The sequence below is a fragment of the Seriola dumerili genome, unplaced genomic scaffold (genome assembly GCF_002260705.1).
Source record: "Seriola dumerili isolate Sdu_G_001 unplaced genomic scaffold, Sdu_1.0 BDQW01000533.1, whole genome shotgun sequence".
Taxonomy (NCBI): Eukaryota; Metazoa; Chordata; class Actinopteri; order Carangiformes; family Carangidae; genus Seriola; species Seriola dumerili.
The window spans coordinates 2,127,723-2,199,811 of record NW_019174788.1 but is presented as its reverse complement, the minus strand read 5'-3'; the positions used below and the strand labels follow the sequence as shown (position 1 = coordinate 2,199,811).

Sequence of the window (72,089 nt, the reverse complement as noted above, 5' to 3'; positions counted from 1 at the left end):
TGTTCTTTTGTTTCTTGAGCTGAAAGCATTCTGTAGTAAATGATAAGATGACAACCACAGCAAACTGGAAAATTAGATCTGGACAAAAGGTTCTTATGTAAAGCCAGTGGCTGAAGCCAAGTTGATGACGGAAACATAACAACAGCAAAATCCTGTTTTGGGAGGTAAGAGGAGCTGTGAATGGGCATTTTATTGGACATTACACAACGGTTGGCACGATAGGAAGCCACAGAACTGAAAACACACACGTCTGCAGGGTCTCGTAAAACATGAGAAGAACATGTGTGCAAGCAACGTGCACAGCATTGCATTCCCTAACACCTTGCTTTTAAACATACATTTGAGGACATAAAGAGAGAAAAACACAAACATGCGTGTTGACACATATAGTATTTGAGTGTTTGTAATCTCACGCACATACACACTAATACAGATGTACCTGTAGGGAATCTGACGAGGTACTAATCTGATATTTTTCAGAAGTCATTTGACTATTTTAACTTTTACGTCAAGCTGAGTTCTCCAATACAATTAGGGTGATCTACACACAATGAGTCGAATACGCAAATCCACATATCTGATGTTTGACGGGTTTATAAAAAAAATGTGACAGGAGATAAGACATGTTTGTCTTGGTGTCTGTCTGTGTCTGTGGTGATATACTCATTGATTTCCTCCCCTACTTTCTGAGTAGGAATGTTTTTCAAGTTGATGCAGATCGCCACACCTTACCAACAAAACATGTGACATATTACATTTACATTTAGGCCTTGTTTTCATTTGCATAAGCAAACTGCACGTGGTCACGTGGTTTCACCTGAGCCATTTGAAGACATGACATCATTTTCACAAACAAAGTAAAAAAAGGTGTTTTTGTTTTTAGATAACCTGAAATTTTGAGGAGAAATTTTCACTTGGGCTGACGCAGATTGTGACCCTGAAATGATTATGATCACAGAGAGAGGGAAATGTTTCTCTGCAGCACTGTCCCAATTATCACTTATTAATGAACATCCATTGGATCAAATAAATGTTTGACAAAGACTGCAAGTACACAACAGCAGTTCCCAACCTGCAGAGCTCCTCCAATGGGTTGCAAAATAACAATTTGCTGTTATATGCTAGATGATTTCCTGGCAGCACAGACTTCAGGAATTGTTGTTTTTACACTTAGATTTTGGGACAGATTAAATGGGATATACAGTGGTGTATTTAAGCTAAGCTAACTGACTGCTGGCTTTAGCTTCACATTTAGTGCACAGACATGAGAGTGGTATCGATCCTCTGTGAGTCTTTGAAAAAATTCAAAGTGTATTTCATTCACTGACAAACTATTCATTTAATCTACAGTATTACATAAACTAAAGGTCAAAGTGCACATGCAAAGTAGGGCAAGCATGTGTCCTACACTCTGACCTACTGACCTGCATACTGAAATTCCACTACGTCATTGAATTGATAGATCCACTTGTGGCTGAAATTGGATGTCAGATGCTTTTAAACCTGAAATTTTGATTCACACTTGGCTTGACTTCAACACTGCTGCCTTTCAGTCGGATTCCTGACGGTGCACAGCGCAGAGTAAATAGAGCAAAGGGCAGCAGGGTCCATGTCGCACCCCTACACCCATTCAACACATGGCTCATACTGAGGTTAAAGACCAGCCAGTTTCCATCTTCCCACACACACACACACACACACACACAGACACACACACACACTTATGCAGAGTAATGGAATTTCACTGTCCAGTCCAAGTCGCTGCGGGAGGTTGGACAACAGGCATCAGTGGACGAATCACCAGTGGTGACTAGATACTCTAGATGGGGAACTGGGAAGAAGGATGAGCACAGATGTGAGTTGTCACCTGCTGCCAAAGTCTCTGACTCTGAACCAGCAATGAGTGTGATGTGTTATGGAAGAGGCCTGGTTTTCCTGCACTGACCTCTTGTTCGGTTTGGTTTAGAATTTGGCTGAGTGGTTTTATTACGGTTTTACAGACAGAAGCCGTGGATTGATACTTGAAAAAGCCTTATGGGGGCACAGAGATGCAAAGCTCAGTTCAATGAATGATCACTTCTCCTTAACACTCGTGATAATGTTCTGGGTTATATAATGACAGTCCTCTGGTTATATTCTTGGCTGTTGGTCTACATTCAGTGGTGATGAAAAGCTGTCTCAGTGACAGGTCAAAACTGCCATCCTCACCCTCCGTGACCACCCCCACATAGTGCTCCCCACTGTGCCGGGGAGAGGCCTGCCTATACAAAAAGAGGCTCAATTGATTTGCTTCAGCTTTCTTGTGTGGGGCGTCTCTCTTTATCCGCAGGATTAGCTTTCACTGAACCAAAATCTTCATTTCTGCAGAGAGTGAACTTACTTTTTAAAGGAAAGTGTAGGATTCTGCTCAGCTCATGTGCTTTTACAATGAAAGCACTCAAGGCATTTGCTGGCTCTTCTCAGACAAGGTTCAGCAGTTGTTGATCTCTATAGGTGACTTTGAGCAGGCCTATACGTTGACACTGTGGCACATGTAAATGTATATGACAAACACGACCAAGTGATGTATTTGTACACTGTGTTCTGTACATTCTGTTCTTTATTTCTCAAGCACAACACAGCAGCATGAGACAGTTTCACTGTCTCCCCCCAGTGGTCAACACAGGGAGGCAAGCATAATAATAAAGTACCATAAAAGAATGCGTCACATGCATATGATGCACATGTACAGACCAACATGGTCTTTGTCATGTTTTGGTGGAGAGGAAGAAAGGAAGAATTTGTTCATCTCCACATAAATACAGGAATCTTTCATGAGTATCATGAACTCAACACCAGAGTAGTTGCCTTGCCAGCTGTTCGTAAGAGTCATGCATAGAAAGCGTTGTCAGCAATCAATTCTAATGAAAACGATCCTCAGGCAGTATTCATGGAATAGGATGCTTTAATATGTACAGAGACTGTTCTCCGTCCCTGCCGGTTCCTCAGGGTGCCAGTTCCTGTGGAGGGGTGCAAGCAAAAAGGCAAATGTACAAGATCTCAAAAGCTGAAATACAAATCCCTCTCTCATGCACAGAGCACCTGAAGACATAGGCTGCTTTAAAACAAAGGTGTTGTCCCACATTCAAAAAGAACTTTGGACAGGCAGAATGTAAACGATAGTCATCTCTTGGCAAGATTAGGTGAAACTAAACTAAACCAGGCGTCTGGCTGACAGAGACAGCACAGATATGGTACAGACAATTTGTATTGATAAATGTTGCTAGGAAACATCAAATCAGACACATAATTTAGATGACTCTAGCATCTACATCTGCATAAAGTATATTTTCAAACTGCCTCACGACGATCTGTTCAGTAGCTTAACAGTTCCTTAAAAGACAATATGATGGCTACCCTCACACTTATATCATTACTCTTTTGCTGTTTGTCTATAAATTGTTGTGTTTAGTCTTTAAATCGGTGAAATTATTTAGAAAACATCCCTCTCAACTTTATACCAGCATCATGTTTCTAATTATTTCACATTTGAAAAAAACTGGAAGTTACTCCTCCCTCACGATGTGCAAGACCAGATGTTCAACACTGTGAAGGACTCTTGAGCCACCTGGTGGTGATCGAAAGCCAGTCTGACCTGTGACAGTATGTTGCTCTTTAGTATTTGCTTTTATCTGGGAAACGTCTAGTCAGTAATTAATGTTCAAATGTGGTGACAATGAAAAGGATGGATAACTGAGAACCAGTAACGGATACATGGAAGTTCAAAGCAGAGTTCAGATTAGTGAAGTCACTGTGCTCTGTTGTCCATCTCTCTTACATTCACACCATGTCATGTCATCATGTCTTGGCAGGGATTTCAAAATAAATCAAATTAACCGAACATTCAATTAAATGAACACAGTGGGAATTTAAATAAAGAGGCAGTGGCAGCCTCAAGGTTAGAAGACAGTGTGTGACTGGAAGATAGTTGAATGCAAGGTCTTCTGGGAAAATCAAAGAGATGATTCACACATATTAGAAATTAGTTTATCAGTATGAAGTAACAAAATAGAAAAATTATTCATTTTGCTCTTAGGCAGTATTTCAAGTCCATGATTAATGTGGCCAGGAACATAAAACCACTTTATAAGGCATGTTAAAAAACCAGTTTGGTATATTCTAAAGATACGTCAAGAGACTATGAACATGGCATTTGCTGCAAAATGTGTTGTAATATATATACTGATGTTTAAAACCAGTGGTGAAGACAGAATTCAGATCCTAAAGTAAAGTAACAGTACTATAACTTATAAATAATCCATAATAAAAAATGTATGCAAAACATCACTCAAGTAAAAATATATCTTCGAAATGTATTTAAAGTATGAATACAAAAACGAATTACTCAGGAGGATGCCCCCTGTAAGTGTGTGTCTTATCTTAGTGTCTTTATATACTACTGGGTAGTTTAAACTCTAGCAGTGCTTTGTATTTTATAAGCTCAGCACATCATTGTGAGATCATGATATATAAATCCATCTATGTACTTTAAATCCAGACTGAGACCATGTTTAATCAACCTCATCTCACAGCGAGTTCACTAACAAACTCCCATCTTCTCTGAAACTTCACTTTTATTCCTCTCAAATCAGTTTCATTAAACCTTAAAAAAAGATATGAAGGGCATCAAAGACACCGCACCGCCTCCACAACAATCGACTGCCCTGGTGTGGTGTGTTAAGGTTGATAAATACTTGGGTGTGTCCTTTCCAGTCTGAAACCTGAGCTGCTCCGGCCACAACCTAACTGGTCGCTCTTCGAATAGCCAACATCCATCAGTCTGCACAGACGTGTCGTCCATAGAACTGCATTCATAATTCATGTTGATCTTATGGATCTGCCCGACCTCTCAGCTTCATTACTGTTGAAGTCTGTATGGTAATCAAAACCAGGAACAGGAGAGCTGTAGGACAGGTTAGATCAAATTTCTCTGGTGCATAATCAAGATTTTCATCAAGTCTATGCTGGATAGCTTCCCATAAATGTATAGCAAGTGGACAGATGCCTTATTTCTATTATTCTTTTGTCTAATTATCGCTGTAATAAAAGAGAGAATTGAGACATATCAAGTTAACATGTTAATATTCAATTGAGTTGTTTCGTAGATATTAGCATGCATGTTTGAATCGAATTAGCAAACCAATGTGTATTTCTGTAGTCGGCTGTATTGTGGTGGGTGGTTGATGAAACCCAATCAGTCATCAAAGCTTTATACATCTGATTCTATCTACACGACACTCACCGGCTTTCTCAGGTTGCCAAGAGACCAGTCACAAAAAAGAAAAAAAAAAAGCTTGTGGTGCACCTGAAATCTGATTGGTGTTTGACTGATATGCTGAAGGAACCGATGAGCATAGAGGCGAGGATGTGGCCTGGTATCAGTGGAAGATAAGTGGGTTGTTTGTTGAGACGGTATTTAGGTGTGTTTCCATAAATAAACCACAGGCATGAATGTGTGTGTATTGGGAATTTGTAAGAAAATACAGCATTTAAAAGGCCTTCCTGCTTTGTAGTTTTCTGTTTGCTCAGGAAGAGTTGAGACCCAACTTTGATGGGAACCACTAACTCTTCAGGTATGAGAGAACATGAACTTGCTCGAACGCAGATCTCCTGCAGGTTTACAATAATCAAGCTAATCTTTCTTTCTCAACATAAATATGTCAGTGCTGTGCATGTGTGCGTGTGTGTGTATGTATGTATGTATGTGTGTGTGTATGTGTGCGTGCATGCGCATCAGGGTTACAGGAGACAATCTACCAATGCTGGCTGACAATGGACCTCTGGCTCTGGAAAAGAGACCCTCTGAATTATGAATGAGGAAATCCACACCTGTCTCCAGGTAACCAAGGTAAGATTCTGAACAGTGACGCTGAATGTGAGTGCGTATGTGTGTGTGTGTGTGTGTGTGTGTGTACACCTGTGTGGGCACATGCATGAGCAGCACTGCCTCCTAGCTTCACCTGTTCAGGCACTCTGCAGGGACGAAAGCAGCTGTCAACCCAGTTGGCTTGGAGAGACAGACGCAATCTGACCAAGAGAAATGCTATGAACCAGCGCGGGCCTCGGTGCTGAACAGGTTCCCTGCGCTACTGAACTACTGAGAACTTTACACATGGTAAACAGGTCAAAGTTGGCCCAACTGAGACTGAAGCTGAAGCTGGGAGTGGAGACTTGGTGGAGGGTGGACCACAGAGGCATAGAGAGGTCTTCACAGGTCTTGCCCTGAGTGTTGAGCACCTATTTGTGCAAATATGAATCCTATGTGGAAAGTTTATAAGAGCAAAGTGCTGAAGACGCTTAACCCAGAATATGAGGAGGACACTGCTGAAGAGGTACAGAACTAAGACCTTTCTCCATCTTTGTTCCGTGTAGTGATCCATATGCATATGGTGAAGTATGAGAAAGTTGATGTGGTTGTTGGCACTGAAGTCAGAAAGTCACCAGGTTTTGTTTTGCTGATCATTTTTTATTCATCACAGGCTCAGATGAGCTTGCTAAGCTGTATTGTTTTTCTGTGTAAAGGTGACTTTAAGGCAGAAGTTTGGCTCACAGTGCTTCCTCTTGAAAAGTTGACTGAATCACTAACTGATAAAACTGTACATGTTAATGCTGATATATAGATCTACTGTGAACCTTCCTGCTTCCAGCGTCAAAGTGGAGTCCAGTAGCACCAGCAAAGTAACTTGTAACTTACTGTAGTACTGTACGTCGAGGCAATATCACAAGCCATAGTTTTCATCAGTGGATAAAGTACACTACATTTATTCAACTACTATACTTTGGTACAATTCAGAGGTACCTGAATCTTTGTATTTCCATTTTATGCTTCTTTATACCTGTGCTCAGAGTAATTCAAAGTATTGCTCAAGTTTAAAACAGTGGTTCCCAACCCAACAAAGAAGCAGTCTATTTTTGTCATATTTCAGATGTCAGTTTGACTAAATTCCCCTCTAACCTCCTCAGATGGCTTCATTTAAATAATTCTTTGAGATAACCAGCATTTTACCAAAGAAATGGGAAATATTAGAGAAACTAAAGAAAATCAGAACTTTGTTTTTTCTTCTCTCCCTTTCATCATTTCATGACTCCTCAGATTTATCTTGTGACTCTTTGGATGGGGGTCGACCCCATGGATGGGAACCATTGGACTAAACTAATCAAACTGTATAGATAAAGCAGTTAAAAACTCCCATCAGTCATATACCAATTACAACAGTAAAGTTCTGCTGTGGGATTATAAATGGAGCAATTTACTTGTGATAGAGTATGTTTAATTGTTGTATTTTACTTGAATATGTTTTACATGAGTACTTGTCCCACCACTGGTTTTCATGGCCTCATTACAGCACCTGTACTCTACCCAGCGTTTGATGCCAGCGAAACAGACAGTGTTGCGTTGACCCAGATCTCTAGAGTGCTGAGAAACTCGATCCTGCACGGGAGCTGAACATGGGGATTAGTTGGCATTCCACTGACTGACTGACAGGGGGATGAGACAGATAGCCAAGGCCGCGGGGTGTGTTTGAATGAGCCAGCCGACAGCTTCACACTGTGGTCTCACACAATGCCAGGGCCTCTACAGGGACAACAGGGAATACTTTGTGTTTTTGCAGAGATAGTTTCCATTTAGATGGATGTGCAGGGTTGTCATTGCTGCTATTTGAGTCGGCATTACTCCACATGTCCTTGGGAAATATGAGAAAACTAAAGTATATCACTCTGACCTTTCTTTATGTCAAAACATAGACTCATATAGAAATACTATTCTAATATTATCATTAATACTGTTGGTCTATAAGTGTAAATAGAAAATAAAACAACAACAAAGTCTTTCATCATATATAATATAATAATTTTGTTGTATATACTGTAAGTAACAAGGTCTCCTTTCATGTTATCAACAAGTTAACATTTTCTATTGTAATATCCGTTGTATGCACTAGATGGCGACTAATGTGCACAAATCCTGTGCATCTGCAGTCACGTTTGACATTGTGCTGTAAATAAATTCAGGGCATTTCTGTCTGCATCCATTTCATCACCAGTTATATTCTCTGCTGTTGCAGGTCACAGAAGTGGAGAATGAAATGAGTCCAGTGCAGGAGGAGGAGGGGCCCAACGCTGTTTCCCAATTGGCCAAGAAAGTATGTGAACATTGACACATTCTTTTTAGGTGAACCCTAAAAGACAAGTGCAGTTTGTAATGTGGTTAACTGTGAGACTTCAGTGAAATTGTACCTTAGAGCTTCAGTGTTTTGCAAGTAATGAGGAATAAATGGTTTTAAAATCCTTGAAAAAAAAAATATCAGAGGATCAATGTTCAACTGAGTTTTTGAAAACACCTGAATGCATCCCTGCTTTTGACCTTTGACCCTGTGGGTGTGGTTGGTGGTGTGTCCAGATGCAGGGGGCCGGGACCAAAAGCTGGAACAGACTATCATCTCTCTTTAACAAAGATGATGAACACCAGCTTCTAGAGGAGACTGAGAGCCCGCCGGTTGCTGACCAGTGAGTAGAAATCTTCCTCTTTTGTTGACATCTGTTCTCTTTCCTCTTGGTCAAGCATCTCATTCCTGCACCTTGTACCATCTGTGAGGTTTGTGCAGCTGAAATGGTCAGTGGATGGTCAGTGGAACAATGGGGTATTTTTTATAGTTACCTCCATTAAAGTTGTTGTGCTTTCATCCCTCTCTGTTTGTTGGTTTGTTTGTTTGTCAGCAGGATTACACAAAAGTATCATACTTCTTGGAGGGATGGGACATGAGCCGGGGAAGAACCCAATTAATTCTGGGGCAGATCCAGATAATTTACTATGAATTTGACTTTTTTTTCCTCTGATTTCTCTGGTGTATATTGTTTGACATTGGCCTCGGTGGAGGTTTTCACTCTACTGAGCCCATTTTCTAGTGAGTTTTAGTCATACAGCACAACAAGAAAGCCCAAATAATCTTGTAGAATGACTCAGCATTTTGGGAAATACAATTATTCACTCTTTTGCCAGCAATTAAATAGACCTAAGAATTTCACAACATTCTCTCTCCTCTAAATATGAAGCTGCAACTCAGCCAGTTAGCTTAGCTTAGCATAAAGACAAGAAACATCGGCTATATATATCTCAATTTAGAGGTGCTGGTAGACAGATTCTGTTATCTTTTACATAGCCAGGATAGCAGTTTCCCCCTGTTTCCAGTCTTTATGCTAAGCTATGCTAACCGGCTGCTGGGCCCAGCTTCATATTTATCTTGTAGTCATGAGAATGGTATCAACCTAATCCTTGGCAGTCCTAAGTACATATAGTGTGTTCATTGTTCAGGTTTCAAAGCCAAACATTTTATCCCACTACTTTCTCTGAATTCTCAGTCCACTTGCAGTAAAGCCAGAGGAGCCTCCTCGACCCAACAGGCGCACAGGATTCTGGGATAGCTTTGCAACCAACTGGGCTGCCAAGAAGCAGGCTGAAGCTGCAGCCGCAGCTGCTGCTGTGAATGAGGCGGCAACAGGCCAAGGTGAGGAGGGGGTGACAGAGGCTGGAGGGGAGGAGAACCAGGATGGGCAGATCACTGAGGGAGAGGAGAGTGGAGGAGGAGGAGAAGGAGGAGGAGGAGGAAGGAGCAACAACAGCTTCTCTAAATATGTCTCGCTGGGTGGAGGAAATGAGGACGCATCCTTCAAGTGGAACTTTGTCACCAGCAAACTGGCAGATCTGAAGACCAAGAGCATGACCAAGACCAACTAGCTGCTGATGAAGAGGGAATCAGGAGAAGACAAATGATATGTGGCGTGGAGGGGGTTAGATGTTGGATTGTGGATTGTGGAGGAAGATGTAGAGCAGGGTATATTTTACACAATATGTTCTGTAACTGAACTATACAGCTACTGTAGAAGTCCCTTATTTTTGGGTTCTGAACTACTAAACTGCTCCATCTCCCAGAAATTATTTTTAACAACCATATCACAAGGAATGCAAAAAATTACGATAAATCTTTACTTTCCCACAACCCTTTTTTTAAGGGCCAAATACTATCAGGAAATGAATAGAAAATAATCTTGAAATATGTTTTTGTATTCAGTGTTGGACCTGAAATAGGCTACACAGTGATGTTTGGTGTTTTTGGGATTGTATGGTGATATCTATCTTCAACCACAGAAAGGGGCCTTCACACCTGTCAGCAAATTTAATATAATCTGTAGTTTAGCAAAAACTGGATTAAGAGATTAAAGGCAGTGATAGCTGGATTAGTTGAGGATTATCTCACTTTACCTGTTCAGAGGGCAGGGGATTACAGCTCAGAGATTTGGCAGTGCAACATAACTATTACATAATATTCTGTAAGCATTTATTTACAAAACACTTTTGTTTCGCTCAGACAGCAGGAGTGGAAAATGTGCTGCACAATGATATGAGATGTGTAATATAGGAACGTGTGTGGCGAGATAATGACAACTGACTTGAATTTTCTGATAGTGGTTGAGACTGAAATGTGCAAAGTGTGTTTTAAACATTCCTAATTTTGTGACATGAAATATTATTTTAATATATAAATATTATTTTCTCTCTGATCTTGGTTTTGCTTTGTTGTATGTTTGTTTTGTTTTCTGGTATGCTCTAATAAAGACTATTGCACTAAAAGATTTGACAAAGCATGAATGACTGGCTGTAATTTTTCTTTCTTCAGCCAGAAATGTGCCAAGACTGTTTGCGAAGCTTTGACCTGTTTGAGGCAAAGAAGACAAGCTGCAATGGAGCCTAGACAGAATTTCAATATGTCAGCATGAGGAATTATCAAAAGACTTAGCTCAGAGAAAAGAGGCTACCATCTGACTGAAATTAAAAAGTACACAGCAAAAAAACATAGAAAGAATGCCACTTTCCAGGTCTGTTTCTGGCTTTCCTCATCTAATTAGGTGGGACTGCTGCAAAGGCAACCCCAGTATATATTGTCAGTTCCAAAAAAATGTTTTTCTTTATTATCAGGTTTGATTGCTGTGAAATATTTTTTTTGTCATATTCTCTGCCTTATTCGAAAATAAACAAAAGCAATATTCTGTGTTTCTAATTGAACCTGTTGTTCACAAATTTATCCGACGGTGTCTATATGCCAATCAGTAATCCATCCACATTCAACAGGGATTACAAACATACCAGTTTGCTGGCAACTAGTTCTGGCCATGTCTCGCGGTCTCGTGCAGCTGTAAACAAACAGTTGTGGCTGTGACGATAGCGTTGCTACACTTTGTTTGAAAACAGTGCTTGAAGTGGGAAAAAAGTGCCGGTACCCACCAAGTGCACTGTCACAAAACTATATTGTTACGTATACTCGGGCATTTTTAAGTGGTTATACGGAAATTCTCGAGCTTTCTTAGTGGCAATATGACGTATATACCTGCGTATCACGTGGACTACACCGTGGTCAATACGAATCGACGTGAACCTGAAATGGAGAGGGCAGAGGAAGACCAACAGCTAGTGAGAAGTGCCGGTATGCAACTAAAGGTACGCTGAAAAGTAACATAAAGAAGTGCCGGTACTGCTACTGCTACTACTACTACCACCGGTACCTTCAAGCACTGGTTAGAAACATCCAACTAGTCATTTTAATCAGTAAACAGTGGAGCATGTCCTGATTTTATGTAGGAAATATGAAGAGGAGAGAAGAGAAATGTTAACAGGTCTACAGTGGTGTGCTTGAGTGTGGAGATACGAAATGTTTATTTAAGTTTTTGAAAGAAACTGGACTAATTACAAGATTGTAATGGATGGGTAAAACCAGAGGCAGTAATGCAACATAATGGATACCAACTGCCATTAAATTCCAATGAAGAAGAGGAAGAATCGCATCAGTACTGCCTTTCCAATTTAAGACAGAGTTTGATGTTGAACAAGAAGATGACACACCTTCACAAGCCAGATTGGAGCTGGAAAACAAGCATACCCACTGCCAGGCCGTTGTAAGGACAGAAATGGTTAAAATGAGGACAGAAGTGCTGCGAAAAAAGTCGCTGGACAGTCTGCGATGGATGGAACACTTTTTTTCTTTTTCTGTGGACACTTGCGGACTACAAGAATATAAATAATCGAGGAATGGACAGACGATAGGACCTCACAACCTCTTTAAAGGTAGGGTGTCACCACCGCTTCACCTTCCTGCTGGTTTATGATGCTGGTAGATCTCTCTTGTTTCTAGCTTTAGGGCAGTCTTTGATTGGCAAGCCAGAGTTTGAGAGATGTGCCTCACTGTAATCCCTATTTTAACCAGGAGTTACCATCACTATGTCAACCATTAACTGCAGCTGGGAACACACAACTGATCAAGAGCAGCTGATTAGACTTGCACACACACATAAGCAGACAGATAAACAGACACATGTACAGAGATGCACAAAGACACACACTCACACAAACATACAAACAACCTGGTACCGCCATAACTGCCCAGAGCACCAGTCATCCGTTAATCATTGCAGTTTAGCTCCAGCTATTCCTAAAGCAATGTAGTTTAGCTGTGAGGGAATTTACTAAGACAGAAACTTTCAAACTCAGTGTCATTTAGCCTCTTCCTACACACATTCTCACTTTCCTTTAAAAAAAAATTCAAAAAGGTCACAAAAAGTAAGGATTTTCACACCTTAATTCAACTTTTTCACAACCTTCATGTATTTTTTCTTTAATCTCAGTTCAAGTTTCATGCATATTTCAGGCCATTCATGAAGCAATGCAGTGTGGCTTAGGCTACGCGTGAAGCAATGCAGCTCAGTCTTTCTGTGTGTACTTCAACTTGGAACACCTTTTGTCACTGCTCATACAATAGATTGCATTCTTCATCCCTTTTTCTTTTCTTCCCCCATATTTCAATACTACTTCAACTGCTTCTTCATACCATTTCAAGCCAGCAGCGCAGTTTTCAGCATGAACAAAGCCAGTTTTGTTATTTTGAAGCTACTTTATTTTGATCTGGGATGTAGGTCATTGTAAGTCCTGTGTTCAGGCTTCATTTTGGATAACTTGGATTGTTTTGGTATTGTAGGGTGAAATCCTGGGTCTGATGATACACATCATGGTTATATAAGGGTCTTCCTGACCCTTTTGTAGGGCTTGGTTCAGGCCTCCATATCCACTTCGTCTGAGTTGTAAACCTCTATTCTTGCTTTACTTTGTGTGCTGTCTGGTTTGGCCATAATTGTGTTGAGAGGTTATAACATACTTTTTTTTTTTAAATTCTGGGTCTGCAATCCAAAATTTAAAGCAAAATAATCCAGCAGCATGAATTTAATCTCTGTAGGTCCTCTAACCAGCAGGGGGCTCCCTTTACCCCTGAATTGTTTGTGTTACTGCCCACATCTGTATGACATTCGCACCAAACTCATGTTTTATAACTGGGCCAAAGACTTGATCATATTCCCTGTCGATAATACCTCAAATTTCCTCTCTGATCTCTCATTTCCGTCTCGTCTCTTACTTCCTGTTTTCCCTGATCTACACCCACTTCCTCTCTTACTGTTCCACGTTTCCTCTGATACAATACTCCTTCCTTTTCAATTTAGGGGCCTTTGATGATATTTCCATTAAAATTTGACAATACACCCTTATAAAAGGTGAAAATTACGTGAGCAAATGCACCCATAGCTCAAGTTCATGTTTATTTTTAGCTCACCGGTCTCCAAAATTTCCGTGTGTTTTCAAGCATCAGTCAGATTTCCGGCTGTCATCATACTGAGACTTACTGAGTTTCACTTTGAGCCCCAATAGTTTTGTCTAGACTTCCACAGTTGTCAGCATCAGTTTGACTCAGAATAGATCACAGTGTGATGTTCAGCTTCTTGGACATATTTATGTAACTCTCCCATTTTCTGTGTCGGGGACCATAAAAAAAAACAAACCCAGAAAAGAAATTTTACTCCACAAAATCTCATCTGAATCTGAATCTGAGGGGATCACAAGAGTGGTTTGTCTGGTTGAAAGCTGCTGGATGCTGCTGACTATTTGATGCTTGTGTGCAGCTCTGAGATCCATATTGCAGTTTTATGACACAGAGTGAACGATGCTCAGTGGAAATGGGGTTTGTAGAGCATGAAAGCATCAGAAAACTGAACAGTGATGGTTGGCAGTTTGTGCAATGGGAGACTGTGGTGTTACTGCGGAGAGACAAAAGAGGATAGATGAAGAGTCTATCATGTCTTGAGTTCCATTTTAAAATGTTTCTCAGGGAGCTAAAAACAAAACAAACAGCTTATGTCGCAAAATGAAAATTATTATTTTTATTTAGTTCTTAAGTGGAGATATAATAGAATTAAATACAAGTACTCTCAGCAGGTTTTTCACATACTTGTAAGTCATTAGTTCTACCTTTACCTCAGCAGATATTAGGTTTTGTACCCAAAAAATCTAAGCAGCAGTAGCCTATATTTTTGCCACTTGGGGGCAGTGGGCTGAGCTGTGAACAAAATAGTACAAGTTGAACAGTGGCCTATTTACACACACAGCAGACACAGAGAAGCATTAGCATTCAGTGCATTTAGCATACAGAAATTGTGTTTTTCTGCAGCATGAATGTAAACACAACATTCACTGTCTTTTTTTTGCTCTGTTATGGTTTTCACCATCTCCTGAGGGAAATCTCTGGGTCTTTAGCTGCTAAATGCTCCACTACATTCCCCAGCTAAGGGCTAACTTTGTCTGTGTGCCATTTAGCGCTGGTCAGGTTGTGTACAATTGTTTTTTTTTTTCACTGACAACAGATGTCTGCGGCTGGAAACCAGGTTGAGAGAGCGCTGTGACTGAGCCAAGACAGTAAAGTTGTGGACCATAAAACTAAAACAATGAGCTGAAAGATGATAAAATGCTCCATAGAGCTGAGGGGAACAGCAGAGCTGGGTAATAATTATCTATGGGACTCAGTGTTAATATGAAAATATTGATTAGTGCAGCATTAAATTATATAGTTATGCTGTGATGGCACAATTAAAACAGGATGATTCAGTTACATTTGCCTTACCATGCATAATGTATGCATTCACAGTTCAGATTACTTCTTGCCCTTTTTCAGTGAGTAAATGTCACACAAGGTATTCTTCAAAAGGGCTTCTTTTTATAGTTTTTTGAATACAAGTAACTTTACTCTCAGTTTCAGTGATAAGGAAGTCAAGTAAAATCAGGAACCAACTCAGAAACTTTCTCATCATTCTCCACCTTCTTTAAAAAATCACTTATCCAGGCCAAATTGAATTTAGAGTCAGTCTTTATTTTGTGTCAAGTGTTCTTTCTTTAAATCCTCTGATACACCCCCACAGGTGTTTTCACTTAATCTGCCTGATTATACCTCATCTCAGGACTGCGTGGGCGAGGACAAGCTGTGCTTATTTGACATCTCGCTCCTGTTACATTACATTGGTTTGACAGATGCAACAGCGACTTACATTCTTCCCCTTCATACACGCACATCAGGAGCAATTTTTGGATTCAGAGTCAAGGACATGTTTGACATGTTACAAGGGAGAGCCATGGATCAAACCACAAACATGCATGCTTCACTCTGACGTTTTAGTATGAAAGTCCTTAATTAATCCTTCTCCTTCGTACACAAATGCTCAGACACTGCTCCTAAAGAGTTTAACTCTTCTATCACTTGTAGTGTTTTCAAACAGATGTGTACATCGCCCCGTCTCTGTGTCCCAGAGGTCCTTTGCCATTTGGCTCACTTTTGGCTCCCAGTGGAACATTTTCCCTGCCCCCCTCCAACACCAAGACATCACTCAGACCTGGTACTTTTCTTATTTTTTCCTGCTGATGAACAGTGATGACTAACCTGCTTTACACCTTGCCCTGGGCTCTGTTCCACACACTGTAATTACTTTAAAAAAAATTGTTGCACAAAGCCCACAATGCTTTCCCCTTTCTCTCTGTTGGACCATCTGGACGGGAGACGGTTAGAGAAGATAACAAGTTATTTCTGTTTATATCCAGAATTGTCTTTTGTGGTGGCATTGCCTTTGTAATTATGATGATGTATGGCAATAATACGTGGTAATTATGATCACAAGTTGATGCTGTAAAGGTGTAGAGGCTCTGAATAGAGCTTTTTATATCACATCATTTCAAGTTAAGTGCAAGCTTAAAATAAGTTTAGACAAGCTGAAAGAAAATGAAATTAGATTTGTATTATATGCCGATGCTTTCTCAATCCTTTGAGGGAAATCTGGTTATCCACAGAACTCATTTGTTTGTCGATTGGTATGCTGAAGAAATGAAAGAAAAAACATTACATGAGGTCAGTGGGACTATTTTAGAGACACAGTGGCGTATGATGACTTTGGGTCAAACAACCGTGTTATTATGTTGTAAGTCGAAGTTGCCTTTTGTGACTCCCCTCGGCCAACACAAGATGTAAATTATGCAGCCCAAGTGAGCGGACTATGAAGTGAAGATTTTGGGAAGTTTGCCTTCAAGATTACAGCTCAGGGTCGCAAGGTTGTTATGTTTATGAAATGGTGTTAGTCACTGAAAAAAAAATCAGGTGTTGTCTCTTCATTGTCGGCCCCCAGCTTGTTTTGTCTGAGATCAGAAGTTAGTCTGAGAGAAAACATTTACAGGTGAAATCATGGAACACGGGCTGTAAAAGCAAAATAGGAAAGGTGATATTTGACTTTGAGCCTCACACACACACGCACACACGCACACACACACACACACACACACACACACACACACACACACACACACACACACACACACACACATCTCTTACATGAAAGCCCTCACAGACAGACAGACATGTCTGGTAGCACTCAGGTATGACGACGCTGCGGTGGACGTCTCAGCAGACATGGTGACTCACACACACACACACACACACACACACACACACACACACACACACACACACATACAGTCCCATCTGGAAAGCCAACCTGCGGGAGCAAAGATGTTCACACACACATAAACACACTGTATGATACTTACCTCCAACTGCCACACCTGCTTGAGGCAAAGATGTGGAAACTAGTCAGAGGAAAGCATGAACGCACATAGATATATATAGTACAGACTGAAAACGCTGTTGTTTTGTCTCCCACTCAGCAAAGGCCTGACTCTTAAGGGTGCCATTTTTATTCGGTGAACAGTGTATCCCTTATTTATATACAATACATAGCTTCCTATTTTTAAGACAATGCACCAGGACAATGATTGTAGATGTACAAATAAATCAACTAAGATGTTTTTTTTTAGGGTTTATCTGAGTTCAGCTGAGCCTGTTCACCTTCTAATGACCAGAATAAAGCGAAAGCAAGAAGTAAAGATGGCTGTATACAAGGCCAGGGAGGAGGTCTGTGAGTGATAAACTTCAGGCAGTCTATAAGATAACTTTATTACATTTACAAATGTTCTCCTGAAATTGAAGGAGTATGTAACAAAAAAAGGCCACAGTTCTGGCATCTTTATGTGGAATATAAATAGCCTCAGATTAAAGCTGAGAGTCAGCATTTGAAATGTAATACGCTGGACTACAGTCAACACAACAACGTCCGTTCTTCTCCTTAAAGGCTGTACACGACATACAAATATATATATTGTTTTTAAGCATTGTACTGACAAAGGTCAGGAAGAAAAGACTGCTAGCTGATAAACATGGATGGAAAAAATGTATGTTTCAAAGATACACATAATGAGTTTTGATGAGAAACTGTGAATGTAAACATGATTTTTCTTGTCAGCAAAAGCTCCACTGAGCATCTTTAACATGGCCCCTTGCAATAGTTTATTATTGATTTTTCATTCAAAGATTAATTTCATTTCTACAGCAGTACTAAATGGATCATTTTAAAGCAGTATCAATTTGCATTGTGTACCATTACTCCTGGTAGATTTAACATGAAATCTGACCCAGATGGCACACAATATGAAACGTCCTCAGAGGCTGCTCATCGGCTCTCTAATGGTCCCTCTTGTTTACAACATCCCAAATGTGGTTATGTGGTGATAATTTACTGATTGGACATTTCAGAGTTACGACGTGGAGGTCATTTTCAGGCAGAGGAGTGTGAGAGATTAGCTGTAACTTTGCACCAGACATCAGTCAGTTTTATCAGCTGAAAGCAGGAGATTCCCCAAAGCAAACATGTAGCCAAAGCAGTTCGGCGGTGTTAATCTCAACTGTTTGCAGTAACTCTGCAGAGATAAGAAGGAGGCGACTTGATTTCTGAAGTAGGTCTAACTTTCTGCAGGGTTATTATGACCTCTGTCTTGCAACCTGTAGCCTTGTTAATCCTCAAGTGATAATGTGCAGACGCCTGTTAAAGAATATTAGAGGGTTGGATTTTAAAAAGTTCACATAAATTTTCCTTTTTTCTTCATTTTAACTACGTTCATCTCACTTAATATTCACACAGGATCATTAATCCTCAGATGTTAGTGTTTGGGGAAATGAATAGCTTGAAATGGTTCCTAATGAGGAATGAACATGAATGATGCTGAGGTGAAAATCATTTGGATTTACTCCTGTAACATCTTATATAACTTGCCACAGAGTATTAATAACATCACGGTCTCCTTTACTTTTTAGAGTGGTGCTAATTTTCTAACAGTCATAGCACCGTAGCGCCACTCTGAAAGGTATTATAGTGTTTTAATGTAGAAAAGTGAGGCGGGAAGGTGAGTTATTTAGAGAACCATAATCCTCCGTCCCTCACCTCACATTACAGAGTTTCTCACAGTACGTTTCATCCCTGTAATCTGCAGGCTCAATCTCATGTTTGTAATCTCATGGCTCTTTAGGAATGGATTTGGGACCTCCTCTCCCCCTTTAGAAAAGAAAACCTGCCCCCTCCATACCCCCTGTTTTTCCCAGCAGAGTTGTAATCCCCCCCCCCCCAGCCACACTGCAACCCACCAAAAAACATAAATACGCACAGGCACAGGCACGCAAACACTGAAACACACACATATGCCCCTGCCACCCATCATCCATCTCTATCTCTGCTGAAATCTGATCACCTATTTCCAAATGTAGGTCTGTCTCTGTCTGCTGTAAATAGATAGATTTTTTACAGTCGTTGACTCTCTAACAAGAGCTCAGGGCGTAAAGGATCGTCCGGTGACCACAAGTCAATACATTTTCAGTCAATATGTGTTGCTTTTTTTTTTTCTCGATTCATGTCGGTATTTGTTGGTTGTATTGATTATTTCCGCAGATCAGGGGCCACCTACCGAGAGGAGCGCTGAGCCTGTAGAACATGAGCCTTGGTATTTCCATACATGACATAGAAAATATAACTGCACAGCTGAGATGTTTCGGACTCAGAAATTATAGTTTGTGGAGTTATTTTTAAGGGGGCGATATGCCAGAGGGTTACAGTTCTTCATCAATCATGCTGCTGTTCAAAGCTGGACTGTCAGGTTGTTGTGTTGGACCGCTGGTTATTGTGGTCAACTGGACAATTAACGTGCAAGCGTGTGCGATATCTTTACTGTGCATATTTTGGTATTGTGGTCGCTGGAATGCTAATCGATTCTTTAGCCTTCGACAGAGTCTCTGTCAGGCTCAAGTTACTGTTTCTGCAGCTGTTTGGGGTTGTTGTTCTTTGCTTTTGCTGCCGACCTGCAGCTACAACCTCTAAGCCTAAATACACACACACACACACACACACACACACACACACAGAGAGAGAGAAACACACAGAGAGAAACACACAGAGCTCACCGTGTGAACCAGCCGACTCAAGCGAGACACTGAGAAGGCACGCAAAAAATGTATCAGTAAAAAGGAAATTTTCAACTATAATAGAGCAAAAAAACTAACAAAAAAAACAACCAGTTTGTCTTGTCTAATGTACTGTAGTTTTTTTATTGATCCAAGTGCCATTCTCTCTTATCCATGTAGCAGGATTTTTAGAAGGAAACTGGATATACTGGTTCGTATTTTAAGACGTTTTGTCCTCGGAGATACTTTTGAACATCTTTTGATAAGCAGCGAAACTTCATCAAGAGCACAACAGCAAATCCTGTGGATTTTCTCTCAAGGCCCCAATACGCTCGAAAAACAAAGTGCTTCTCAAATTGTAAAACCATTTTTTGACAATTTTTGTAACTTTCCAAACGGATAATCCAATAATCAAGCCTAATTAATGCAGTTATTGGCCAGATGAGCAGAGGTGTTAATAGTTAAGAATAGCAGAAAATATTGCAAGATAGATGTTCAATCAAATCAAATCATATTGCGATTATTTTGGCAGATATTGCAATTGAGTGTGATTTTAGTTTGGATTTGTACCAAACGAACATGTTAACATGTTTTGGTAGGTCTGGAGAATGTGATTTTTGGGCCAGGCTGTCTCTGTGGCGTCACAATGCTTATGGTGCTAACAATGCACAACGTTGTGACACATTTTACCTTTTTCAAAAAAATGAATTGCAGCTCCTGTGATTTTTTGCAGCTACTGTGATTTTGGATATTCCACCTGGCCATATTGTGATTTTGACTATATTTCGATTAATTGTGCAACCCTAGTAAAAATCCAGTTGATTAGCTTAGCAGGGATTTTAGTAAGTCACTACTCCCGGGCAACAAATTATTAGGCACATACCCCTCTGTACAGACACAACTTGTTGTTTGTACACTTTGGATTTTGTATGGATTGAAAAAAAACAATATAAACCATGTAAACTGAACTTTAGAGGAGCTGGTTAACTGATTTCGTTACCTTCAGACTGAGCCATGCTAGCTGTTCCCCTTGTGTTCATAAGCTAAGCTAAGCTGCTGGCTTTGGCTTCATATCTACTGCACAGACATGACAGCGGTATGGATCGTCTCCTCTAAGCCATGGCAAGAAAGGAGGAAATAAAAAATAAAATCATTCTTTGCAGGGTTTTTCCACTACATCAGTAACAACCATCAAACACTGCACACCGATCATGCATCCGTGCCCAGCAAATGGACCCTGGAGGAACCAGTGGCCCGTCACATAACTAGCCAAGTCAGAAATTACACAGTGATGCACAGCTGGAGACTACACTGTTCCTTGCTCTCATCATGTATGATCAGTGCTGGGATGGAGACATGCAGGGTTGGAGTGTAACAGAGCAGACATCTATTCACAGCTATACAAGCCCATATGGCTCGTCTTACATCCCTCTCTTCCTCTGCTTCTGCAGGAGCCGTGCAAACCCCCGTCCAGCCTGTCATCAAGATGTCATTAAAGCCTCCTCTATCTCTCCTTCGGCTGGTCATTCTTTTGCCCCCACGACCCCAACCCCACAACAGAAATTCCTACGTTCCTTTGCATGTTGCTGCTCCTTGGAGACTTCGTCCTCCTTCGGTCCATCTCTATTTCTGACATGGGAATCTGGGGTGTCACAGCCTGTCTGGGTGTAGAGGCAGTGGGGTAGACATTGTCACTTGATTGGATAGTGATGGAGACTGTCAGGAGGTAGAGCTATTGTTCACCAAAGATGTTGCGTGTGTGTGTAGTTGACATTTATGAGGACTTGTTTGTGTGGATGTAAAACAACTAAATGACATTTGAGGTTGAAAAACAATGATATAACTGTTCTCTGACATTTAACATTGTAAGATCAAAGTCTGCTAAAATATGTTAAAAATTAAGACTTCCTTTTTAATTGTTTATTCCACTGCATGGTAAGCCAATACAACCAATTTCTTCTCTTAAAAAAAAAACCCCGTCTAAAACAAAGCGAAAGCACAGCATAAATGAGTAAAAGTCAATACACATACGTATCCACTTACACATGCATATCAATATCAAGTGCAACTGTCTTACATTAGGGTAAATGTGATCCATGGATTTGTGAATTAACACCAGAATGAGAAAATCTAAAGTCTAAACATTTTTTTATGTCTTCATTTAAACATGAATTCTGATGCCTACACAGCCCCTGTCTCCTCGAAGACTATATACAGCTGTTCTGCGACAGCAAATTCATGCTTAAAGATTTGTAATGCCACATGGATTACGGTTTTGATCAGCAGAATGTTTTTAATGTAGCCCACGCAACTGCAGTGTTGCAACAGGGAAAGATTGTGTTCCTGGGTAAATACTGAAGAAGTCAAAAGTGAGTTGAAGCACATAACAAAGCATGTTGGCTTTTTTAACATTTAACCAGAACAACAATATTTTCCTACTTAACCAAAGTGCTTTTGTTGCCTAAACAAACCTCAGTCTCCAGTGCCCAAGCTTTGCACTTTCTACGCCCAACATCCAGCCCAGTCACCTCCCCATACGACCGCTGTGTGGTATGAAAAAGCTGCTGTGTAGTACGAAAGCAATTACATTTCTCTCAAACCGTACAAAACAAAAAATAAATGAACAAAATTCTAGGAAGCTGGGTGGCCCCACAGCAGATATGGGTAATACTTCCATTTCTGATGTTCCATTAGAGCAGTATTATGGGATTATGCGATAGTCATGACATATTGAGCTACATGTGCAATCAGTAAGTTAAGTGAGATCATATTTGGGTTGATGACACTCATGAATTTATGAATAAACACACAAATACTCTCTCTATCAAGCATTAATTTTGCTGCCAACAGAACCTGGATGATCCTGTTGTCTCACTGCTAAAAATACTATTTCAATAAAACAAATTACTACAGTTGGTGGAAAGAACTCCCTCTCCTACAACACCATCTTTCATCTTTTGTCTCTGTAGTGCTCAGTGTCCGCTGTGTCAGCACACAGGTGGAGACATCTCGTGGAGAATGAAAGGAGATTAAAGCAGGGCTAATCCTTTCATTCAACACCTCTGGATCCAGGGGAGCTTCTTTAACGGAGAGACTAATTGTTCCTTTCGAGGACCTTTACACCTGTGTGATTGACACACTAATTGGTCAGTTAGACGCCTGGATCACTCCCCAGGAGGAGACACCGCTGTCATAGGACATGACCCAGCCCCGAAGCTGGGTGTCGGATACAAGCGCCGTATCATGTTTGAGACAATTCAATCCAAATTCAGCTGTGGCCTTCACTCAGGCTGTCTGATGATGTTACAGAGCTTCATGTTGTTGCTGTGCTGCGCCTGAGGCAGTTTAGAACAAAACGCTTTACAGAGGAGAGCTGGGTCCTCCCTGTGTTACTGTGCAAATGTTTTCTTTCATAAGAAGAGAATGACTTCAGGCCACACTGTGTGATCTCTCCTGCTTGTTTGGCGTGAAGTTGAACATCGCAGCCAGTGTGTAATGTAGACAAGGCTGCTATTACTGCTACAGTTCACACTACTCTTAATTAGTAGCTGTGTTTCAAGACTTGTGGTATTAGTAAAATTAGCATTGCAAATACCAAAACAGCATCTACTGTACATGGTTGCTTTAGTAGTTTTCCTACCTAATAGCGAATGATGATTAACAGAAACTGCATTTTACACAACTCAAATATTCTGCAGAATGTACGTCACAGAGCTGCATTCCTCACTGGACTGTGCTCAGTAATTCAGGATCTTGGCAATAAGTCATGAGAGCTCCTGCTGATGGACTGAAGAATGTAATTAGAGGAAGCAGACTGCATTAGATCACATTAGACTTTAGACTGGGTCAACAGGCATTCACATTTCACATGTTATTTGTTGACAGATAATTTGTTTTAAAGTTCCTCATCTGTCAGTTATGATCAGCGTTGTAGATAGTTTCCTTCGGAAGTGATTACTACCGTGAGTTTATTCTTGCATCAAATAGTCCTTACATTTTTCCAAAAGCTTGTTAGAGCAATTTACATTTCCCACTTAAAAATGTTGCTGACTCTTGCTGGTGAAGCCAACATACAAGATGCCACTTATACTTGTAATGCTGTAAGTACTAATACAGTTATTGTAACTGTAAATGATGATAAACTGTTGATAACCAATCAAATACATGGCAAAGAGTTTTGGTAATGATTGGTTTAGGTTGAAATCAGTGTCGGAGAGTGAGGGTTACTGTCTGTAGCGGTCTAATCATGATATAATAACAGAGTACAAGAGTCAAAAAACCAAGAAAAATTACTGTTCAAGTGTTGCAAACCAGTGTGATACCTCCAGCCCCGCTCGTGGCTGACATGCGTTCTCCTGTGCTCCACGATAAGATCCCACAGACGATGATATGTCAGGTGGGGATCCTCTGTGGTTTTTGAGGGCTATCATTGGCCGAATCCTCAGGGGAGGTCCTGCCCAGCATGGCGCCATGGATATGGGCCTTCCCTTCACCCAGCCAACCAGACTGGGGTTAAATTAGGAAAGGCCAACCCCAGAACTGTGGTGGAGACGAGGGCGAGGTCAAACGCTCTGGTCTGCTTTGATGATGGTGGAGGCTGGAGCGCGCAGCAGACAGACGCTCTTCATCTGGAGCCTGACAGATCCTGGGAGGATGGACCGAGTAACCGTTGAAAGCTAATGCTGCTCCTCTCGTGTGCACACATGTGGAGGCAAAACTCACGTGCATGTAGCTAAGCAGGGCTGCACATGTAAATATCTGTCATTCTTATATGTCCACCTGTGCAAACAGTTTGCAATAAATTCCTGCTAGGCTGATAAATAATTATCAACATATATGAGCCAATAAATGACAGGAAACTGAAGTACAGAGATACCAATGAGATACCAGTGTTAAGAAAGGATAATATAGTGGTCTGTCTGCTATAATGTAGGCTACAAACATTAGCATGAACTGCTAAATAGTTTGCTATCTATATTAGAGTACAGGCTAACGTAAGCAGCCCTATCCTGCTCCTCGTTGGAGTTCGATCGGTTAGTCCTTATTCTACAGCTTTTCTATTACTGTACTGTATTATTGTATAAGGGTATGAAGCAATTAACTTCTTATTTAAGATCGTTTTACATGCACCACACAGTGGTAAATATTACAAAATCAGCCGCAGACAGATTTTTTCAGTCACAGCAGGTTTAGCATCAGTGTCATTGCTAACAGAAAAGCTACAGCTGATTAAATCTGCTCGTGACAGTCATTGTTTCAAACAACGTAGGGTTACAGCTTCTAGCAGAGTTTAGCGATGGGTCAGTACAGACAGAGACATAAAGAGCAGACGGTGATTCATTTTTCAGTTCTCCTGCCTCTCGTGGTGTCTACCACTGCTGAGGCAACCTAGCTGCCCTGGACAGCCTGAAGGCTACAGTCTAAGCCTGGACTGTCTGTGCTGCAAGAAGGTTTTCACCTTGGCTTAAGGCAGAAATATTTTGTCTAAAAAATAAACAGTAAACGGAAATTAATTTGTTTAACAATTAGGAAAGCTGGAACATTTGTAGACATCCGTCTGTAAAATATTTTCACCGCGACCTCCTGAACAAGTCATAAAGACTGTTGTTGCCTCTAAAAATAGGTATATACCGTAACTATTATTTTGTTGAGTCAGATTCTGATGTATTAACAAATTAGCTTTCAACATTACGTGGCTGATATTATAGCATGAGCTTGTATGAAGTTTGTCATGAAGCAACGTGCAGTAGATACATGACTTTTCCAAGAGAGAAACCATCACCATCTATATATATATATATATATATATATATATAGAGCAGCTGATATAGAGCAGCTGATTGGTCTGGGATCAATAGTGTGTAGATACCAAAATATTGGGGATGGAACTTAAGATTTAAGATTTTGTGTCCTATGATTCTTCATTGAGAAATAGTATAGTATCAATCAAGAAACTACTAAAAGAGAATTACATTTTTATTTCCACATACAGCGCATTCAGAAAGTATTGAGACCCCTTCACTTTTTCACATTTTGTTATGTTGCAGCCTTTTGCTGAGATCGTTTAAATTCTTTATTTTCCCCTCATCAATCTACAGTCAATACACATAAAAAACTGAAACATCACATTGATAGAAGTACTCAGACCCTTTACTCAATTCTAAGCAAGAAAATATTGCATGCAGGTCATCCTCATGCATCCAATTCAGTGCGTATTGATAATATATCTCTCTCTCTATTGCCAGATGTTTAATGGAAGTCAGCTCCAGTAGAAATGTTGCCGGTTTGATCCCTAACAGCAACATTAACCAACACTGCCAAAGTGCCCTTGATACAAAGCACAGTTGTCAGAGTGAACTATACCTGTATATATTATACTTGTACAACTGCGTCCTCCAAACCAATGAGGACTGCAAACCTCTGCTCTGTTGGCCTGAAGGTAAAACTACAAGGTTGGAGGACTTGATCACCGCAGTCTTGTGTGAAGACTTGATTCAGACTATCTGAAGTTTCAGATGATTTGTCTTTTTACATTGACTTCTTCCCAAACAAATTTAACTGAGTGTGGAACACATCAAAGCCAGCATCTAAAAAGGGCCAGTCATTGGTTCTACCCGACCATATTGTGAACATATGGTCCCAGGAGATGTTTTTACCCTGTTTGGTGAAAACATCAAGAACTGAAAGTGAAAGCCAGTAAAGGAAAACCATAGGGGTGCAATAAAGCGACCAGTAAAAAGACTGTATCGGGGAGTTTGAACTCTGTGCCCCCATTGGAGTTGAATATCAGAGCTCGAGAAATGTAGATGAATGTTTTCATGGATACAGCGGAGAAGGGAGGGCCAGCTGTCGACCTGGTGTTTTCCTGTTCCCACAGGACTGGGAATAGTCCTGACTGTGTGATTAGGCTGCTTTCTCACTACCCAGTGGCCTAAAATGAGCTCACAGCGAAGAACACATTGCAAGATGTTACTGTAATTGATGCAGGATACATTCAGATATAAAACTACTATACTTTTTACTATAATTTTTCAACTTAATTCTTTCCTTGGTCCTCAGGTCTTTTAGTGTCTTGTCATGCTTATTCACATATCAGGTATTTGCATCAAAATGCACAGTATGTATCAAAGTTAATTAATAACTTGCAGAAAATATATTGGGAGATTGGATAAAAACTACAATCAAGACAGATTTGTGTAACTTTACAAACTATATCTCCCCATTAATCTTAAAAATGGATGTAAGGAAGCTTGTAAACATCATCAGAACAAATTAAATTTGTTGTCTTCTCACAGTCAAAGTGTCAGGATGAACCCGGCTTTGATCGCTGGGCAGGCTTACCGCTCTGTTCACCAACATCATCTGCAACTGGTCAAAGATGTCATGTGGCTAACCAAATATTTTTGATTTACCTCCGTAGTTTTATTATAGTCTTGTTTACTTCCTGTTTTGAGGAACATCTGCTCTCACAGCGTCTGCTCTCGAAGTGACTTGCAAACATCTTCACTTATCATATCTGCATTTGAATGAATAAACACTAAGGGTATGTTAATACTCACAGTGCTATATCTGACAGCGAGAGAAACAAATCTGGCTTGTTGAGCGGTATGCTGCCAAAACAATATTGATATGTGTTTATGCCTATATATAGTGTAGCACCCACAACAAGTTAACCTGGAGTCGAGGCTAGGGCTAGTGACTACAATGTAGCATCAATGTTGACCCATGATCAGAAGACCAGGCTACGAGCTGGGAGGGAGTAAACAAGAGACCGAGGTTTGCTTAGAAATATATATATATTGTGCATTAACACCAACAACAGTCAGACAACAACAGGTAAAGTGCTAAATATATACAGTGGAAAATGTGTGAATACCAATTTCAGATGGCCAGTCCAAACAATTCATGTAGCTACTCGTTCAATCATATATATACTCCATAATACTTCAACACGACAAAATTAACCCGGATGTTCAGCTCACTTAATACCATTTACCCAGCTGCCCACCCACAGTTCATGAAGAACCCACGTCTGGGTTAAGTTGAGTCCAGGGGGAGGTATGGGTGAGAAAGTGTGTGGGAGAAGAGTGTGTGTGTGTGTGTGGTGGGCAATGGGCAACAGGTAGGACGAAAGTTTATTGTGAGCTACAGGGAGCCCCCTACCGGCCTGGCAAAAAGGGGGGTCGATCCGTCGCAGTCCAGCGGTAGGCTCTAGGCCTGCTCCTTAGCTCGCCATCAATCCACGTTTGGTCTGGAGAACAGGACCATAGTTCCATAAATCACAGTATTCATACCAATCTAGTGCGCACATAATCCGACTAAAGCGCTAATAGCACTAGAGTAACTCTTTTCAAATATTCATGATTCTTTTCAAATATTCATGATTCAGAAATAGAAAAATAAACATCTATCAATCATAAACAACATTTACAATATCATTTATCCCAAATATCCTAATTCAAATTACTAATAGGAAAATACATCCATAACGTTACCAATGCCATGAATACATCCACAAAATACATCCACTTACATTGCAGCAAGGTGCTCTGCCCAACTTATTCATTGCAAGACCCGTTTCATTTTGGAGAACCCAGGCATGTTTTAATAACCAAACGCTAACCACCTTTATTAAAATGAATGCTGCGGCTAGGCAAATGCTAATGCTAGAGCTAAAAACAATTGGACTCACCAGTCTCTGCGCAAGTTACACGCTCACTCGCTGTCGGTTTCCGCACGGCAAGTTTGGCCCGGCAAGGAGCTCCTACAAGTCAACACATCGCTTAACACTTGGCCATTATAACAATGGAAAAGCAGCGGAAAGTTTATAGTTTACCCAACCTGTAGCTCGTCTTTCCTGCAGCTTCACCCCCTCTTACCGAGACTGAACAGCGCGGCTCTATACATAAACGCGGTTGGTCGTGCCATCCCACGTGACCCCGTGATGTCACTAACCAGCATCACTGTGATTGGCCCAAAGGGACCACGCGAGAACCGGAGCTAACTCCGCGAGATTTTGAGCGGAATGAAAAGAAAGGAGAAACCTGTCACCTGGGTTACAATAGTATTTGTAATCAAAGAGAAAAACAGCTAATAAAGTATCAACAGTAAAGAGACAGAAGAGGAGGTAAATCAGTGGCTGACCATTAGCGGCTCAGTTGCTATTAGTAACAGGTACCAATGATAGCTCAAATAGGCCACAATAATCAGGTTTGTGTTCATGTGTTGTGTTCACATTTTTCCGTACAGCTTCTCTAACACTCTTCAAAATAAAACTAAACCATTCACCTCAAGATCTTTGTTAGTTTATTCTTTTCTTATCATTCACCAAATGGCAATGATTTCACAGTATGTAGACGGCTACAGTGTCTGAATGTTTTTGCTTCCCAGTGAGAGTTTCCCTCTTTCTCACAGCAAAACTAATCTGCACTGCTAGCAGGTGAAAACAAACACTGAGGATTATTTGCTGCCAGTGTTCGGCCCAGCTCTGCTGAACTCTCGACCACACAGCCTCCATCGAAAACACTGCACTTGTCACAACAAAGAACATTAATTTCTCTCTGTCCTGCCAAAACAAATAAAGGTCTTTGGGTGATCACGCTATCATGCTATACAGAAGTGGCTTCCCAAAAGGTGCTGGGGTTGGGTGGGGGGTGGGGGTTTTTAATGTTTATAATAAATCTCATATTTCTTCTGCCATGTGAGTGACAGTACAGAAAGCACTACAATAACAGGGAACAGTGTTTAGCACAGTAAAAAAGCTTTTGGGTTAGGGTTAATTAAATTTGTAAATTTTCACAGCTGGCACATCTGTTTATTACAGAGATGGATATTGTGTTTAAGAAACTCATTTTATAGAAATTATATTCCAGGGGAAAAAAGTACAGTTATATCTATTTTAATGTTACTGTAACAGGCAAACGTACTGCTCTCAATTCCCAGAGTTATATTGGGCTGTTTAATATGCGATATTGTTAATTTACTTATAAAGTATATTGATACACATAGATATCAGTAAAATGTACGACATATGTGTTTTTTTTAATCAAAATATCAGATGGTGCAGCACAGTATCCACTTGTAGTGACTACAGCATCATTAAACTTTTGTATGGTTGTGTTTAGGTACTCACAGCACTTGGTTAAGGTTAGGGAAAGATCAAAAACCATGATCTTTCCCTAACCTTAACCAAAGTGCTTTCGCTGTCTAAAACACTGCCGTTAATAAATGTAGCACTTCAACCATCAAAGAAAGTGATTGTGAAAACAGTTTAGGGTTGAAAATACCACAAGTATTACCAGTGCTGGTTCAAAGAGAAAGGAAATGGCCTGCAACACTGTCGGTCTGGATGTAAAAACATATCTCTTCATTGGTTTGTTCACACAGTCTCACAGTCACACGAGTCTTTGACAAAGCGCCAAGGGATCAATAATGCTTAATGACACCTTCACCAGGAAACTGCTGGTTGTAATTGCTGAAATTCGCTATGATACTCTCTGAACAGAACAATAAGTGCTCAATATTCAGTTTCGGTTCAGCCCAGCCGCAGTCAGTCCTGCCCTTGTTCAACAATGAGGGTCAACTGACCTCTCTGAACACTGAAAAGAAAACACATAAAACTCTTGTCTCCTCTTCCTGTAAGTTTCAGTTGGGGTTTAACCAGAGCCCCTCCGGCAGCCCTGCCGTTGTTCTGCTGCAGTCCCTCCTGACGTCAGATGGTTATTTGAAGAGGGTCCGTGCCTCCTGGTCAGGTTTCCCACAGGGCCGAGGCTCAGCCCATCTCCCTGACCCCCCGGGAAGCAGAGGTCACGCATGAGAGAGGGGAATGAAAAGGGCCATTCCTCTGATTTACGACCCGACGTAGCTATAGGATACCTTCAGCTCAGGGATGGTTTTTGTTACGGAGGTGGAGGTACACCAAAGCAGACCCCCACCACCACCACCATCACCACCACCACCACCTCCTGCCGACATTGGTTTAAGATTTCAGTCATCCAGAGGGACAAGCCTGGCACTCACTGACTGGTGAATCTGGAATTTAAAATGGCCTTGTAGTGTTAGAGGACAACGTGGAGCTACAACAACAGTTATCATTTAATTTTGAATAAGTTGCATTCCCAGATGTAAGCCAGCTGTTGGATTTTGGAACGGCGTTACATAATTGATTCGACCGCTGCTGTGTTGGATCATTCCAGTCATTCTTTGGACTCAGTTAAGAAGATTTTTATTTTAGTCAGACGTGAGTCAGTCTGCATCTATATCAAATCAAACTGGTCCTGGTGACCTCTGGCTCTCGGGTCAAGAACTTAGCTGCCTCCCATATTCCCAATATTACACATGAGGGCTGCCTCTATGAGAGCTTTTATTTATTTTTTTTACAAGCTGCTATTGTAACTGAGTGACAAGATGGTTTTGTGACATGAGTCACCACTATCCAACACAGCTCGCTGAGTTCCCCCATTTTGCTTTAGCAAAGAGAACGGTAACAATCTGGTTCACTGACACACCAACATTGCAGTGATGGGTAAAGTGGATGGTGCATTTTAGGAGCACACCCCCCTAGAGTAGAAAGCGCGGCCTCTTGCTTTCATACAAGAACGCTGAATATTTAATTTATTCCCACCGGTATGTTGTTCAAAATTACTTCAAACTGCAACTAATCTTCACAGACTGTTGTCTTTGCAGTTACAATACAAGAAAATATATACAAGAGAAGTCAGTAAAAGGAAGAAAACAGAATGTTTTCTCCCACATTAAATATTAATTTGTTGTTTCTCATGTTCCTGGGGCTTTGCCATTACCATTCTTTACTTCTTCCAGCTCTGAGTGGAGCTGCTCTGTTTTGTATGACATTTTGGGGTAATAGCATACAGCATTAATCAAGCAAATTTAGGACTGTATGCATATTGACTCTATGCATATGCTTTAAGTGGTGATAATCAAAACCAAGGTGGATCATGACTACTTGTGTGTGAAGGGGGGAGTTCATAATGACAAGCTTTGCAGGATCTTTGAGTGCATCGTTTTGGTTTCAGGGCGTGTAACTCTAATGTTCTGGTTCACTCTCTCAGCTCTCTTCACCACAGTTTTCAGCTACGCAACTGTAAAAACTGCACTCTGCACCAAGTGACAGACAGATAAAGTCAGCAACTGGCTGGTGAACACAGTGGAGCATTTTGCCGCCATAGAACCAGATATTTCCCTCAGGAGACACTGGAGACCAAAACAGAGCTGTTATCTATGTTTAGCTTAAACCATCAGGTAGCCAGAGACACAACTGAAACTAAATGTTGTTGCTTCAAGTTTGCCGGATGTATGAATAAGCAGCTGTTTGTTCAATACATCAACTTACAACATGACAATATGTCAACAGTATATTTACAGCTTTTTTTTCCCACTGCTCCAAATAGCCAAAAAAAAATCTGTCACTGGAGGTTTATTTTTGTCGCTTATCCACTGTGAAAGAATCACATTCTCCAAAACCCTGTCAGAATCAGTATGTAGAGTGGAACTGGGACACAGCTCCTGCACCAGTGTTTCCAGTTTCAGACCACCACTGCTGCTACACACTCCCCTGTGCTTGTAGCTTCTGGATATTTCAAGCATGTTTCTGATTAAAACGTGCCTTGGTAACAGCTGCTAATTGGCTACCATGTTTTATTCTTGTCCTGGCAGATCAGAGACCTGTGTGTTAGCTATGTATGTGTGTGTGTGTGTGTGTGTGTGTGTCTGTGTCTGTGTGTGTGTTCAGCCTCTCTGTCCCTGAGTCATGAACCGAGCTTCTCTCAAGCGTAGACATCCGCAGTCTGCTGAAGCTGCTGGCGCAGAAGAACTAGGCCAGATTTGACACACTTCACAACCCATGCTAACCCTGACACACATTATTGCTTCTCGGAGCTCACAGGAAAAATCCCAGCTACAAATGCAACACAGTTCGAGGCCACACAAAAACAAAATGATAGTATCTGAGATAAGTTGATTAGCTGGATTGGAGGTTTTTTATCCCAAAAGATATGTAAGACTGAAACAGTTCGGTTGTGACAGTCGCCACAAGTGTTCAAGACCAAAATCAGTTAAAAACTCCAGGCTAAAAAGGAATGAGATTTTCATTTGTTGAGAGGTGGGTCCGTTATGCTACGTTAAGTAAACCCACAGCTGCTTGTGTAAATAATAAGTGTCGTTTCTTACATTTGTGGCTTATTAAATGGCTAAGAATAGTTTTGTGAAGTTTCAAGAGATGCTTTATTCATTTAAGAGCTTCAGAGTGAAGCTGTAACTGGGTCAGAACTTTGCAGGACAGGATTTGCTGGTGTGCAAAAGTGTAAAACAGGAGGTCCTCCTCAGACCCCCTGTGGCAGGTCTTTTTTTTAATTTTTTTTATGCGAGTAGAAAACCACATCAGCAGCATCAAAGCCTGGAGTGGTGGATCCCTGCCAGTTTATCATCCACATTTCTAACTACCAGGCGTTTTCTACGAGCACACGAAAGACTAAAACAGGTACAACAGCTCAACTTTTCCTCTGAAAACTTTCGCTTGCTCAGCACTAGACCAGCCTAAACCTTAACTTTCAGCCCTGTAATAATAAGATCTGAATTGTCCTCTGCCAGCTGTTGTCTGTTTATTTCAAAACATGACCATATGTTTAAACCTTGTCCTATGAACCCAAAACAGGATGTCACAGCAGGCCCTCCGGTCAGAGTAACTGACATAGACACAGGCGCACAGGAGGGCTATTGTTTTCTTCTGCTTTGGGAAAGAGAGAGAGAGGGAAAGGGAAGTGTGGTGTGGGAGGAAGAAATCAGATGTGTGTTTGTGTGTATTTGTGTATCTAGTTATTATACACTGTATGTGTTGCTATTTGAAACAGACTTACAGACTGTAGGGGCTAACTGAGGAAACAACCAGCTGCTGAAATGTTGTTCAGTGCCTGCGTAACAGAGCCCAGGGAATGTGTCAGACATTTGTATCCTTAAATGTCCTCAAACCATTTTGGGGTGTCTTTTGAAGGGAAAGTCCTTAAAATAGAAATCACATATTGTTTTACTTTGTGAAAAGTCCTTCCTCTGAATAAGTCATCTTCAGACAAACCCTAGAGCTGCTGTCATGGGCAGTGAATTATGGAACAACTTGTCGCTGGACAGCACATGTGATGATTTCACAAGGATGTGGACTCATTTTGTAACGCACATCTGTAAGCCTCAGGAATAAATATAGCTCAATTTAATATCTTAAAATACAGTTAGACATCTGGGGAAATAAAATGGAAAAGACAGTTTTTTTTTGTCTGTATTATACAAAATATAACATGGTAATTAGTGAGGTTTAGAGGTGCTGGTAGGTGGATTTTGTTGCCTTTGTTATGCACCAATTGGCTCTAGTTCTTTACTTGGTGGACAGACATGAGAGTGGTATCGATCCTCACCTCTAACTTTCATCGATCCTCACCTCTAACTTTCGACAAGAAAGTTAAGCATATTTCCTAAAATGTTGAAATATTCTTTAAAAAAGAGTCCACAGAGTCAGGCACCAATTTTTATGTCAATGGATCAACTTTATGATTTATGCTCTGACTTCCAGCCTAGGGAGATAGTTGTCAGCATGAAAAAATTGTTTCTACTTTCCCCCGAAAGGTTTAAAGCCGTTGTGAGCCGGTGCATGCGGAAACAAAAGCTGACTCAGGGCTGAAAAGGAGAAAAGAGAGGACAAAGAGTGTCAGGAGGAGTCTGCAGACAGGGCGGAGGGTCTGCTCCTAAGACGCTGTAGACATAGCATCAGGCCACACAGAGGCCTCCTTGTCTACAAACACAACCTGTTGCAACTCACTCAAGAGCATAGTATGCAGGGAATGCTAAAAGGATTAACGCACAGCCACTTGAGATAATGTGAAAAATGAGACGCGATGTGGTGGAGGTGGCCAACAACAAGTCAAGGACAAGACGCCGTCACAACACTGATTCAGTCGACCATTACCCTCTAAGAAGATTAGGCAACACATCACAGTCACAGCCTTTTCTAAACATCCTTTTACCTTTCTCCAGTTTTTCTAATTGAATGTAACTTAAAAACATATATATTTTAATTGATTACTGAATGCTACAATATTTCGAACCATTATTTATGAATAAAAACATTTTCTTTCTGCTATATACCATAATAGGTGCAGACTGAGTTTAGATACCGTAATGTAAGAAAATCACAACAGATACAGTAAAGAAAATTACACACGCATACATTTCTTCATTTGTGTTTATTTGCTGTGTACATCATACACAAACCTCTTTGGAATAAAATCAAAATGAAATAAAAAAGGAGATTCAGAAGTTACGGAGCCACTTTGTAAACATGCAACCAAATGGTTTTTATCAGGGTTTTTATTAAAACAAAACTCAACAAAAAAAGTCCAGTCTGAAGGAGTTTCAGGAGTGTGCCATGCTCATGATGAATACAGGAAAAAGAAAACATATCAAGGCTGCAAATACTTGTGTTCATTTATCACATGTACAAATATAACGTGCCCTTAGGTTCAGTAATACTCAGTCTAACCTCCACATACCTCGGCAGACCCCCAGTTCATATTTCAGTGGCATCCTCCAGGCCAAGCAATGGAAATGACCTTTCATTGAGATAAAGTGACAATCACTGAAGGATGGATGAAGTGAGGTAGGATCTGTGGTTATCAGAGAGAGGAGGGCAGCTTATCCTCCCCTGCTTGTTTTATGATGGGAGACAGGCTGACGGAGCCAGCTGGGGAGGTTCAACATCTGTAAACTGCCAGATGCTCAAAGTGACATCGTACAGCACTTGGCAGTAAGGGTCTGACGACTTTAGCTACTTTACTTTTGGAGGTGAATATATTATTTTAGGTTTTTCTTCATTCTCATTTTTTTGTGAGATTTAAACCCTCAGTTTGAACATATTTGCCTGCCACAGTCCAGTTTTGCTCCTACAGAGTTGACCATTAACAGGCTGTCTCTCCCTTGCAGCTCTAGAGCTTACACAGCTGTGGGCACTTTACAGGCATGAAGCATTAGCTGTGGTAATCAATGACTGTGTCACAAGTGATTATTGGACAGTGTTTACTATGTGAGAATTGGTTGGAAAATGAGCTGAAAATTATGCAATCTACTGGCCAGGCATGGCTCTTTATCCTCCACGATGCAGGTGCTCCTTTGAATCCAGCTCAGTGTTTAACGTTATATGAGATGAATCTCTGTACAGACTCAAAGTTATATCTCTATCTTTCATTTCCTCTCTCCCTGTCCAGTTCAGTGCATTAACAACCCCACAGGGGTGCCTCGCATGTTTGTTCCAACGCCTGCGTTTAAGGAGTAAAAAAAAAAAAAGCAACACACAAACTAAACTGGGACAGATCCGAATGAGGTACTCATGGTTCACTTCACACTCACACAACAGTTTTCCAGTTTAGAAAAAAATCATAGCTTAGTGGTTTTCCATTTTAAATTAGTCATTAAGGGAAAGTGTTGGTGTCAAGGACACTAAACTGTGTCCGCTGTGTCATGACAGACATACACTTATGTGCCTTGTCAGGGGTCACAGGGGCTGATTTCAGATCAGGTCTGAATCAGAGTTGTTTCAATAGCTGAATGGAAGATACAAGTGAAGAAGACGGCAATGTCCACTCCACACACACTCACACACTCATACAGATACAAAAACATTTTGCAGGGAGAAATGGTTCCATTCGCCAGTAAGGTCAATCTATACCCACACAATACTTCCATAGGCTCTATAAATACAACATATCATTTTGACAAGAGATAACTAGTTGCAGTCATTGTCCCCTCGCTTGAAGAAACAGTCTCTTTGGAGTCGGGAAGAACAAGGGACTGAGGATAACTATGTGCCACGGATGCTAACCGCAAGTGCAGACATTAGCAGCTGAAACAAACCCTAAGCTCAGCCGCTTTGACTTGCATTGCACCTTGTGAACCAAGTCCTATTTTTTTCTTCTATGTTGCATTGTAGCAACACGGCTAGCTTATCACATCCCATTCTGAATGATGTTGAAGTTCGAGTGAAAATTCAGTGACAATTCAATGCTTTGACTTTTGGTTTGTGGTGCATTTAAGCAGCATATTTCTTCACAAAGGGTAAAGGTCAAACGCGTGTTTCACTAGAAATGAACACCTGCAGATTCTCAGCTCTCCGTGGCACATGCTATCTTCTCCTTATATTAAACTGTAGACTCTTTGGGTCCCTCTCGAGCAGCGTTCTTACACCCGTAAAGCCACTTGATGACACGAGCGTTTCTCTCGATGATTGACACCCCAGTGGGAAGCTGCTCAGCCAGCTCCTCCTGAAACAGGCCGTCTCCTGAGTGTCGGGAGAACTCGCTAGGCTCTGAGCCGCCGCAGCCGTCCCCGCCCACGCTGCGGAGGGCCAATGAGAGTGTGTCTATGGAGCTGGCCCCAGAGAGGAAATTCTCCCGACCCAGACGCTCTATCATGTCCATATCCAGCCCACAGAAGTCAAAGAAATGCTCCTGCTCTGATAATGCTACAGAGCAGCGCAGACGCAGGTCTGACTTGGAGCGATGCAACTGCCCAAACTTCCGTCTGGGTGGTGGTGGTGGTGACGCCCGCTTCCACGGGTCATTCTCATCATCATGGTTACTTGAGTGGTTTCCATTGGTGATACCATTGCTAACGCCATCGCTGGTGCCATTTGTAAATCCATCCTTAGTCCCTTCAGGCGTGCAGCTCAACCCAGGACTAGGGATTGACCTTGGGCTGCGTTCGTGGTCAGTTTTACTTGACCTCCTGCTCCCTGGTCCGCCATCCACAGTGTCTTTGTCGTTGGTCCATGACATGCGGGAGTCTCCATCCCGTGATGGTGCTTTTTCTTCACCGATGACCATCTTCTGAATCCTGCCTTCACCTCCGCTACTCTTTTCCCTCATGGAGCCCTGAAAGAGGCGGCGGACAAAACTGTACCCCTTTACTTCCATGTTATTGTTCTCTCCCACCGCTGCACCACTGGGGCTCTTGCACTCTTTCTTTTGCCGGTAGATGACGAGGGAGTCAGGCCTCAACATGCGTTTACCTGTGCTTCTTCTGAGTATAGGAGCACTGTGCGGCGCTACTAAGGTGTTAATTCCAGGTGTCCTGGGGCTCGGAGGCATTACATTGTTCACATTGCTCCTGTTATGTGCCTCAATATCAACAGAAGTCCGTCTGTTCTCCTTTCTGGAGTCATCATTTTCATTCTCATCTCGTGAAGTGAAGGAGCCAGAGAGTGTAGAGAAGGGGGTGTTGGATGAACGACGTAGGGGAAGATGAGGGGTCAGGCTGCCGGGGATGGCAACAGCTCGTCGGGGCTGCGGTGGCGGGGTGGCACAGGGAACCAGTACAGGCTCCTGTTTAGTGTTGATCACCTGCTGGCTCTTAACATATTTGGCTTTGTCTGCCTCCAGTCTCTCCACTGCGCTGATTGAGCGACCTTGGCCACCGCCATCTATCTGCCTGCGCAGGTAGTCTGGACCCTTGTTGAGGAGCCTCAGAGGAGAGGGGGATCCAATTGGTGTCAGAGGCTTCATATTGGCTCACCAGGCTGGGAAAGGCATCCAAACTGCAGCCTCTCAATGACTCACAGTTTCCCCAAGAGAGCTGTTGTTGGCCCTGTTAAGGTTTCAAAACTAATGAGGGTGTCTGGCAGCTCTCATTCCAGTTCTCACAGCTCTTGAATCTTCATTTAGGGGTAATAGATAAGTAGCAATTCATGAGACCACAGAGTCCAAATTTGTTGTATCGTTCTCTATAGATAGCATACAGTCTCTTTGTTGGGCAGTGTTAGAACAAATTGATATCTCTATCCAGTATTTACACAGGCATTTGGATAGGAAGGCAGGGCACAGGGAAGTGCTTTTTTTTGTCAGCCAAAAGCACTCCCAAATGAGACGCTCCCTGCCCACAGCGCAGCAGAAATAGCATGTAGGGTGCACTTTGAAAGGGTTACTTTTTCCTCCCCCGCTTTTTCCTCTCTCTCTTTTTTTTTAATCTCCCAACAACACCCTTCACTGTTGATCTTTTCAGTGACGGCTGCGCGAAGAAATTAGATATAATGGCCTCAAATATTTGCTTTGTGCAAGCTGTCAAGGGACACTGGGTCAAGACTTTTATTGTTTGGCGCCCGTCGTGGTTGAGGTGACCTGTGGGTGGCCGGCACCGAGGCACTTGGATTGTTGATGGACAGATAGGGGAGATGCAGATCTTGTCCTTGTCCTCACCTCACCTGGGTTGACCCCTGAAAAGAGACACAGACAGAAATTGGTTTTAGTTGGAAGTGCTATTCTCCAGGGCCGGCAGCAGAGACCAGATGGCAGGGAGAACAGAGGTCCCTACAGCTCAGCTCAGATAGTACTTATTTAAAGCTGGAGGGAGTTGCATGTCTGGAGCGGGCAGCAATGCAGAGCTGTCATGTATACGCATTTAATGACCCCCTAACTTAGATATATATTAAATGCAATATGCATACTACTTTTAGACATGAAGCCGATACTCCTATCTAAGTCAACGGTCAATGAGTAAACAGGTAAGGCGTTCAAACACAGGCTATGGTAGCATGTATGAACCAGCAACAACCACTAAACAATGTGATTCTCCTTTAACAGTAAACACAGTATTCTGAGCTGTTGCATAAATGTGAACAGAGAAATCCAGTTTCCATATGCAAGAATCAAACATTTCATTTTAGTGTGAGATACAGTAACTGTTGTCAAGCCACTATCACAGCATCCTGAAAATGGTGGATGAAAGAAAAATGGATATAGCGATGTTTGTTGTCCAGACAGGGTGACGACAAATATCTGCCTCCATCCGTTTTCTGCACAGGAAGTTGAAATGAACTTAAGCTTTTTTCAGGACAGACACCATCGATTTGAGCAGTTGTGTTGGGTTTGCTTGGAAATAAATGGCAGCAAATACCCGTATGACTGATTACTGCGGAAAACCTGGCAAGCAGAGAAAGCATGTGTTTTTCTGCTACAAGCAAACCACCTCTGCACCAATCCTCCTGCCTGTCCACTGACATGACAGGACACCATCTTCAGGGGTAGAAATCCTCAATTTTCTGACAGATTAGTGTAGCTGACCTCTTTAAAGTTTTACACCACTGACAGCCAGACTGAGGCTGTTGCAATTTAACCAGCCTCCAGTGCTGCTTAAGTAAGCCAATACACTTCTAAGCTAATAACTCTTTCATAGTCACACTTAAACAGCTTGTTCTTCAAATTAACAAGCCACTACAAAAGTTAAGTGACACTTTAAACCAACTATAAGGCATAAGGCATGAGGCTGTGAAATCGACTGTCAACTTTACCACTTATGTTGTGCTCTGTGAAGACGTTGCATATCTTTTATGTTTTCACACTATATGAAGATTTAGGAGGGGGGAGGAGGCTGCACCCGAGGAGTATTTATAGCTTGAAAACACCCCAGCCGAGTTATCATGTGTCTCTGTATGTGTGCATGTATGTGTGTATATGCATGTGGTCATGGGTATATTTGTGTATCTGCTCTAATTTTAACATGAGGCAATAAGAGGCTTCCCTGTAAATGAAAGAGGGCCCTACGCACAGTTAGCCTGCAAATAGTCAAGACACCCTTTTCATGTGCAGAAAAAAGCAGTGAGTGTCTGCCATGTGCAAACTGCAGACGAAGAGCACATCTTTACAACCTGAGGCTGTTATAAATACCCAGAGGCACAGGTGGTGCCTGTTTTTCGTTCACCTCCCTTCAAAATGTATGAAGAGTCCATCTGGAGAGATAAATGTTCCTTATTCTGTGCTAGACGCCAGGATGGTGTGATATTGTTGTGCTTATCGTTCCCTCAGGTCCGCTTCAAGTGTTATCAAATGCTATTTTAGCTTTTCCTTCACATGAGGTAAAAACAATGAACAACCTCTTTTGGCAGGAAAAGGGATCCACGTCTCATCAGTTAGGACGAACCCTATGCACCCCTGTGCACACGTCTTCCGTCTTACATGCTGACATGCTCTTGATTTAGAAGATAGTAAACAAATGGCTGAGTGAGATGCAAGTCAGGTCATTAGGAGTCACGTTTAAACCAAAGAAAACATGACTTTATGCATTTCACCCCACTAACACTCACAGTGTGAATTAAACAAAAGGAGACTGTATTACTTTCAAAGGAAAACTTGGATTCTTCTTAAATCATTTAGTCTCATATTCTCACTTATTCCCAAAAGTAGGACTTATTTTCTTAAAATTAGAAATATTCTGCAGCTATTGAGATCATGTCACATGGTCCCAGTGCAGATTCCTGACACGTAAAAGAGTTTTCTTGCTCTTGTTTAGCATTCAATAACAGATTAAATGAAAAGTTAAGACAGAAGAGAGATGATGGTCTCTGTTGAGCTGTGTTCCCACAGCAAAGACAATGTTAAATCAAGCTTAATAATAATAATAATAATTTATAACATTTAAAAAAGTTGAATGTTTCAGCAAATTTCTTTTTATATGATTACAGTACTTACAATAGAGACGTAATCAACAGTGAATGCAACACTAATCAATTCCTAAAATGCTTTCCATTTTTCTACTATCTAGTCGACCTCTACTACCACTAAATACTTCTAAAACTAATCACTAAACTACTCCTGACACTTCAGAAGGTGACCTCTCATTTCACATTACTTCATCCAGCCACCGCACCCCCTCACAGAGCCGGCCCGTCAAATGGTATACGACTATAAATTCACCAAGGATCGGGGGCAACAGCCAGCCACTTAGTTTTTCCAGATGTCGGGCTGTCGGGAAAGTCGAGCATTGTTTAGGTAGACTCGCGGGAAAATGTCTCACAACAGGTGTGGAGGTGGAAGAAAGGGTTTGAGGTTGGTATAAAACAAGAAAAATGGGCAGAAAATGAGGAGGAAGTTGGAAGAGGGGGTTACGGTGTATAGGCTGGGGTTATAGGGTATTTATTAGACACCTTTCTTCCGGAACAATCTGTTCCCCATCTGGGTCCAAAATGGAAAAGTGGCAGGCTAATGCAATTGAAGCGTTAAAGGAGATTATCGCCATGGGAGCCTAAACAAAGTCATTAATCCTGATGTTAGCTTTCCATTGAGGGGGATGGGAATAAAGTATGCAAAATCATATGAGGCAAACAGGGGACAATATCTATGGATACAGCTACTGTTAATCCCCGCTCACCCAACAGTCATATCCTTGAAATACATAACAATATGTGCATTCATTGAATCTGATGTCAAGTTGAAAGAAAACCAGCCACTTTCAGAGGTTATCTATTGCTCCAAGCGCTATCTCAGAAAGGTTAGATTTGAAAATACACACACACACACACATACACACACACACACACACACACACAGACACACACACACACACACACACACGCAGGGTGAACCAGTGACTCAATTTGGGATTTGCGTGAGAACAATAGCCACCATTAGGTCCATTGACCATAATGAGCCAAATTAGTACCCAGCACCTTCTCCTGTGATCCGGCGGGTTGTGAAAAGCGTGAGACGGCTGGAGAGTCTCTCTTGTTTTTCACGGTCTCCTTTGTTTCTCACTGTAGGTTGTCATTAACCTCTAAACCCTTCCCTTCTTTCTCATCTCTATAGTGAACCCCGCACACACGCACCTTCTCCTTCCTAACGCTACTTAACCTTGTGTCTCACTCCCCTACACTCCCCTTCCCACTCTTCGTCTCTCTGCATCTCCTGTATATGCCACAGGGCCTCCTTACCCTCTCATTTCCCTCCCTACTCTATCACTCTCTTCCTGTGTACACCCTGTGTGTCTACCCTCTCTCTCTATCTTGCTCCATTTACTGTTACTCCCAGTATCTGAGTGCAATCTTCGAAAGGTTTTGTCTAGCTTGGAACAACACACATTTGTGTTACTTTTCCGAATAAGATGCTTTATTCATCAGAATCAGCTGTGTGCTGACGCTGTTAGTAACCTACCACCAAGGGGACCCAAGATAAATATGAAGGGGAACAATATAATTAACAAAATTGGACAGAAAAAGAAAAACATTTCTGCCTGAAAAATAATTGCAAACATCACCCTTTTGTTAAACTGGTCAGGATCAGAAGCCAGAAACATTGAGTGTGTTCCAGTGTCTGAGCCATCTCTCAAAAGGTAGATCCTCTGACACACTCAAAGTTTTCCTTTTTAACTATTTTATGTTTTTGTTGTTTGTTAGTCCCAATTAGCCAGTTGCAGTGATCTGCACACTATGTCATCATTTGTTTTCATCTGTTTTTCCTCTGCAGCTGTGAAATCAGCAAATACACACATGTAACAGTGTTGAGAGTTTAGTATGCACTAAACAAACTGGTTCACACTGGGTGTCGCCGGAAGACATCTAAAGGCAAAAAATGATACCCAATGAATCGTTTTGAATAGCGTTAAACGTGCACAGTTTTGAACGCTCCCTCTTCTAAGGGATTAATGTTGCACATAAAAAGTGATAGAAGTAGTTGTGTAAAGAATAAACAAGATTATGTATATGGCGGGACCGCCTATGGTCAGTGTGGGAAATTGCATTACGTGTGATTACAAATTCAACATTTGAGCCTGTAACCTGTTCAAATTAAAAGTCCTCTAGCGTTTCAGTGGGTAGAAACCCTTTATTTCTTAACAGGGTTTTACTGCTGTGCTGACGTGCTGCAGGGAGTTGTCTCATTTCCCTCCCACTCTCCTGCTCTCTCTGCTCAGTGTGTCTCATGTTTAGTTACTCCTCTGCCTCCTTTAGTAATACTGATACATGTAATGAACGTAGTTTATTTGCCTTAATGGAGATGAGGGTCAGTGAGTTGAAAGTGCAGCTTCCGAACTGCCGGGAAACCAGAGTGGCTAGGTGACTCCCCGTAGCAAGAGGTGTAGCCCTTATTCCCCCACGTTGGCATCCACAAGTGGCCCAGCCATGTACCAGGTTTATACCCACTTTGTTTGAAAAAAAAGTCTCTAAATCTAGCAACAAATGCGCTAAGTTGGCAACACTGCAGGCTGTAAACGCCTCCCTAATAGAACCTGTTTGCGCCAGAGAGTCCAACTCAGTCATGTGGCATTCGGCCAATGGTGAAAATATGATCAGTCAGTCAGCGACATTCTCCATTATAAAGATAGATATAGAAAAAATAAAGAATAAAGAAAGATAAAAACGATAGCTCAGGAGATACTTTCTCACCTCTGCACTCCCAGCCAGTCGCTGCGTGAAATGGGAGCGTTTGTCGCATTTTATGTTTCAAGAAGTTCCCTCTGAAGCAGAGTGCTGCTTTTCTAACTCGCTTGACGTGAACCTTATTACAATAAGCATTCATGGCCGGTCTCTGGCTATTGCGTACAGCATGTACAACATGATCAACTAGTTAACATTAACATGGGTAAACTTTCAAAGAAACTAGTGAAACCTGCAAACATCTAATTCCTAAAGTGATCTCTGGGACATACAGGCCAAAAGCACCAAAAATGTCGCCAAAATGCAAAGAGTAACCACCTCTAGGTTTACCAGATCTCTATGTGAAGTCTGTGACCCCTCTCACACACCTCCCATCTCTCTGTTCTTTAATAAAACTCCTCTGTCTGTCTCTCTGGCCTCTCTCCTCCTTTCTTCCCACCCCCGTGTCCTCTCTGTGAAGCGGATGGCCCAGCCTGCAGGGGGAGGCTTAACAAGGCGCCCCCATACAGCTAAAGAGGAACCAGATGTTTTGTGTCATGCTACATCAAGATGCTCAGACAGCCCTGACACAGACCTGTCATGGGAAGGGACCATGTACTTCAATTTTTCTTTTAATCAACAACATTGTTTGGGGCCGCTTGCGTTTGACCCTGCGAGAACATGCAGGTCGTGTTCAAGTTTTGTTATTGATTATAACGTCACGTATCACATATCTGAGAGTGAAAAGACACAGTTCTGCTTATTTTACTGGGGGGGGGTGGGGGGGTCCAGGAAGTACGTGTTTGCTTCAGGACAGAAGAACTTCATCTGGACATATCCGAAGAAAGCCCAGCTCGCCTTGGATCAGGTTAAAGGAAGTTCCACTGTGAATGATGTATTCACTGAGGTAAACACAAGATAAGAGGTTACTAAATTCACAAGGACCATCTTTGAAGCTCTCGGGAATGCATTCAGCACGCTTACCAGTCACATTAATCTTTGGACAGAGGAGAGGCATCTGCTGCCATCAAGGAACCAACTGGCCATCTTTAACGTCTGTCCTCTCTCTCTCTCTCTGTCATCTTGCATTTCTCGCTTTCTACATACTAACATCTGGCACCACTATTAAGGACGACACAGACTAACAATCATCACTAATGGACTGCAATGTCTGAATGTTCAAACGTTAACCGAAGCTCATTCAAAGGTGTCAGGACGAAGCATCTGTACACATCGATTGTCTACAGTGTGAATACAAAGCATCTGCCACTAATGAGCCACGATTCATGACTTTTTGTCCGGTTCCAGCACAGACACAGACCTCAAGAAGTCTCTTAGGGGGCTGGGCGAAGAAAAAGGAGGTGTCTTCTTCTATCCCCTGAACAAAGAGGAACCGGCCTTTCTTTGCATTATTAATGGGTCGACAACAATGGTCCTCGTCCAGGTCTACAGATAAATCTTGACCTGGTTCCTCTGGCTCATTAGTCAGGGAGGGAAAAGGACAAATAACATGATGACAATGAAATGTAAGAGCTGCAGCCACGGGACACATAGACTACTGTCCCCTCAAAGACAAAGCCTGGTAGCGAATTGTAAATCCTATCACCATTGTGAGGCCTTCAGCACCATTAGCTGCTTGATCTACGGTCAGAGGCTACCTTGGAGCTTTCTCCACATTCATGTGGAGCAGCAGTGGGCCCCCCCCCCGACTTGAACAGATCTCCACCCAAACCGTAAAATGGACAAGATGGGCTCCTTTTGTCATTCAAAGCAAATGATCGCAGGGACAGCTGAGGACTGGAGCCACGAACCAAAGCAGCCAGGTCTGTGCAGACTTTGAGAGGACAGTGATAAGATATGTGCCGTACCACTCAGGGACGTGCTGAGTGTACGTGTGAGTACATGTCAATATTAGCTAAAGATGAAGGTCAAGAGTGAAATGAGTGACGTCGACAAAAGCAGCAAATACATTCTACTTAAAATGACCAAAAACAAAGAGTAAATCAGACCAATTGGCTCATAAGCTGGCTAATAAAAGATTATTAGCCAATTAGTTGATATAAATATATGTATAGATATAAAAATAACAAGACATTAAAGTAAAAATTGTTGAAACTAAGTTACCAACATAACTAATAGCAAAACCCCTGTTACAATCCAATTAACTGAGAAAATAATCAAAACAATTATCATCATGTGATTTAGTCCATCTACAACAGCCATTATAATGCAGGTCAGGTCTTTATCAGCACTGAAACACCCATGCAGTGCTAACACAGATAAAGTCTAGTGAGATAACACGTTCACTTTTATTCTTGCTTGCTTTTATCAAGAGGCTGGTCTAGTTCCTTTTTCTTCTCAGCTAAGAGCTCAGGAAGAGAGCTGCTGCAGCTGATAACCGAACAGCTCTGACCTATAAAGTTTTATCAGTTGCTATTTACTTTTTTAACAAGTTTTTTTTTTTTTTTTTAAAGCAAAAACAACTGCACACAACCTTTGCTTATGAGAGTCTGGACTAAAACAATCCAAAACTAAATAAACTATCTTAAAGTCAGTTTTTAGATCTTGATGATTATCATGTGAATTCCAACTTCAGCTTAAATTTCTAAATGAGATGATCAGATCCACCAGGTGCACTGCAGCAGGAAACTTAATAATCCACCAATAATCCACTCTGTAACAGAGAGACACCTCGAACCAGCCTCCAAGTCCAGGAATGTTAAGCCCGCCTGCAGTACCTCACTGTCGATGAGTGAACTATTGAAGGGTTAACACTCATACACTTGGAGGTGAAAGCCGCCGTGACGGAGACGATACCTGGATGCTCAGAACTGTAAGAAAATTGTATGACTAAAGCCAAACACAGAGAGAATGAAGCCAACGATCCAGCAAGACACTGAAGGGAGATCATTTGTATGTGTGTGTGTGTGTGTGTGTGTGTGTGTGTGTATGTGTGTGTGTGTGTGTGCAGTAGGGCTGCTCCTTTTCTCTCCTAGTCCACTTATTTGTCACGTTTGTGATTGGTTAATAAGTGGTTCTTATTGTTTATTCTGTGAGGAATAACCAGTTAGTGATTGGACATTACAAGCATCACAGTACTATTAACCAAAACGCTTTAGTCTTCAGTCAGACGACATTTTTCAAGATCTCTTACTGCACACTGTTGCCCAGCATGGGTCTATTAAACAATTCAAAATGTGGCCTAAAGTGGCAACACATCCATTCCAATGAAAGCTGCTCACTCATATGTGCTACGCCAAAAAAGGTTTAGTCTCTCATATTAACGAAGCTAAAATAATGTTCTGATAAAGCTTACTCAATCTACAGATAATTAACTGGCAAATATTTGATAATAGATTAATCATATTCTTTTAAAGTAAGGTGCCAAAAATTCTTAAAACTTAAAATGTGAATTTTTGCTGTTTTGTCTTAGTCCTGAATCTGTTACTGTTCAGACAAAATAAGCAATTTGAAGACATCAACTTGGGAAATTATGATGGACATTTTTTGTTAGTTTCTGACATTTGATGGAATAAACAGTTGATCAGTTGATCAAATTATTGGTAGATTTTTTATTGCATTCAATTCTGTTTTAAACTTTTCAATGCAATGGTTGAAATTCAAGTATTTCACGTGCTGTTTCTTGGACGTGCTAGAAGACAATACTAGAGAAACATATAGTCCAAAAAAGAGACTGGTCATAGTGTGCAGTGTTTCATCCAGTGTGGATCTGTGTGTGTGTGTGTGTGTGTGTGTGTGTGTGTGTGTGTGGGTGGGTGTGGGAGGAGACTTTGTGGTGAAAGAAGGGTGTATGCAAGAGAAAGAGAGTCGGGTTTAAACACCAAGCGTCCAGATCTGGGCTACATCAGGCAGACAGCCCAGCTCTGGACGGCGTAGTTTTGTAAATTATGACCACTGCTGCTGCTGCTGCCTCAACATGCCAGCCTGGCTTATGTGACCAGCAGTACAAACCACAGTGACCTACTGAGTTTCTGCAGCCCCGCTGTGGACTGGGAATGCACGATGCAACTCAGGGTAACACAGATCCCCCCACTGAAAAAAAAAAAAAAAAAAAAAAAAAAAAGGCCTGTCCTGAGGCTGTTTATACAGTATGGTACAGAGGCATGAATCTGGACACATCCCTCAGTCTCTCAGAGTCTTAAATTATGAAGGCCTGTTCTCGCACTGTGAACCCTCATTAAGCTCTCAGCTGGTGTGAATGCTCCGAGAGACAGCTCGGTCTGGCGAGCTGCCAGATGTTTTATTTCACCAAGTCGGCACATTTTTCACTCTGCCAGGCATATGTCTGCTTCAACAAAGTGATAAAAGACGCTTCAGTGGACGGTGGTGGTTAGAGTTGCACCGAGTAACTAAAATGTCAAAACACAGTCAGTGGTGTTAAATTATACACCTGTGTACCTGCATTTAAAATGACGGAGACATCAACATAGCTATAAAAAGCCACTCTACAGTGATGGATAAAGGAAGCAGAGAGCGGAATCCACTACTTGTAGATTTAGTTTTAGGATCGGGAACGAAGAATGAAATGAACGAAAAGCTGGACCACAGACAGGAGATTTGGGTGATACTCAGTATTTGGAAAGCAGGGGGAACATACAGTATGAACAGAGAGGAACTCGGCACAGAACTCCCAGAAAGACTAAAGAGAATTCATAATTAGTAGTAAAAACATTAGTGTCACATCTGTATAACCTCTCTCTCTTCTCACAGAGACAGTATTATTACATTATTCCAAACACATGCTGCTGATGTTAGCAGCATAAGGTTCACACTAACTTGTGAGGACTTGTGACAGGGCTGTTTGGGGTTGGTTGGGGCTTAAAGCTGCTCCAGCTGTGCTGTGTCCCCAAACACTGGGTCATCTGTGACTGTGGTGCCAAACTGCACCCAACCCCCCTCCCCTCCCTACTGTATTACTACACACTCCCCACCACTTTAAATGTGCCAACATTGATTTACCATCTGCAAAGCTGAACAATGCTTTGCGTTTTCACCAAGTACATAGACTACAATTTGTGATGAAATAAAATGCTCAACTTACACTTCTTACAGTGGCAGCAGTTTGTTTACTGGATGCATCAGCCAAACCTACGTCTTCATTTTTTAAAGAGGGATTGTTTTTAGCTGTTTTAGCTACCTGAAAGCTTGGTTTTAGATCTTTAGTATTTCTCCATCAAAATATATATTCATGACTAAATAGGTCAAATTTGGGAGAAAAAAATCCCCACATACTATTTATTGGAAGTTTTACAGTCACAAACTCACCTAATCTGTGAATCTTTTTACAGCTGAGTCTTGCCCATTTGAAACCAGAAACATCAGCAAGAACAAAAACACATATACAATACCAAGAAAATGTCAGAAGAGTCCTGCGCGTTCATTGAGAGATGCCACAAATCAAAACACAACACTGATCTTTTGCAACTCTCCCAAATCAAAGCCTCAAACCAATCATGACTTCTCCCCAGAAATGTAAAACTGCATGAAAAGAACCGTCCAGAAATCTCTCACACAAAGACCCTCGACTAAGCTCCTCTGTGTTTCCTCGCTGCCATCTAAGCTTAGCTGTTAACCTCCGCTGAACCTGCCAGCTGTCTTCTCTCATTACCGATCAACCGACCTGCTTCCCCGCAAACAGCCCCCCGAGTGCCGCGGAAAGAGACCCCTTCGTTTGTCCCCCTTCTCCTCCTCCCCCTCCCTCCCCTCCTGCCTCGCTCCTGTCAGAATCAGAAAACATCTGGAGGAGCCCGGAAGAGTCTGTGGAGCTGCATCGATGGTCTCCTCCTGTGTCGAGGGGGACGTCCGGCCCTGTGTCGTCTTCCTCATGGTCGAGTGGACACAGCGCGGCACGGTTGAGTGTGATGGGATGTGGCAAAGCTACAGAGGCGCCCGGTCGGACTGTGAACAATTACAGGGATGTGAGAGCAATGGGGAGAAGGGCTGCTCTCACAGCTGTCACCCACACACAGGGGACTGTCGGAAGATGGAGATCTGTCAGATCATGTTTCATGATTCCATTGCCCAGGATGAATTATGGATTGAGTTATGAGCCCATGGAGATGGAAGTGATGTAACAGCAGAAACTGACTCAGACCTCAGAGAATGACAAGGCTGATTGAGATAATGATCCTATCTGTTGTGGATCCAGAGATAAATATGAGCATTTGGTGCAAATTGTGAGTGCAGCATAGTAAATCTTCCAACAAGGATAAGCCAACAAATAAATATTTCAGTGCAGAAAGCTACATAGGCTTGTGCATTTTGTAAAATATGTTTGCTCATCAAATTATCACTTCAGTGAATCTGATCCCACACTCAAAACAAAACAGAAGAAATACTGGCTTGGTATGTAAATGTTAGGTTTTACTTCTCGTTTCAGCCAGCAGTCATGTGTAAGAGTGGGTATTACTGTATCATAGGGTGCCTGTCTGAATCTGTTGTTTTGGTGCTGGATGTTGTTGAGAAGCTGAGACTTTTTGACAAGTTCTTCCTCTTTTTCAAACTGCTCTTCCTGAAAACAGTCGATGAGAAAGTTGCAGAGACCGGCGGCACAATGGCCCAAACAAGGTGACAAGGAGCAATAAAGCTAAATTATAAGCCCGACGGAGTGTTTGAAGTCTCACACTGTTGTGAACGTCAAATATCTAAAACCAGCTGCTGTTCGGCAACACACACACACACACACACACACACACACACGCACACACGCACACACGCACTCCTTCAGCACAGTGCCAGGGGGTAAGATGATGTCATTAGCAGGGTACATTTTCCCCTCTAATTAGAAACTCAAGCTTCCCGCCATAACTTGGGGGTCTTTACATGCACCCATGCAACAAAATGGTGATTAAACTGAACAAATGTTTGACGTCCCTCTTAAAAAAAAGTGTTGTTTGTACAGGCGGTGCTCTGCAGGAAAGCAAAGCCATGCTTTGAATGTGACTGTGGTACGGCTGAACTTTAAGTGATAAGAAACACATGATTGGCCCATTGTGAACTAAAACCATGAAATATCCTGCGGCTTCCGCTTGTTCTCCGCAGTCAGAACTGATGTGGTTCAAACCAATCAGATTATATGTATTTTGGAGCCTCAGAAAAACAGTGTCAAGAAAATACAAAAAGGGGGAGAAAATTGGAAAATAAAAGACTAAGAGAAATCCTGGTGTACTATTATATACCATAAGATATTCAACGCTTTGACATGTGCTAGAACATGCACAGGTCAATGATACGGTGGCTTCTTGGCTTCTGTTTAAATGGCTACAGTGCGGTGAGTACGTGAATACGTGTGACTAACTTTAGTACATAAAACCAAACTGTCTCAAAAGTCATAAAGTCAACATGATTCTGCAGGCACTGTCTGCAACCTGCATTTCACGTTCTGAAGTGTTGCACCACCAACCACACCATCACCATCAAAATCACTGCTGGTGCTATAAGCCACGCAGGAAGGCAAAGACCTACATTACATTCCATTTAGTCATATTAATGATGTCAGGCCTCCTGTCAACACCCCAGACGGAGACTCTCTGCTCTGCTCTGCACCCCTGGGCGCTGTGCTCTGTAACAGGAGGAGGCATTCTCGTCTGCTCTGTTGGGATCAGCATCAAACACAGATGCAGCCGTATTACAGCTGGAAAATTAGCACGCTGCCACATGAATCAGGGGAGCAAAAAGAGGGACTGTTTACGACTGCTTCGCACTGTAATTTTGCAGGTAGGTATTCGGGTTGGTTGGAGAGGCGTTTGTATCCTGTGTTTGAAAGTGCGCAATATGAAGGACTGGTGTTGTGGCTGTGGGTGTTTTGAATGATCTATGACTCACTGTAGCTTTTATGCAAGGATGCAAGCCAGGTCAGATTTGAAGGATTCAACTTCAAAGAAAAAACAAAACTGAATCTAAGAAAGGTGGGGAGGAGACCAGCTTAAATCTACCTCCTAACGATTCATAATGCATCATGCGTAACCCTCCATTCATTTTAATAAAAGCCTTGAGGGTGATTACACCAAAAACTATGTAGAAAACAATTACTTTATATTACAGTTATTAAATTAATATCTAAATCCCTAAAGTGCTCAGAAAAATGGGCAAACTAATCTGGAAATCCTACTAAATTAGTTTACCTTCCTTTCGTTGTCATTTCTTATGCAGGGAACTGAACAGATTACCTCTCCCTCTGGAAAGTAAGAGTGAAGCAAGCGTCACTGCCAGTTCACGGTCTGCATCAAAAAGCATGAATTAAACCTCCTGCTGCTGCACACGGTCCAAACCAACACGTGCTCACCTATGAATCTGAGGGTGAATGTGTTTAGAGGACATGTGTGGTCTGTTTAGTCTGGCTGCTAAGTTGTTTATGCGCCTGACCCCACGCTGACCAAACCAACTCAGGATGCGTGAGCCTTGAATGTATCAGCAGAGAGTTAGGGGAGGGGGGGCTGGGAGGGATAGAGGTGGGTCAAGGTGGAGTTGACCCTGAGGGCATGTGATTGCCCCCTTGGAAGAGACAGCCATTACGGTCATTTCAGCTTTAGAGTGGGTGGATTGCATAATGACCCTCCCCAACTTACTTTTGTTCTTCCCAAAGTGTTCTCAGGTAACACTGTCTTGGCATTTATATATTTGTTTTTATTAGTACGACTGTCCACAAAACCAGACATGTATTGGTCATAATTGAACTGATTGGTAGGAAAATGCTTGATTTAATTTAAGATTACAAAAACATTTCTTCCCTGATTAGATGTTTGGAAGCCAGAGCCTCATTTGTGCCGTTCCCCTGATTTCATCCAGATGTAAATATTTAAAGCTGGGCAGAGTTAAGATGGGATAAACCTGCAATCCCCAGGTCAACTATCTGCTTTAATCAGAGCACAGTGGTCAACCATGTCTCTCTCTTTCTCTCTTTCTCTCTCCCTCTCTCTCTCTCTTTGCCACTCTGTCCGTGCTGTGCAGCTTTTTACTGACTGGACTTCAAGGCTGAGTTAAACCTGTGAGTCCACATATAGGTTTACATGGCAGATGATTTATGAATTGCTGCATTTGTCAGCTTCTCAAAAAAAAAAATGTTTTGGCATCCAAAAGCCTGGTCTGTGGTGTACAGCATGACATCCATCACACTGCCACGGAGAGTTTGCCTTATAGGGCATCGGCCATAAACAGACCATAAAGATCTCAAGCACAACTCTTAAGAAGACAAACTGAAGTAATCCCGTAGTAAATTTTAAACTGACAGACACGTACTATTCCATAAGGTGGAGACTTGTCCACTCTAGGAATAAACTCGTATTTAATGACAGTAATATAGTGATTTTAAACCGCATAACCCACTATTAAGAGTGGCAAAATCAGCACCACAGCACAGTAATCTTTAGTTAACGTGGCTACTGGTTATATGTCAGCCAGTACAAAAATCATTTTAACTGAACAGTTCACATGAGGTCCAGTCAATACGTGATCACTCACACTGCCAATGTGTCACTCGGTAAAATAGCGCTGCCACTTTATAAAAACAGAACGGAGGAAAAGTGAAAAACAAGAACACTGATCGGATCTATCAGTTCATACCCGAATCCACCCAAACAGCTCCGGTAAACTTCACAAGTAAATGTCACAAATCAATCTGGACTCACGCAGCTCCTAACAACTCAACTATTAAAAATGACAGCCCTTCCGCGTGCTCACCTTATTCGCTCAGTTTATCCACTCTTGTTGTCTTTCAAATCCAGTGAAGGTGTGGAGATCCTCCGTGTGACAGACGGTCAGATTCAGCGTGGCGCTGCGCTCTGCGCTCTGCGCGGACTGCTGGCACACTGACGGTCCGCTGCACGGCAGCAGCAGTGAGGAGGGAGCCCCGACCTCCCTACGGCGGAGGGGGGTGGGCAGGTATAAGGTTGTGTAAACTGACTCCTGTGTCGCCTGCAGGGAGCTGAGTGGAGCTGTAGGGGGGCTGTGGATTAGGGGAAAGACTACAATGACAAATGCAACATCATAACAAGTCATTTAGCTTCTTAATTTCTATAGAAACCTACAAGTGTCAGTGAAAGTTTAATCAAATAAGTAACATATTGCTAGCATTCCTTATAGCATATTAGGTTATCTTGAAAATATGTGCTGGAAAGTTGAAGTAGTAATCAGATTCACTTTCTAACAGAGCAGACTCTTTAAAGTTGTACCTATGACTCTATTGATTGTTAGTAAATAAGTTATCAATGCTTTGTAGATCACAGAATAAATAAATAGGCCTATGTGCTTTGATTAATCAGTTCCAAATTGGAGAACACATGAAGGAAAGTCCCTTTAATAACAGCTGATTCTCTTTAAAAACAACAATTGCATCAGCATGCTAACATGCTCCAATGACATTACTAGTGTGCTAATGTTTAGCAGCTAGCGTGTTTGCCATGCTTGCCACATTGGTTTAGCATGTTAGCGTGCTAACATTGGCAGTTTGTGCAGGTATTTGGTCATAAACCAAAATATTTGACAAATTAAAATTGTGATCTGATGGTGGCACCATGAAAAGTCAGGTGATTAGGATTCATCCTGTGGGGGCCATGAAAGAAATTCCTTGGCAAATAATCCAGTAGCCGTTGAGATATTTCACTCAAAACAGGGTGGCGCTAGAGGAAAAGTCCACCAAAGTAGTAGGAATGCTTGTAGCAAATTTAGCATCATTCCATCAAGATGAATTTTCAAATATTTCACAGAATAACTGGAATTTTGTCTTTGTGGTACCAGATGAATAATCAGGAGATCACCAAAGTCAGTAGGATTCATCCTGTGGGCACCAACATTATCTGTACCAAATGTTGTGGCAGTCCGTCCAATAGTTGTTGAGATTTCAACGTGATAGACTGAACAATTGATACTGAACCACCAAGTCTAAAAATGATCTCATTGGGCTAGCTGATTAATTATATTCCAAAATCTCTTGTATTTTCAAAAATAATTACTAAATTAATTACTGCCAACCCTACTGAGCAGCTTGAAAGTACTTGATTGGTTGAGCTCCTTGTCAATCAAGCATTTGATTGATTGTTTGACTGTGCTTTAATCAGTATTGTTCTCCTGTTGTTGATTAAAAGATCTTAAACAGTTCACACATTATCTTAGTGGACTTTTAGCTCTAAGAGCCTCACAATTACCACATATCACTCACAATCTGAGCAGCTTTAGATGCTTTAACCTTTGATGCTGATAAAGTCACATGTTTACTAAAATAACACCAGAAAATTATGGATCCATGGAGATGATAAACTCTTCACAAGGCTCCTGTCGGCTCTTTTCACTGTGACTTTTTTGATGCTTTTGTTATTTGCTCTGAATCACGATGCTGAACACTTGACTGGCAGAAAGTTGGATGTTTAATCACAGAATAAACAGCTTTTTTTTTTTTTTTTTTACAGCTCTGTGTTTCTCTTTCTCTGTGATTGTCCTCCCTCTCTTTTCACCCTCCTCCCTTAACCCCCCTTTTCATCATAAAACGCAGCTCAACACGACTGGCTCAGAAAGGTCGGGGGGCGGGGGGGGGGGGGTAAAGGAGTGATCCACGTATTTCACACACACCTGTTTCTCATTCCCAAGCTCATCACTCTTGACAGGGCAGACAGGTCAGTGAGGAAGCACAGCACACCGAGAGCCACTGGAAATATTTTACTGAGAATATAAACACGAGCCATGCTGAGGTTCACATGATCCGTACACAGGGCATACATCATACGAACAGGCACACTCGCATGTCCGTCTTCTGTTGTGTTTCCCTGGAGGAACAGTTCACACTTAACAGACCATAACTGCTCCAGAGAGGCAGCTTGGAAGGTCACAGGAAGAGTGTTAAACTGATGTTTCAAGGTAACTGAGTGTGTAAATGTGAAGCTTAAAAATAGCAAGCGCGCTCAAAAAAGCCTTGAAAGAATACAGGTTTAGAAAAGAGATCAATACACTCAATAGAGGAATGACATTTCTCAGAATAGAAGTTCTCGTTTCTCCAGAGCGAAGCTTGCGTAGACACTCACGCTACATTTAGGACACCTCCAGAGTGGAGCCATGGTCTGTCCTCTGCCACATCTGGGGGCCGTAACGCGATCTGCTGATCCCGTCACCCTGACCTCTGCCCTCACAGCCCCGATTTGAGGAAGCCACACTTCCTGCTGAGCGCTGTGTGCGAGGTGGCGAGCGACCTCAACCTTGTTTGACGCCATCTTTGCCCCCAGGAGGCCATTTCCTGCATAGAGGTTCTGTAGAGTCTCCCTCTGCTGCTAGGTGGTTGCGGATCATCGGTGTAGCAGGTGGCTAATTCCTAGCACAGTTCCTGGTGCCAGTCAGCTGTTTAAGACCCTGTTAACTCCGGGCGATAATCCTGTAAAAGCGGTGAAAGATCACGTACTGAGAGGGCGAGGGACACTACCGGGTTACATCCAGGATCCACACGGACTTAAATCTTTCAACTGTACGGGATCAGACTAGGTGATGTTGGTTGATATCAACTCCACCCCCTCACTGTCAGAAGTGTTTAAAAAAATCTATTTTATCAATAATTTCTATTATTGAGCTTGTTTCAAATAAACTTTTTTCAATTATATTCAAATGTTAAACGACACGAAAAGTATATTACTTATATTTTTTCTCATCATTATGCATTACGAACTATCCCCAGCATCTGCAACAAATCTTCAATTGGTGACCACTGATCATTATGTATTGGATTTTAAAATTGTTTTAGGAATGGACATATTAAGGCACAACAGTGCTCTAAAATCAATAAAAAATGTAAAATTATTTCAACACGTTTATTTTAGTTGTAACAGATTGAAACTGTTTTAATGCAGTGAAAGATTTTTTGTTTTAAGAAAGCAATATTTTTAAGGTTAAATAATGATAAAACATAACTCAACAGGGCAGCGGTTTTTGCCATGTACATCAACCTTTCTTAGGAGAAGACCCTTCAGTTTATATTTACAGATCACATTTGCTAAAATCCTAATATCTTGGTGACATGGCTTATAAAAGCATCAGCTGCAGCCAGTTATAAAGACTCCAGCACATTTTAAGGGATTGGTGGGCAGAGCCATGTCCAGTTTAAATACGTTTTACATCTTCTTATTCAAATACCTCCACATCTTTCCATAAGCCAGCTCTCTCTGAACTAGTTTCCTCATGGCCCCTCTTTGCGGCTCCTGTTTACACAGATTATCGAACACGGGGGAAACTGGACACCCATGAAAAAAGAGGCAAATATTAGAAGTGAGGTTGTCAGAGTTTTGTATCTTTCTGTCTTTCCATGAAATATACGTTGTTGTAATTTTGGTAAACTCATCAACTCTTCAGCTGTCCTTTGAAAAAATGATGACAGGTCGAAATGTCTTCTCCTTCAAAAAAAAAAAAGTCCTCACTCTCCCTAACTTCAAACTTGTCCTCACAAAGCTAAAAGTACCAGAGCACACACACACACACACATACAGAGACATGCTTGAGGATTAATAACACTTCAAAGGGAGGAAGCCGCACTGTGGCCGGCTTCCTGCCCCGGCCCATCTTGGACCATTTGCTGGCATCTATGTGGCTGATGACGGCCTTGTGAGCCATGTGGTGGCTATTTGGAGCCACAGAGGTAATCATCTGAGGTAGCCATTGATGTAGTAGCACTTTGTCCTCTGTAGGTTAAGTTCAGCTATAGGGGGCCTGGGGCACCTTCACTTGTTGCGGTATCGCTCAAACTTGATGGGGCCCATTTGTCTTTGAATAGAAAATGCTTCTTGGGTTTGATTCTGAATGCAGGTAAATGGGGAGAGTTTTTTTTCTCTGTACGCATCATTATCTCTCACTGGCCCAGGTTTTTCTTGTGAGGATATTGTGCTTGGCCCTTCCTGCTAAATATCTCTCTCAGTCTTCTTTCTGACGGTGATTTATCATAGGCAATGTACTGTGGCAATTGTTTCTGGCTTTTCTTATTGCCACCACTTTCCTGCCTGTCTTTCCCGCAAAGTATGTTTACATACTACAGATTTTCTGTGCCAGATTTGTGCTGGAGCAAATATAATTGCTACGTGGATTAAGTTATGTTTTTCCAACTTGTAGGTAGGAAAAGGCCACAGTGGATAGATGAGTATGGAAAGCATGTCTGACAGTAGACTGGGATTTAATTCTTTCATCCCGCACTTTGTTAAGTTCAACAACTAAAACCCTTTCTTGGTGAGGGAAAGATCATGGTTTTGGTTAAATACTCAAAAAAATCAATGTGTCCCATCTCATGCTTCAAAAAAGCTTAGACTTTTTTTGGTATTTTAATCAAGACAACAATCTTTCTCCAACGTTATCCAAGTACTTTGAGTTACCTAACCATGAAAATGTTCATCATGCTTTTGGTAAACAGGAACAGATACTGCAGAGTTCACAGCCATGCTACCAGCTCAGTGAGACCACAGTGCTTTGAGTTGAATGCTAACACCAGCATGCTAACATGCTCACAATGGCAATGCTAACATTCTGATGTTTGGCAGATATAAAATTTACCATGTTCAGCATTTTAGTTTAACATATTAGCATGCTAACATTTGCTGATTAGTGCTGAACACAAAGCACATCTGAGGCTGATGGGAATGTTTTTAGTTTTGTAGGCTTCTACCCTTACCCTGGGGAACAGGAATATCTGTAACAATCTATTTAGATATTTCCGTCTGGAGTGAATTGATGAACTCGTTCCACAGAAAGCTAAAAATATAAAATGTGATGAGAGTTTTGTAATGACTGTTTTTTTCATCAGGGTATTGTTAAAAAATAATCCAGATGGTGTGTTTCCTGAAAAAGATATTTCGCAAATTAGTTGTACCGTGTATGGATGTCATTTTTAGGAGAAAGGTTTGACTTTCTTGTAGCCTTTTTATTTTCATCGTTGCTGCATCATTTAGCTCTGAATCCTCATTTTCCCAAAAGCTCATCATTTAGGATCCAGCAGATGTAGGTTTAAAAAAACAAAATCTAAACCTACGTCAAACAGTGATTGCGTCCTGCTCTTCTGATTTCTACATGAGGGCAGTGACTTTAGGCCCGTACCTGGTTGACCTAAACATGCTCACACTGGTGGGCCCTCCTCTGTTTATTTTGCCCTCCATGCTGACCTTTACCCCTCTCCCCCAGTTACGACGCCTTTTGTTTGGAGTTTACATCTGGTGGAGGAACGGCATGGCCCTGCATTGTGTTGTGTCAGTGCTCACAATCTTTCTCAGAGAAGAAGACGGAAAGAGAAACAACAAAAAGGGAGAAAGATGTTCGCAAAGTTCTGAACATGTCAGAACTGTCGAGTTAGCGCCGCAGTTGTTTGAATGTACGTGAAGCCTTGTTTTGTTTACAGTCCAGCGTGTCACAGGTTTGTTTGATGTCTGGGCTGCAGCCAAATCCCAGCGAGGTGTGAAGCCCTGTGTGGTGGATAGGAGCCAGCTGCTGACATCTCTCCGGACAGCTCACAGTTCTATTTTGTTGTTTGCATCATGAAGAGGACAATCATTTTATGAAGGAAATCCAAAGTGTATGATGAGAAGGACAGGAATGTTGTATTTTCTAATATTAAAGATCAATATTTGTCTAAGTAGAGAGAAACACGGCTATCTCATCTCATAGGGAGACATTCTCTGGGTATTTTCAGTTGGCTCAGGGATTCATAGCCTTTGGCTGAACATCTTTCCTGTGGTGAAACAATACCAGACGTGGAAGGGCCTCGCCAGAGAAGGAGCTGGTATTATGAAAAGAAAAGCGCGCTGCAGTCAAGACTTGAGAGGTCAGTCAGCCAAAAGGTGTCCACATAAACAACACATTCAGGATTGCTATGAAAACAAACACTGGAAAGTAGGGGATTAGTTTTGTATGTGGGTCAGTGTCTTTCAGCTGGACGAGTAGAGAAGTTGTCATGTCTAGATGGCAGCTCTGCCACCTGCAATAATACTCAACACTGTAAAAGTTGAGCTGTTTGTTGGAACAAGACTGAAAATGAGGACATTGAGTTTTTGGTGTTAAAGTCCTTTCAATACACACTTAAACATACTCAGACATAAAACATAATAAATACATAACATAATGTAATTTGTGTCAGTTACTATGGATTCTAATGGTGACAAGTCAAGTCAATTTTATTTTTATTTAACCCAAATCACAACTTTGCCTCAAAGGGCTTTACAATCCTCTATCATAAGACCTTTGACCTTATTCTCAGCAGAAACAAATGTTAAAATGTCTAAAGAAAATCCTCAAACCTCTCCCCTCTTCATTGTCCATCTTTAAGGTTTAGTAACTTCGTAATAATATTTTCACCAGAATATGTCGGACTAGACAGTGATAGTGTGACATAGAAGCTGTATTTTTCAGCCAGATTTGACTGAGAGTATCCAGAGCTTACAGAGGAAATGTGGAAATGTGGATTGTGTTGGGGGAGTGAGAGGTTTATATATGGATGTCTGGATATATATATATTTTTTTCCTGCTGTGAAAGCATGTCATTAATTGAATGTGGTGCAACCAACGTACTCATTCAAGCTAAAGACAGATGCAGTTTTTCTTAGAGGAGTGCGGACTCTGAAAGCCAGCAATCAACCCTGCAGGGGATGAATATTATGAACTTAAAACAGCAATTTGGGGTGTAATGTACCTTTAAATTAAATTTGTTTGGCTAGTAGTTTGAATAGCGTCTAAATTATCATCTCATCACTGGGAACTGGCAAAGCTCGTTTTGACGCAGTAAGATTTTACCTTTCAGTTCATATTTCACACTTCTTCAGGATGTACACTTCTGCAAAGAACTTGAAAAGCATGATGGGTGTTTTTCCTGTCCTGTTACTTTTGCCAGAAGTTTGAAAACACTCAGCCCTGTCATGACGGATGAATCTGGACAGTCAGCGCTTACTGGAAACAAGACAGACTTCAAAGGTCTTGATCACAGAAGGAAGACGCTGCCGAGCAGCCTTCCCATGCACTCCAAAGGAATCTGTCAAACAGCTGGCACAGAACAGATGTGGATTTAGATCCAGGCTAATCGCCTCAGTCTGAGAAAGATACAACCTCTCTCTCTCTCAAGACAGAGCAGCTCACATCTATAAACTTGGTGCTATTCTACATGAATTGATCTACACCACCAATCAGTAGCATTATGGAGTGCTCCACATCCCACACAGGCCACTTCCGTCTCAACTGTACCTCTACAGCAGAGCGACCAGGTGAAATCAAAATGGTTTCCACATGTTTTCCTGTTGCCTGGTGATGTATGGCTCCTGTGTGCGAGGTAATGAGCTACAACAAAGCAGTAAGTTCGTCGAGGGGATGATGGTTTGCAGACTCAGTCTAAATCCAACAGTTAGCCAACAAGCTAAACAAAGTCCGACAGCTTTTCCTGTTGTGAGTCACCCTTAGATGAAATCAATTGAAAGAGGATGTTGTCCGTCTCTCTGCTGTCCGATGCCTCTCTCCGATTTGTCCTCGTCCCCCAGCAGGAAGACAGAAGTCTCACTACCTGTCCTGTTGCAGAGGTGTTGAGGAGGGTAAGTTGCCCTGTGACAGGCGCTATTGTCCCCTTAGGCCTGGAAGTCTGGCCTTCCTTTGTGCTTGTCCCTCAACAGGAGACACAGCTCTTTTACCATGTTGGGTTTTCAGCCCGTAGGGACATGCATGGGTTCACTCTTACCTTATGTGGTGGCCTGGCTTTTTGAAGAGCAAGGTGGTCGGATGTGGTTGTCAACATATATCTTGTCCCAAAACATGAGACTAAGTGGACGTACCTTGTAGGGACATGAAGCGTGGTGACGTGGTGCAGTTCGTTCATCACTTGTTTGTTCCTAATTAGGCTCTCACAAGGAGATCTTTCATGTAGTTGATTTAAACTTTCACAGATAATTTGCAGCAGAACTCTGCATACTCAAATGGTTTTTGGCATTAAAGACAGCAAGTGAGCATTATAATTTAATTTGAAACAAGTGGTGTAGTTAAACACGGTTCAGATTTTAATTAATGGAGGCTTGCAACTGTTTGGATCAGCCATGTGCTCACCAAACGCTGCTCCAGTTAATGAGGGTTGGAGTGCAGCAGCTTGCTGCCACGCCAAAGCTTTGCACCCAGGTGCCAAAGTGCCTGTTGCCTTTTTGGTGAAGACAGTAACAGGCTAAAAGCATCTGTGCCAAGAAATGAGTTGTAATTTAACCAGTGTCCAAATGACCATGAAACCATGAGGATCAAAACCAAAGGTACAGATACGACTCTTTAATGTCATACTGTTTCATTTACGAGGGTTTCATTTGAAATGACGGCCATTTATCAAACACACCATTTGAATTTAGATTTTTTTATGACATTAGTTCTATTGAGAGCATGTCTGTTTGCTGCAAATGAGATTGTGGCCCGAGGAAAACAAGTTTACAGTCGCTTGAAAGATGTGTCCTCACCCGTACAAATGTTTCATGTTAACTTGTTCAGCTCAAACATGTGGGTACGGAGAAAGGAGCTTTCATAGTGCATTCGTCAGTTCTGTGTGCAACTCTGCAAGAGCTCACCGTGCTCGCAGATCTTTGATTCTGCTCTTTGGCAAATGTCGCCATGATTCTGGCAGATTGTGAGCTCCCATGTTTCATGGCTGTCAGTCACAGAGGTGGTCTTAGTTTTTAACCCTGTTGAGTTTCAAAGAGAATGAATTTTCCCAGTGGCATTAGCCTTAATTGAAATCACATTGTCTACAGCTATTGGCCCACGGTGAAACTTGGAGTCTTATCCTGAATTTAACTTTGATTAGCCCGGGTCTTTGGATTGAGTTGCCCGCCATCTTCCACTCTTTGATCTGCTAGAGCTCTTGCAGGAAGTTTTAATACCCCCTAATCAGCAGTTTGTGGACCAGTCCATGCTTCCCTGAGGGGTGCAGAGAGAAGAGTGACCCACAGTGTGAGCAGTAAGGACTGAGACTGAGTGGGAAAAACAGGGCCAGATTGGCAGACACAGTCTGGCTCCAGCCATGGATAACCTCAGGGTACTCCCATGCCTAATGTCACATGGTCATTAAATCAAGGAGCCTCCATTAAACTGGACACAACAGCTTTTGACACCAGCGTCTGACACACTGACACCCTTCATGTGACCATTACAGGGACCATTGCCCAACGCACAGTTGTTGACAGAAAGGGGAGGTTTGACAAACCTCGAGGGCAGTGATAAATCCACAGAGCACTGAGCTGCTAGTGGCTTAATTGTGTAGCATATTGTGTAGATCATGTAGTTGAGTGATTACAGGTTGGGAATCTTCTCCTGTAGTTGTCAGGGGCTACGTCAAAAGATTGTAGAGCAGCTCAGCTAACTAGAAAAAAAAAATCATGTCAAACTATTGTATAATGTTATCCATTTTATATAATTAATAGTCCCATTACATAAGGCCTAACTTAAAATCAATATAAATGAATATATTTTAAAATGATGGGTTGCAGGGATAAATCGGACAAACATGTTGACTCTCGGAGTTTCCAGCGTTCATGTTCTGGTCATGAATGTGGGACCGACTCTACCAGGGATGGTTACAAGTTTGATTCCTTTCCCAAAAATCATGTGTGCTGATGCAAAATCCAGCACCAACCGATCATTTATCAAGCAGTCTTCACAGGTCTCAGGGGCAAAACCTTTATGCCCTTAAAATAATGGCAAATGGAGCTTGACCTCCATCTCTGCCTTTTGGCTCAGACCTCCCACTCACAGGTTGTTTTTCAAAGGTCACAAGTCTGCTTTGTTCAGTGTCTTCTGTCATTTTGTTGTGGAAGCTTTGCACTAATTGACCCTCGTTGCATTTTGAGTCACAGAGGTTCCTCTTTGTTTCATACTGACAACTTCTAAAAAATATGAACACAATTGTCCCTGCAGGAAGCAGTACGAGTGTATTTCATGAAAAAGTGGCACATTTCACTGGTTTTCCCTGTTACGCCCCATCCCATCAATGTTTCATTGATTTGCCGTGCTGTCAGGTGAAAAGATATGTAATCAAGAGAACTCATCAAAACAGACACGCAATCCTTTAAGAGCCACAATTAGACAAGTAGCACCATGTTTACAGATAGCGCTACATGATTACTGTTCTGATATCACTAGTAAGAGATTAACTGTGGTAAAAAACACACCATCGTACCTTCAAATCAGTTTGTTATTCTTAACCCCTCTGCTGCTGCTTTTATCAGCTGAAGGTTTCTGTGTTGTCTCCAGGGACAAAGCATCAGCAACGAAGACGCTATAAACAGGAAACAGGGGCCTTCTCTGGTTTCGTCTCATTGCCCCCAGGAAGAGACAACCCCATTTCAGTGAGTGATGCAAACCAGAACACACAGAGTGACACACACACACACACACACACACAAAACAAAACTCCTCAGCATATATCAAGTATCAGGCTTTATTTACCTACTTGACACCTTAATCCTCAACTTGTCAACACTCTGAGTGCAAATTTACCTGCAGTTTTACAGTGCCTACGCTGAGAACGTTGATCTTGCTCGAAAAAGTCCAAGAATTCATAATCCTATTTGAAATGAGACAGACATGTATATGAGGAATACTTACTGTCGGCTATGACTTCCTGTTGTGATCAGAATTCTGAGAAGGCACGTGAAGGGAGGAATATTGGTGGAAATCTGGTGATTCACGCAGCTCTATTATTACTGCACTTCCTTCAACTTCCAGGAGTCATGTTTTCTTTTGGTTCTCTGGACCTGATATTTCGGTATCAGGAATAACCTGAGTTTAAAGAATAGCCATGAATCAGTAGGAAAAACTGCTTTGAAAGGATACAAGATTCAAGTTATTTATGTCTCTAATATTGGGAAACTCCATGGAAATGAGCTTCACAGATTCTGATAACACACTCGATATGAATGACTTATTGTGGAAAGTGAACTTTCCATTGAGTCATAGCAAATAGCAGATTGAATGCCTTTCACTATCGAGAGGAATTTGTCTCTCTCTCTAGCAAGCTGTATCTCTTCAGCTTCTATCACTTGGACAAACACACACCCACATACAGATGAGGATCATCAGAGTGGGAGTCCAACCTGACTGACTTGCAGCTGTGTCAGCAGGAGTTGGAAAAATCCAGAAAAAAAAAAAAAAAAAAAAAAACACGAGAGAGAAAAGAAGGGAGAGGGATGAAAGGAGATAAGAAGAGGAGTGGAAAGGAAATGCAAGTGTTTGTGTTGGCACACCTCTTCCCCCAGTCCCTGGGGTTTTACTTGACATATGTGTGTAAATGTGGGTTTGTTCATTGTATGTGTCATAATGTTAAAGTGCCTGCCCTGCTAGGCGTACCTGCCCTGTGTTCTTTAATAGTCGGTGTTTGCAGGTCAGTGTCAATGAGACTGATAATGTTGAACGATGAAGTGCCTCTAAGTGACAGACCCCTGTGGGCTGATGTGAGCAGGACTGTCAGGCATCAGTAAACTGTGGAGTGATGACTCATAACTCCTCTGATTGAGTCTGACTGTTTGAGGGGAGAAAGTCCTGTGTTTGCTCTTTCTGTGACTTTCGTTTTCTCAGTCTTCAAAGAGAACGATTGGCAAATAGGCCAGCATGTTCAACATGGCACTCACTTCTTTATACACCGCAGTTTTAGATGGACTCCAGACATATTCAAGCTGCTATATGTTGTATTTGTCTCCCCTCAGTTCATCATGCACCTGCCTTGGACTTAGCTTCATATTCTGGCAGTCAGTGTGTGTTTGTGGTTGTCTGGATGGGCCTCATGTCTGCATTGCTTGCTACTCTCTAAACAATTGATATTGTTTTGGGCACACACTGCATGTTTGTACTAATTTTGCACCTCTTATTATCTCAGAATACACATTATATCTGGCTTTTCACTCACAGCATAAGCTCAGGCTGTACATACACAACCTGATCCCCCTGATTTACAAATTCTATAGTTTTATTCAAACGATATGGCTGCTCTCTAAAAAGATATTGAAAAAAATGAAATAAATGCTGAGTTACTTTGTGCAATTCTACTTTAAACAGGAAGCAAAAACAAAACTAGAAAATTATGGAATTGCAGATGGCTGAAAGATGTAGAAAATATCTGAAAATGTCTCTTTACAGCACAGTCGTTAAAAACTGCAGCAGCCACGTGTAAAATATTAAAAACAAGCTCACTACAGTTTATAAAAGGCTGTTTGACCAGCCATGAAATCTGATCATGGAACTAAATCTGGGATTTCTGCCCTGTTAAGCCAATAACTACCCAACCGCCAGGTCGGATCTGATATTTTGGTATTTTCGCTAAAATATCAGGGTTGGACCTAATCTGTATGTTTGTACTGAGCCAGAGTTGAACAAACGCTGTTCATGCTTTTATTCTCAGAGAAATGTATAAGCGTAGGAAAAGTAACAGAAAGGAAATATTATTAATTGTGTTTGCTCATGATCCTGTGCGCGATTACCAATAATTAAAATAATCAAGATGCATCATGTACAGTGAAGACATATTTCATTTAGAACTGAAAGTCACATTCAGTGGTGCACTTCAGGTTCATAGACTCGCCTATTTTCATTCATTCCATTAGAGGTGTGGCTCATCAATAATTTTGCATCTGATAGTGGCTGTGAGACTTTGGCTCTTATTACATTCTGTGTACAAAGACTGGAAGGTTCAATGGAAAACTTTGAGGTTATCATTCAGTGCTGCAGGTCTAAATCAACAGCGTTGATGCTGGGAAATCACATGGACCTGGAGCCTGTTCCAAGAAGCAGGTTTACTAAATTATCTGGATATGTGTGCTGAGTAAATGAGTCCATGTTTTAAGGGAGTTTCCGGGTTTTACTCAGCAAACAGTAAGACAAACAAAGACGTAACTTCTACTTTCATTTACTTTTACTACAACAAGTTTGATTCATCTGGTGAGCAACAGTTATCTTAGTTTCTAAACAGTTCTGTAAAACCCTGTAATCTGAGAAGGTTCATCTTCTCCCACAGGGTCATGTATGTAATATTTGAGTGCCGTACACAGCATGTTTCATTAGTACTTTAATATGCTTGCATGTGCTATGCTGCTATGTTAGCCAAAGGGCCTGACCCTAAATTAGTCCTTATGAATAAATGATAACTTACAGAGCTTCAATCTTGCAAAAGCATGCTATATACAGTAGGCACTGATCTCAAATTGGAGACTAGTTGAGCCTTGAGTTATGGGGATAAGAATTAAAGACATGCACACATTTTCTGTCTCTGTCTGTCTCGTCTTACGTAATGCAAACATAAGCCCATTAAAATGTGTAATTGCTGCTTTTTTTGTTGTAGCTTGGCTCATATTTATGTGTAAATGCGTGCAGACATACAGTGATGTTATCACACACACACTCCACCCACCCAAGAACAGACACATTCACATACACCACATCACACAGTCCCTTTGCTTTCTTCAATATTGGGGACTGCGGTTCAAGTTTTACTCCAAACGAGGACCATGACATGTTTCTTTGTCTCTCCCCCCCCCCCCCCCCCCCCCCCCCCCCCCCCCCCCCCCCCCCCCCCCCCCCCCCCCCCACTCCCTTTCCTTATGATCGCTGACGTGGAGAAACACCACAATCGCTCACTTTTTTCCCCTCTTCCAAAAACAGCACAATTGTTATTTGTTTCTGTCATATTTCTTTGTTGTTGTTGCCGTGGACCAGAGACTCGAGACAATAGCTCATTCACAAGAGGCCCTGTGAGTGTATCTTCTTGTACCAGACGTAGACGATGTGGCCAAGGCAAAAGAAGGGTTCCTGTGTTGCTGCAGTGGAGATTTAACACATCTGGATGAACCCTCTCGAAAGCTTCTTCTTAACTTTTTGTTTTTTTAAGCAAACCTTTTCTGAGCACCTGTCTTTTCCAAAATAACTTTCACACACAGTTTGGTGATTAAATACTTTACACAACAGCCCCTTGACTGGAACTGTTGAGGGAACAAGTGTTAATCATCTACTTTCCCCATCTAGATTGAGTCAGATGGCAGGGTTCCAGTCCCTAACCTGTTTCTCCTACCTTCAAGCAAACATTTCCTCTATTTTGTACCAGACTAAGTTCCTGTCGACATTGTTTTCCACACAGACTTGTGTAGTAGATGACATCTTCATTTGGAATCCATCAGTGGGCAGGGCTGATTACAGAGCGGTGTTTGTCTATTGTATTGTTCCCCTGGTTGCCAACACGTCTGGCTTTCCAGTAGGCATTGTTACTGGATGTGACTCAACACTGAACTGAACACTCAACACAATGTTGTTTTAAAAAAAAGCTGTATTATGTGCAAGTGTAGCACTTTACAATGCCGGTAGTGGTTAATGGTTTTGTATTCATGTTTTGTGGCTTTTTTTTTTTGTTGTCTAGTTAGATCACGTTAAAATGAGCTGCATCTCGCTTTTAGCATGTCAGAGGTGAATAACCCTACAGTCTCTTTCTCTGTGCCCTACTGTCAGAAATATTGGGTTTATATTACATGCTTATTTTGCCTTTTTAATTTTGCATAAGCTAGTTTTGAATCTTTATCATATCCATACACTTATTTCTGGCTCTGAATATTATGTACTGATGTTGTTTTCCCTCAGGAATTCCTAACATCTTCCTCATTTTGATATGCAGATCTTATCCCCACTCTACAATCCTGCAGAGTTCAGCCCATGTGCCTGTGTGCTCCCACCCTCCTCTGCTCTAAATACACTGGGCTTTGTGGTTTGGGGTTTGGTCCAGAATGCAGCTCTGTGGTCAGCCACTACTTAGACGAGCTGAATGAAACAGGAGCTCAGTTCCCCTCTCGTCAGATTAGGTAGCACCTACCTAACATGTTATCACATTTACACAGATCGACAGACAGACACACGTCAGTATACTGTGGCTCACACTCAGAGAGAAACTCTTCGTATAAATACACAGAGGAAGAGTCTGGTGTAACTCCATCAGCTCCAGAATGCAGCCAACTTAGGCAAGGCTCCATGGTGCCTTCCCCCAGAATAAGGGGTTAGGGCTGGGCTAGAGCTCCACAGGGCCTTGGGGGTTCAGGGAGACAGCTCCAATGCCCTAATGCAATATTCAAATCGAGCCTGTGTGTGATGCTGCAGCATGCCCCGCTGCTGTAAAGCTGTCCTGTCTCATCACTGTCCACGCTGAGTCACACTCCCCACGCAGCCTCCACAGCCTCTTGACATTCTCTGTACTGCCTGAGGGCAGCGGGGGCGAACACACATGCAGGAGCATGGGCAATCACACATGCATGTGCTTTTAGACTAATATAAGCAAACAAGCACGCGCTTCATGAACCTACACACATGCAGACGTGCACATGAATACATATGGTTCAAGCTGAACGTTTTCTTTATAATTACCTGAATGAGTGTAGTGAGTAATCAGTATCCTATTTTTCTGACCCACTTGGATGTACAGTTATGAGTTCGTATTCAATGCGTGTTGTCGTAGTGAGAGTAAACTGACAGTGCATATAGATGCACATTTAAAAATGTAAAGGATGCCTAATTCAATCAGTTCCTTACTCTAAAACCCCCTGCATGAAGACGTCTTTGGTGGGAAGTAACTCAGTGCATTCACTCAATTATAGTCATTTTTGTAAGTACTTGAGCATGGAGATTTATTTTTGGCCTTGGGGAGACATACTGTACATACTGTATACTGTATGTAGTAAAGATCCTAAACAAAAGGTCCCTCTTACGTAGCTATTCCTGGAGCTTTCCACTGTAGCCTTCTTCGCGAAATGGAAGGTGTCACCACATGACCGGACTGACATGATCAGAGACAGGAGCTGTGATCTCCCCTCCATATATACGACCACCTGTTGTCATATGGCCGAGGTCCTGACACGGGTCATGTGCTGACACCTGAGCAAGTTTTTGCTGAAGAAGACCCTGATGCGTGGTCAAAAGCTGCAGGAACAGCTGAGTAAGCGGATCTTGTGTTTACAATATTTAACCATATAGGCTAGTATCTTACCTAAGTATTTGTTGACATCATTCTGTGTAATGAGCATTTTTACTTTTGCTGCTAATGCGCTAGTATAACAGAAGTAGTCTTTAGGTCTTTCTATGTGTAATATTCAATTCTTACATTGTGGTTTTGCAAATTTTACGTAATTTAATGTCTGAATCCTTCTGCTTCTGTTTTTTAGTCATCCTTGGGTCTCATTTGTATTTGAGACTATGACTCACATGTCTCCCATCGGGTCTCCCCTCTCTTTCTTGCATTAACACAACAAATGAATCTTTTGCTAGAGACGATTTCATTATCAGTGTCTCACAAGAGCTAAAACTCATTTGACTGAAATGGTGAGCTGTGTGTCTAATCTACATTTACTGCATTTGATGTAATAATATTGCATATTGTTGCAGCATTTCGTAGCCCTCTTCCTTGCAACCATCCCATCTGCGATAAGTGAACAATGTGCATTAATGCTTTGTGGCTGCTCCCACAGAATAACTGCACAGGAAGTGTAATTCAAATTTACAGTATGGGGGACAGAGATACAGAGAAAGCCAGGAAGGATGTGGCCTGTCCTGTGCTGTGCTGGCTCGCTCTTCCTGCCTCTGTGCATGTAACAACTATATATGTTCACAGGCAGGGTTACACACCATTTTGCGTTCTCTGTCTCTCATAAAACAAGTCGTCACGTTGTAGCAGTGAGTATATAAACCAGTTTTAGGTATGCCCCAATAGGTCCCATAGCTCCCTTTAGTATAAACGTCTCCCAAAAATAGTGCCCTGCATATTTTATGAGGACCTATAGGCCTATTTTTGTTGTTCCTGCACTGAAAACGGGGTGAAGACAGAGTTCTGTGGTTCTCTCTTTGCAGCGGGCTGCTCCTTTTATAGACTAGATGGTCACTGTGCTCCTCTCATGTGGTTTTCTCTATACGGGGCACAGTGGCAGTGAACTCTGGAATTGACTCATCACCCTGAACTGACACAGTGGCAGCGGTTATGTGACACAAAACTGAGAAATGTTGGACTGATTAAAGAGGGTCACAGAGCATGGTGACATATTTAGCAAAGCAAAAGTAAATGACAGTTTATCTAAAACTAACAGTGTTGATACAGTGACCCAAAACAATTTGTGTAAAGGAAATACATTCAGTCGGGAAAATTCTCAACACTATGGAAATTATAGCTTTCCTATTCAGTCAGAAGGCATCTCATGTTGGGCAGGGTAAAACTGAAAACTAAATGCCTGAATGTACAGTAATCCTGAATGTACACTAATCATTATACAAGTGACTGCACCCACACAGCAATTTATTTCCTGTTTCTTAAATAGGCCAATTGTTTGTAGTATTTATTTATTTTTCCAATAAATTATATGAGCATTTTATTCTTGGTTCTTTACATAAAGTATCACAGACTATAGTACATCAACATTCTTTAATACTACTTTTACTACAGCTACTAGCCACTAATTTACAAACTAATATTAATAACTTCAAACTTACTTTAAGCCTATTTATATCTCATTCATTACTGTTAAGACTAGAGTCCATCAGTGTTGTGGCCTGACAAAGCTGTGTTAGTTACAGAAATGACTTGATTATTGTCTGCCATATAATAGTCATTTGACTGATAACAACATATTGACACAGTACCTTTTATGGCAGTGCTACTGTAACCTGTTTGTTTTGTAAATAAATTAGTTGCAACATGATGACTTTATTCCCCGTATAAATTATTCATAAAGTCAGTCTTAACATTCAATCGTGTGGTCAGCTAGTTGACTCATGTAAACTTGCCACTGCAGGAACAGTGGCTACATAACCTGCTGTAAACTGTACATTTTATTATAACTGCAACATCTGTGTATAAGTTCAGATGTGCATCAAGTGCATCAAGTGTTGAAATGAACATAAATCAACATAAAGTAATCAGATAAAGTAAAAATACAGCCAGACAGAACACACAGGCTTTATGCATGTACTGTATTAAGCAAAATTCACTCTAGTGTGTTTCTAAATTGAGACTTCCTGCATTGTAACATCTGACTATTAGTGTCTTCATTCAGTTTCTCTATTCACAATTTCTTAAAACAGTCAGCCCTGTGTGGACATAATTGCACAGTGAAGTGAGTCCAAATGATGGGTTATTCTGTTTAATAATATATGAAAGAGGAATTTCTTGCGGTGGTAAATTATACATGAATACTGTGGTG

General features: G+C 41.6%; 2 protein-coding genes and 1 long non-coding RNA gene across 3 annotated transcripts; 1 reads left to right on the top strand and 2 right to left on the bottom strand.

Annotated features, from left to right (window-relative positions):
- Positions 1-6,290: 6,290 nt before the first annotated feature.
- Positions 6,291-9,775, top strand: LOC111235723 (uncharacterized protein C1orf232-like). The gene is made up of 5 exons (XM_022764237.1): positions 6,291-6,371; positions 8,106-8,183; positions 8,441-8,547; positions 9,400-9,545; positions 9,690-9,775. The coding sequence occupies exons 1-5, from the start codon at positions 6,291-6,293 to the stop codon at positions 9,773-9,775; spliced, it is 498 nt and encodes a 165-aa protein (XP_022619958.1).
- Positions 9,776-27,871: 18,096 nt separating this feature from the next.
- LOC111235711 lies at positions 27,872-28,603 on the bottom strand. The gene is made up of 3 exons (XR_002665694.1): positions 28,575-28,603; positions 28,426-28,497; positions 27,872-27,984 (listed from the first exon to the last, which is right to left on the bottom strand). It is a non-coding gene; the product is annotated as an uncharacterized LOC111235711 (long non-coding RNA).
- Positions 28,604-34,972: 6,369 nt separating this feature from the next.
- Positions 34,973-53,737, bottom strand: LOC111235823 (protein FAM110A-like). The gene is made up of 2 exons (XM_022764384.1): positions 53,605-53,737; positions 34,973-38,997 (listed from the first exon to the last, which is right to left on the bottom strand). The coding sequence occupies exon 2, from the start codon at positions 38,288-38,290 to the stop codon at positions 36,929-36,931; it is 1,362 nt and encodes a 453-aa protein (XP_022620105.1). The 5' UTR covers positions 38,291-38,997; positions 53,605-53,737; the 3' UTR covers positions 34,973-36,928.
- Positions 53,738-72,089: the final 18,352 nt, after the last annotated feature.

What these genes read in the sequence shown, in the direction of transcription:
- LOC111235723 (XM_022764237.1), top strand. Translation starts at nt 6,291, where the DNA reads ATGAATCCTATGTGGAAAGTTTATAAGAGCAAAGTGCTGAAGACGCTT. An exon ending in AGGAGGACACTGCTGAAGAG is followed by an intron (nt 6,372 to 8,105) that starts GTACAGAACTAA and finishes CTGCTGTTGCAG; the next exon opens with GTCACAGAAGTGGAGAATGA. An exon ending in TTTCCCAATTGGCCAAGAAA is followed by an intron (nt 8,184 to 8,440) that starts GTATGTGAACAT and finishes TGGTGTGTCCAG; the next exon opens with ATGCAGGGGGCCGGGACCAA.
- LOC111235823 (XM_022764384.1), bottom strand. Translation starts at nt 38,290, where the DNA reads ATGAAGCCTCTGACACCAATTGGATCCCCCTCTCCTCTGAGGCTCCTC.